Below are 72,089 nucleotides of genomic sequence, written 5' to 3'. Positions count from 1 at the left end.
GAAGTGTTGTGGTCTGAGGAGTTGAGTTATCAGTCCGTTCTGCCATTTCCTGAGACATTTACAAATGCCACATGGCTGCTATTGTTAGAACTGCTCCTGTTCTTGGGAATAGATTGCACAAAACCTCTGTCAAAAGGTTTGCAACATACAGCAGTGACTCGCTGGGGGGCAAAAAAAATTCCACTGAATTTTCATTAACAAAAACGTACTGGGAAGACTCCGTTATATTCGGAGAGATCAAGCCAGGGATCAGGACTTGCATCCTCAGGCAGCTGCAGCAGTGCCAAAGTCTGCAAACTAAGTCACCCCTGCCCTGCAATTGTGAGCCACTTGCTGTTTTTGAACTTCCTGTTAGTAGTGCCATATCCAGACATTTGTAGAAAACAAAGGCTTGTGAACGGCTCACAATCATCCACTGACTACAGCTGATCAATATACCCAGAACCTCCAAGTGCCCCTATTTTTCAGGGATACTCCCAGATTTACAGAAGCTCTTCCCGATTTCTGATTTGATCCTGGAATGTCCTGTTTTTCCTTGTTGTTGTTGTTTAGTCGTTTAGTCATGTCCGACTCTTCGTGACCCCATGGACCATAGCACGCCAGGCACTCCTGTCTTGCACTGCCTCCTGCAGTTTGGTCAAACTCTTGTTCGTAGCTTCGAGAACACTGTCCAACCATCTCGTCCTCGGCCGTCCCCTTCTCCTAGTGCCCTCAATCTTTCCCAACATCAGGGTCTTTTCCAAGGATTCTTCTCTTCTCATGAGGTGGCCAAAGTATTGGAGCCTCAGCTTCACGATCTGTCCTTCCAATGAGCACTCAGGGCTGATTTCCTTCAGAATGGATAGGTTTGATCTTCTTGCAGTCCATGGGACTCTCAAGAGTCTCCTCCAGCACCATAATTCAAAAGCATCAATTCTTTGGCGATCAGCCTTCTTTATGGTCCAGCTCTCACTTCCATACATCACTACTGAGAAAACCATAGCTTTAACTATACGGACCTTTGTAGGCAAGGTGATGTCTCTGCTTTTTAAGATGCTGTCTAGGTTTTTCCTTAGGATGTCCCTATTTTCATCAGAGAAATTTTAGAGGGCATGGAGTTATGCGACCCCCCCCCAGCCAAGGAGATAAGTAACTATATAACCTTTAGACAGGGCCGCCTTAGGCTCATCGGGCGCCCTGGTGCAGGGATCCCTCGGGCACCCCCCAACCCCCTCTTTTTTTTAAAAAAGGAAAGCTCTTACCTTCCCTGGAGGTGTTTGCGCCAGAAGGCCTTGGGGCTTCACGGAGCCCTCCCGCTGGCAGCGGAGGCCAGATGGGCGTGCCATGCAGCCAGCGGGGAGAGCCTCCCTGGCACAGCGTTAGGGCCTGGCATGCTGGGCAGCGGGGGGAACCTCACGCCGGCCCCCGCACCTCACAGCGGGGCCGCGCTGTGCCGGAGGCTGCCCGGAGGCTTCTCATGGCCCTGTCTGTCTCCCGTGGGGCCGGAGATGCCGGATTGAGTGGGGGAGGGGGCGCCGCTGCTCCGCGCAGCCTTCCTCCCTTCTCCCAGCGGGCCGGGGTGCCTGGGCGGGCCCGGGCCACACCGGGGCCTTCCCGGCCATCTCCCACGACTCCGGCGCTTGCTGGGTCCACGCGGCCTCCCCCCTTCCGTAGGTGGGCCACAGGGCCCGGGTGGGTCCGGGCAGTGCCAGGAGGCCTCCCGGCCATTTCCTTGCGCCAACAGGGCACTGCGTTCCTTCCCGCCAACAGGGGGCTGCGTTTCATTGGTAGAGTTGCTGCCATGTGGTGTCACCTCTACCAATGAAACACAGCGCTGGGGTGAGGGATGACCCTGGCGCTGCAGAGCGGAACAGGGTCCTAGTGCCCTGTTCCCTGCTCTCCCCTGAGCGGCGCGGCTGGCGGGCGTGCCAGACTCAGAGGAGGGAAAAAGGAGTCCGCCACGCAGCTCCTCCACTTGCTGGGGCGCACCTCAGCGCCCAGGCGCCCTGGCACCCCACGCCACTAGAGTCAATGGGCAAGCCGGCCTTGCCTTTAGAAGACATCTGAAGACAGCCCTGTATAGGGAAGGTTTTAAAAAGTTTAATGTTTTACTACATTTTTATATACCGGTATGTTAGAAGCCACCCAGAGTGGCTGGAACAACCCAGTCAGATGGGCAGGGTATAAATAGTAAAAAATATTATTATTATGGAATAGGGCATCTCTGTTGAAGGCAAGACAAGTGATAACAGCAAGAACCTTTATTGAACAAACAGAACTGAACAACAGGAGCAAAGCAAACTGCTTATACAGTATACATTTCTGAAGGCCTAGGCCACTCCCACTCCCAACATGATTGGCTGTCCAAACTTCCAAGCTGCGAATCATAAGTCAGAGTTTAAGGACCAATGGCAGAGTCCCAAATCCTGAAATGTTATATGATTGGATATCATGTTTCAAATCAGAACACAGAGGCTCAGAATCTTTAGTCCAGACTCAAACTCAGACAAACACAGACCACTGAATACCTAACACCTATTTTCAATGGAAACGTTGGTGGGTATGTTGTACCACCCACCATAAACTTATCCAGGTGTGGGTGCTCATGTTGAGATACCACAACATGCCAGTTTTGCCAGGGATTTCCCCCAGCCCTCCCAAAATGAAACCCTGTAGCTGAGATTCGTGAACGGACGAGTAAAATTCAAATACATTTCTCCAGACTCAGTTTACATTTAATGGCTTATTTCTTTTGTGCTTCAAGCAGACTGTTCAGTTCTCGTTCTGGCTCTGCAAGCTCACTAAAATATTTACTGACCTTTAATATTAGATTTTCAGAGGTTATACAAGAGGCTTAATGAAATATGAACTGCCTCCAGTAACAGAAGCCAGGACTTGACTGGGAGTGAATGACAAGGTCATGAGCAAATCGTTACAGAGTCTTAACCGGATAAATTGAAATTAGATCCAGGGGTGTCACTTTCCACAAAGACCTGAACTACATTTGACAGTAAACAGTGTAAAAAGTTAAAGAATAATCCATGAAATATTCATTTAGTACACCGTACTTTGATGAAACACAACGTGCTTGGATTTAGGGTGCCCTTTAGACATAATATCAACTTATGTAGACTCTGGAAGGTGTGTCTTGTGGGGGTCTACCATCCAGATTTCTGACACACTGCCGTTTATATGGGCTAATATATTAGGACTGACTGGCAGGCATGTAACTGGGGCGAGCAGCACAGAGGTAATCCCTACACCTTGTACAAAACGTATGCTTCAGTTTCCCCCTTGCTTAGCCAAAATGTGTCTGAGTGGAGATTTAAATCGGCTGATGTTTGATCTTTCATGTGTGCTTGGGCCCAGGGTCTTTTACCTCACCATCCCCACTACTGACTGCCTGTTGCAACTCAGCTTCAAAAAAAAAAAAACACTGGCCCCGGATTCATTGAAAAAAATCTGGTAACCACACTGTAGGGGACCTTGTGATCTGGGTTGCTTGCCTCCTAAATGTGGAAGCTTTCACACCATGAACCCAACAGACTTTCCCCTCTCTTATTAAGGACAGTGCAATTTTGACTGGGCTGTTGCCGCCAGCACATCTGACCACTGCCTTCCTCTTTGTATTTTTCTACTGCTTTTTCTACCTCGATTTAAGTATTTTTCTTTCCCCACTCCATTCCCCAAAGTTGACCTTTTTGGGGAAAGCTCAAAGTTGTTGACCTTTTTTTAGGAAACAAAACTCCCAAAATCCTGGACATTTTGCCGATTTTGATAATACACTCCTTTGCCTGCCTGCTGACTAAGCCCCACTGAGTTAAATGGACCTTCCTCCCCAAAAAGTGTGTATAGCAGGGGTGGCCAACTCTGAAGAGACTGCGATCTACTCACAGAGTTAAAACTGGCAGGTCAAAGTTGCTAAGCTTTTTTTAGGGAGGAGGAAAGCCCCATTTTTAGGGGTTCATGTCAAAGTTTAGGAAGGAAGACCCATTTTTAGGGGTTCAGGTCAGAGTTGTTGAGCTTTTCTGAGGTGGGAGGAAAGCCCTCTTTTGGGGGGTGAAGGGCTAAAATGTTGAGCATTTTTAGGGGAGCCAAAGTTGTTGAGCTTCTTTGGGGGAAGCCAGTGATCTACCACAGGTGTTCTGTGATCTACCTGTAGATCACAATCTACCTGTTGGACATGCCTGGTGTATAGGATTGCAGCTTTGAAAAGGGTGTGGATTTTTTGTATGCCTGCGCATGGAACATTGTTTTGAGGTGCGGTGGAGGCGGCTGCGTAATACCCTGACAGCACAGGGTTCTAATCCTGCTGCTGCTCCTGAGTAGGGGCAGAGAAGTTCAAACTATGCTGCTCCTGTCTCAGCCTCGTTGACCGAACACTGAACAACATTTTATTCTGTCTCCATCAAAAGTGGAGGTGGGGGAGACATGTGCTGTGGATGGAGAGTCTGTAAACAAGCATTGCCCTGTGGGCAAATGTCTGTTAATGCTCAGTGTTGTTCTCCCTAGATGAGTAATCAATGCAGGTAGTTTTTAAAACAAGAGCTGCCACTCAACCACGCGGCGCATGTCATGTTTATGCTTAATGCACTGTTGTTTTTAAGAAAAGGAGCTCGTTTCTCTCTCTCACACACACCAATGTTGCAATGGTTCAGCCGATGCAGTGACATGTCATTTTGAGTCCTAACCTATAGCAGCCCGTTGTGCACCAGGGGACGTTAGCCTTTTGACGTCCCATTAAAGGAAGCAGCCTTTTCCCTTAAACTCTGCAACAATCGGCAGGGAAACGGCTGAAGACAGAAAAGTAAAGAGTCTCCAATGGAGAGGGAATGACCATATCTTCCTTCCCACATCCATCTCATTACACACCCCTCGTCATTATGAGCCTCAAGCACATGCATTGAAAGTTCAAGTGCCGTATTATAGAGCGGCACAACTTGAGCAGATTGTCGAATTAAACCAACACATTCTCAACCCAGGAGAGAAAGTGGGATGCTATTGCTAGAGAATGAAAGAAGGCTTTTAAAATGTATTTTTTTAAAAAAATGCAGACAAGTGGGTTTCAGGGGCTCCTCATTTACAATGGTCTTCAAATGCTCACCTCATGGGCTTTCCAAGTGCCATCAACAATCCATTGATGACATGATTAGTAATGATGGGCAAGCTTCTGCAAGAGACAGAATGACAAATATCCACCCAATGAGCGAAGCAGTGTTAAAAACTTGGATATATAATCCAGTGCTTTTTTTCTATATATAAAAAAAATGTTTAGGGGTCGCTCATTTTGACTCAAGAAAACCACCATTTTATAGTTCAAATTGGGAAAAATAAATACAGTAAATGGACAAAAGTACAAGGAACATGCATTACCTCATATTACACTGCTGACAGCTCACAGTAACTTCCACGTTGGCATGAGGTTGTGTGCACTAACACCTTCCCGACTTTCATCAGTAAAACACTACACATCCACGTTCACACATTAAACACTTGCATCCACCTGAGAGTCAGGAAACACCAGGAAAGGAAAGGAAGCCGCCATCGGAGGTGGTAACAACGAAACTGACCAATCATCCTATTCAACGGAACTGACGATTCACTGTCCTAGAGAAGAAACTATTTTAAAATAAAATAGTTTCTTCTCCCGTTAGATTCACAAAATGTTTAGGGATATGCGTCCCCCTGCTTCCCCCCCAGAAAAAAGCACTGATATACCGTATATTCTTGCGTATAAGACGACTGGGCGTATAAGACGACCCCCAGCTTTTCCAGTTAAAATATAAAGTTTGGGATATACTCGCCATATAAGAAATACGACCCGGTGTATAAGACGACCCCCGACTTTTGAGAAGGTTTTCCTGGGTTAAAAAGTAGTCTTATACGCAGGAATATACAATAATCTATTCGCCAAAAGTCACCTTAAACCAGTGTTTCCCAACCTTGTGCCTCCAGATGTTTTGAGACTACAATTCCCATCATCCCTAGCTAGCAAGACCAGTGGTCAGGAATGATGGAAATTGTAGTCCAAAAGCAGCTGGAGGCACAAGGTTGGGAAACACTGTCTTAAACCTAGGTTACGGTTACCACAATGGAATCATAGAATCATAGAGTTGGAAGAGACCACAAGGGCCATCCAGTCCAACCCGCTGCCAAGCAGGAATGTCTAGGTGCCTTTTTTTTTTGGCAATGAAGCTTCTTGTTGTTGTTCATTCCATTCCTATACTGCTTTATATTTTAAAGAACAGACCTCAAAGCGGTTGACAACACATTAAAATAGCAAATAAAACGATCCAGAACGAAACAAGGAAAATATTACAGATCCTTCTCTAAGGGACATTTTGCTTCCCCCAGTCACAAGCCGGGCATCCAAAGATCTCCACATGGTCACAACTGGACTAACTGGGCTGGCTAAATTCTAAAACCGGAAGTGAAGGGCATGTTTGGCTGTCCTCATAGTTCACTGGGGGCAACAATGAGGCCCAATGAGCCTCCAGAAGGGCCTGCAGGAGTGTAGGGCATGCGCTTGAACAGGAACATTAGAAATCCTCTGCAAAGATGAGCTGCAGTTCAGTGGCACCTGTAACGAATTTACATATAGTAGTTTAAAAAAAATCAGCCTGGCTTTGCAAGGGTTAAACCCACATCCAGCCTGATTGGACATTCCAATGGAGGCAGGTCTGCTTGGAGCTTAAAAGGAGGGAGGAGCTGTTTTTTCCGTTGGAGAGCGCAAGGGAGTGGGAGCATGGGTGGTTGCAGGGTCAGGGTAGTGTAGGGTTTAGATGAGGAATAAGCAAGTTCCATATCACCTGTGCAATAACTTATGACAGTAACGAAGCTTGTACACGCCTGAATCTTTAAAGCAACCTTTATGAATTTGAGTTAATAAACTTTCATCTTTTATGTGCCAAAGAGAAATCGTCTTTCTTATTTCCAGCACGGTATCGAAAACAGTATAGGTGGAGGCTCTTTAAAGGACAAAACTTCCCTCAAAAGTGGCGTCGATAGTTTGTGTCCTTGAATAACACGGTATAGGCTGAAGGTGGACGACCCGGTGTGTCACTAAGTTGCCTAAGCGGGTCGGCAAGCTTTTTAGAGTGAGGGATTTCAAGCTGAGGGAATCTCCTCACTGGGGACAAAGGGGTTAGTCGCACAAACAGCCTTGAGTTTCCTAAGATACCTGGCCACGTGTGTTGGAAGCTAACTCCACTTACTAGTAAACCCAAGATTGAGGAGGGGTTTATAAATGATCTGTAGGGAAATAGGGAGGTGGATTTTGCCTCAGGATTCCCTAGGAGTTCCTTTAGTAAGTGAGAGAGAAGACGGGTTCCCTAGGTGCTCTTCTAATAATAGAGTAAGAGGGGCAACCGTCGCACCCTTTTAGCATTAGGTAGACGGGATCCATCGCAGCACCTGTATTCCTCAGCAGGTAGATTGATATGGAAAGGATTCTGTGAAGTTGGAACAGCAGCAGCAGACCAGCTGACATGGGTATTTCATGTTGCACCATCTTGTTTTTTCACTGCACTCATTTCACATAACAGAGAGAAGTTCCAGGAGCCATTTCAACAGGCCAGTTTGCTTTGAAGGAAAGCACTTCACAAGAACTGTACTTACGGTATATCAGTTGTACTACATAGAAGAACATTGGAATTCCGGGCAGACAACGGAAAACAAGGGAAATGTGTTTCCATTATTATTTGCAGGTTTCCATTACATTTGCTAACATTGTTGTTACAAGAGCATGGGAGTTTGTACAATCATACCTCGGTTTAAGTACGCTTCGGTTTGAGTATTTTCAGTTTAAGTACTCCATGGACCTGACTGGAACGGATTAATCCACTTTCCATTACTTTCAATGGAACAGTTCGCTTCAGGTTAAGTACGCTTCAGTTTAAGTACTCCGTGGACCCATCTGGAACGGATTAATCCACTTTCCATTACTTTCAATGGGAAAGTTTGCTTCAGGTTAAGTACGCTTCAGGTTAAGTACTCCGCGGACCCGTCTGGAATGGATTAATCCACTTTCCATTACTTTCAATGGGAAAGTTCGCTTCAGGTTAAGTACGCTTCAGGTTAAGTACTCCGCGGACCCATCTGGAACGGATTAATCCACTTTCCATTACTTTCAATGGGAAAGTTTGCTTCAGGTTAAGTACGCTTCAGGTTAAGTACTCCGCGGACCCGTCTGGGACGGATTAATACACTTTCCATTACTTTCAATGGGAAAATTTGCTTCAGGTTAAGTACGCTTCAGGTTAAGTACTCCGCGGACCCGTCTGGAACGGATGAATCCACTTTCCATTACTTTCAATGGGAAAGTTTGCTTCAGGTTAAGTACAGACTTCCAGAACCAATTGTGTACTTAAACTGAGGTACCACTGTATATGCCATTTCAATCATTATTCAGTTGACAAAGCTGCCTGTTTTGCATGTCATGCTAAGCCAAACCATGGCTTAGCAGAAGCATGTGGGCACCCAGGGAGGAAGCTGCGGCTGCTTCTCTCCTCCCGGATTCAAGCACATATGGGCATGTAGGTTTGAGCAGTTAAATTAAGCAGGGCCGCTAAAACAAATTTTACGGCAATACACATTACCTGCAAAACAGCCTTCCAGTGGCATAGCATGAGTTGCCAGCACCCAGGGTCATGTGGAAGGTGGGTGGGAGGAAGGGAAAAGAACAGAGTACGCATGCACATTCAACTGCCTAATGGTGTCCACTTCACGTAGGAGACCGCAGCTACAAAGATAAGAAAAGAAGAGTTGTTCCATTGTCTGGATGGGTCACTTCCTGGTTCACATGGAGAACACATTTTCAACGGAGCCTAGAAAAGGAAGTGCGCAGCTGTATTGAGGCAGTGCCGGGTTTTGGAATTTTGTGCCCCTAACAATTTTGTGCCGGGGGCAACTGCTCCTATGCCCCCCACACTATGCCACTGCCCCTTCTCCAGAGGTGTAGCAAGATCAGCTGGTACCCGGTGCAATGTTTTTTTACCCACATTGCAATTTTTGTTGGGCTTTTTTTAAGGAGGGTACCCCAAAGTTGTTGACCGATTTTTAGGGAGGGTTGGCCGCGAAACAGATACGCCCGCAGATTGCGCAAATCCAACCAACGATCACATAAAACCATGTCAAAGTGCCGCCCGCTGATCGCCGGGTGGATTTGGCAATAGGCGGGCGGATTTTCACGACGGCGATTGTGCCAATCGTGAAAATTTGCCCGCCAGGGGTGCGAGCATTGCCACGGCGATCTGCCCGGGGGAGGGGTTGTTGTCACCACCCCAGGCATGACACCCAGGGTACACCACATCCCCCTCACCCCCCTTGTGACGCCCCTCCCCCTCCCACCATATAGTCATTAAGTTCAGAGTCTAAAGTTCCCGACTTTGACTGCTGGAGGCCAGTGTGCTGTAAATCCTAAAAGAAAGGCCCTGGTTTTCAGTCCCCCCCCCTCCTAATGCATCAACAAAATCCTTTTGATGTACTGTACGTGTTGCTACCCAACTTCATATCCATTTGCGACAGGGGCTTGTGCAAGAAAGCCTGCCAGCAGGCGAGCAATTGCACGAAAGAGTGCAACACTCATATCACACTTTCCTTAGATGCTTCCCTGAATGAGGCTGAAAATCATGCAAAAGCAAGACCAGGTTCGTTTCTAAATCTTCAGTAATTCAATTTCAAGTTCACTCGAAAGATCTTGACAATTGCTTCAGGGTCTTTCTATCTTATTACAAGAAGTGTCCTTAGAATACAGACAGAGGACCACCAGAGAATCCCTGCTTCTTGGGAAATAGATGAGAGGGCAACCAGACTATCTCAGAAGTCAGAAGCATTCTAAATGGAAAAGGCTCAGAGGATTAATCTTTTCTAGTGAGGCACTGAAGTACGGTAGAAATATTTCTGGCGTGTATGATCATTAAAATGAGATTTCACAAGTAGCCGGAGGAAATGAGTATGTCATTCACCATCATCTTTGAGAAACTTCTCCAAAGTGCGGTGGAAAAGTGAGAGATGTTTGAAATACAAATAAAAAAATCCCTATTGTTCTTTCACTCCTTATGATCCAGACCTGCTGCCCTCTTTATGAATTGCTTGGGAGAAGTTTTTTTTTTACTAGTCATGATATTTAATAATAATAATAATAATAATAATAATAATAATAATAATAATAATATCTTTATACCCCGCCCATCTGGCTGGGTTTCCCCAGCCACTCTGGGCGACTCCCAACAGAATATTAAAAATACAATATCATTCTTATATTGCAAGCGTGGGGGACCCTATGGCCTTCTAAATGCTGCTGAACTACAACTCCCATATTCCCTGGCATTTGTCATGCTTGCTGGTGCTGATGGGAGTTGTAGTTCAGCAACACCACATCTGTTACATCACAGCTACCCGCTCCTGCTTTAGTTTAAGGGAATGATTCTTATCCCCAAATGTGAAACTAGAATATAACCAACATTTCTTATTAAAGGCCCAGTTGTGATATCCTTGGGGTCCCGAACCAGGTCCTGGCTCCTAGCAGGAATAGTAGTGGCGTTATGTGGGTTTACAGCACCCAGGGGAAGTCAAGTATTGCGCCCCCTAACCCATAATAATAATAATAATAATAATAATAATAATAATAATAATTTATTTATACTCCGCCCATCTGGCTGGGTTTCCCCACCCACTCTGGGCAGCTTCCAACCGAATATTAAAAACAGTACAGCATCAAATATTACAAACTTCCCTAAACAGGGCCACCTTCAGTTGTCTTCTAAAAGTAAAATAGTTGCTTATTGCCTTGACATCTGATGGGAGGGCATTCCACAGGGCAGGTGCCACTACCGAGAAGGCCCTCTGTCTGGTTCCCTGTAACCTCACTTCTCGCAATAAGGGAACCGCCAGAAGGCCCTCAGTGCTGGATCTCAGTGTCCGGGCTGAATGGACCATTAGCACTCCCTGAGTCCTTTCCACCAGTCCATTATTGAATAAAGTCAATGAAAGGCCTTACCACGCTGACTTCTGGGTACCTTCAATGTGCAAATATCAAATCACTTGAGACGAGCACGGCGGAGAGTGGGATGGGGAATTGGTCAGGAGTGAGTATCTTCATAAACCCCGTGCGGAGGGTGCCCTAGAAACCGGCCGCTGCCCGAATCTGCTCCTCAGCCTGTCCACACAAACATTGGGAGATTTTCTGTGTAAGGTATTACTACTTTCTTTCTTTTTCTTTTGAAATTTTGTGCCACAAAGAATTTTGCACCCAGGATAACCGCCCCTGTGGCCCTTCCCATGCTTAGGCACTGCTGACTGGCCAGAATAACCAGCTGTTCTGTTGCCCAGCCTGTCCAATGAGCCAAGGAAAAGGTTGGCACCGTCTACCAAAAGATGTAGCAGCAGGACTCTGTTTAAACATGCTTGACGGTGCTGGTGAACATAGGAATGTGACATGATTCTATTACTACGGAAGCTGCCCAAACCAGATCACATTGAGCATTTGAACTATTTTATTTATTTAGGAAAAGAAACAACCCAGAACATACAGTCAACCCAATTCAATTAACCAAAAAAGCCACCCCAATTTCATCTGGTAAGTGTGTTACCCTTTAAAGCTGTTAATCTCCCAGTATTTGGAAAGCCTCTAACATAACATGCGACACTGAAAGGTTGTTTTGGTTTCTCGTTAATTGAATTGGATTGTCTTTGGGAAGGCTATAGTTAACAACTCTGATCAAGGCAGATGTGAAATTGAAAATGATAAACCCGTTGGAAAAAAGGGAAGGGAGAAATATCCTTATTAATAAGAAATCTCTCTAAAAACCGCAATGGAAGATGTTCGGCTAGAACTGCAGATCAGGAAAGAGCGTCAGGGCCAAGAAAAGGCCAGTGTGGTTAACAAGCAGGGTCAAAGAAGCTATTAAGAGGCAAGATGGCTTTCTTTGGAAAATTGTGCAAATGAGGAGAACAAAAAAGGAAGGCAAACTTTGGCAAGAGAAATGCAAGCGAACAATGGGGAGGTGCTTTTAGAAAAGAAGAATTTGGAGGGCACTTGTGAAGAACCTACAGAGTACCACCAACAAAACAAACAAACAAACAAACATTAAATACATAAGCTGCAAGAGACCTGCTACAGAGATGCCTGGAGTCAAGGGTGTGCTGAAGGAAGAAAAAGAGGTTGCAAGGAAGCTGAATGAATTCTTTGTGTCTGTCTTTGCAGTGGAAGATACAGGCCGGATCCCTGTCCCTGAACTTTCACACAAAGGAAATCTGAGGGACTGAGGCAAAAGCATTTCCGTGAAGGGCGGTAAACCATTGAAGATGACCCTCGGTCTGGCAGACCGCCGACGAGCAGAACCGTGGCAAATGTCGACCGAGTTAATGAGTTATTAATATGAGATCAGCGCTTGTCCGTCCGAAAGATGGCGGAAGAATGGCATATTCCACGTGAAATTGTTACTGAGGTTACTGAGTCGTCCCACCCTCCATATTCTCCCTATCTGCCCCCACCAGATTTCTTTCTTTTTCCAAAACTGAAATCTGCACTGCATCTATTGAAAGGGCACAGATTTTCCAACATTTTGCATGTCCAAGCTGCTCTGATGAGGGAACTGAAAGCAGTATGAAAAGAGGACTTTTGCAGAAGTTTCCAGCAGTTCTACGAACATCGTCAACGGTGCATTGTATCAGAGGGGGCCTACTTTGAAGGCCTGTAAGGTATGTATGTTCAATAGGGTGATGGCTTTTTTTACAACCTCATTTCCCTGTATCATAATTTGATGAGCTTTCATTAAAGATTAGATAAAATCTTACTTTCAAAGAGATTTGATTAAAAAAAACACCTCACGCACAAAATTATTTTAAAAAAATTATTTATCAGTTTTTTGATCATTTTTGAAGTCTCTGTAAGCAGATATAAAATTGAACCCAAGCTTTAGAGTCACATATATACAACATTATATAGGGTCATCAAACACACAAGGAAGCTTTTTTTTAGCTGCAGTAATAGTATAGACGCCGCTAGAGGACGATGTTTTGCTACCTCTCCTGTAGGTTCTTTTCCCAGCATGCCCGGCAGGGTCTGCTGGCTGAGTTTTGAGGTCCCAAAAAGGGGCTTTTACCTTGCGCAGGTGTGACATTTGTATACCCTATGTTGCTAAGAACACTCCCCGTTGTGCAATGTGGTGTTGTGTCCAAATTTGATATGAAATATATATAGAATTGCTAATACAATTTTATGAAATGGTAAAACGGCATACAAAAAAATTAAAAACGGTTTGTGCGTAACCTTTTTAAATATTTCAATGGAATATACCTCATTTTAGTCATTAATAGGCAAAAGTTCATCCATTTGTGCTACAGGAAATAATTTTTGAGGGGGGGGGAATGAAAAAGTCATCACCCTAATGTTCAAATATTCCTCACTGTCCGATTTCTGTGACCATTCACCAAACTTTCTGGTCACACCGTGTGTGTGTTGTAAGTGGGAATTATAAATTTGCAAGTCAATAAATAAATAGGCTCCTTGCACATCAGCTGGGACCTCACATGCTACCTTGAAGAGACAAAGGACCCCCCCCCCCAAAGCATTGCATCCCTGTGGTAACATTACAACTGGGCCAAAGATCTGTATGGAACCAACAGAGTTACCCTTTGGGAACAAGAGCGCCCATCCTTTCAAGCAGCTCTTAACTCCAGCAGACAAATATTTCCGTTCTGTACCATCTGCACTGCCAGTGGAATGGGAAGCAGTGATGACTAGTGGCCATAAGGAATGGGGTGGAGGGGTCGTGGGGTCATAGAAGGTAGAACCAGAGCCAATGACAAACAGAACCAAGGAACTCTAGTTTTGTCCCCATCCTTCTCCCTGCTGTTTTCTACAAGGACAACACTGAGACTACACTGGCAGCTGGTGCCACCCTTAGACTGGACGTGAGAAATAAAGCAGACAGATGGGAGCTGGCTAAAGGAAAAAGGAAATCAGTGGGGCAGTGCCCCATGCGCCCTAATGAACCAGCATCTACTGGTCCATTATTTCTAGCTGCATCTGAGCGAGGCGAAATGTGAACTGCTGCAGGCTGGAATGAACTGCTGCAGTTTGGGAGGACAAATGCACCTCGATGTTTCGATCTAGCAGTCTTAGTCAAGGTTATTCCATCCATTGCTTCCCTTCTGTTGTTCTTTTTGCTTCCGTTTGGTGTTGGGTCCTCTGGGCGGCTTTGGGAGGAATGGAAAGGGCTAAGAAACGAGCTCTTGGCAAAAGCGGCACAGCCATACGCCCAATCTATTTGAAGGTGCCTGAATAGGAGAGAGCACCTTTTTTTTTGTTATCTTGAGCAGGAGCGGCGAGGTTGGGAAGGCAGGTGAGGAAGAGTCATTGCCCTCCCAAAGCACCGCTGAACAACCTTCCTCTTTCCCCATGGCAACCCCAGAGGAGAGGATTAATTACTTGTGCTGTTGTAAGAACAAGCGCTGGGTCTAGCAGCAGGACAAAACCAACTGGCCTCCTTTGAGCCTGCTGTTATTGCCCTCTGAAGGAAGAATAGCAAGTCGCTTCCCCAGAGGACCCTGTTATGACTTCATCATGAGATCCTAATGAGAGATGCCCCTGGAGGCTGCTAGCAAGAGAGCTGCTAGCAGCTGTGACTGCTTTACAGTACCTTGGCAATCTCCACCTTGGAGGTGAGGAGCTTATTTATGTAGCTCCTCTCTGCTCTTCCGGGACCAGAGAACAATCAGCTCGGGAGGAACAGAAGCACGGAATTCCAATCAGACATGCAAGCTATTCACAAGGGCAGGGTTGGGAAATCAATAGTTAACATACTGATCTCTGTGATACCTGATGTTTGTGGTTCTCACACACACCCAGCTTAGGGGGAAAAGGTAAAGGACCCCTGGACGGTGATGTCCAGTCAAAGGTGGCTATTGGGATGCGGCGCTCATCTCGCTTTCAGGCCGAGGGAGCCGGCGTTTGTCCACAAACAGCTTTCCGGGTCATGTGGCCAGCATGACTAAACTGCTTCTGGCGCAACGGAACACTGTGACGGAAGCCAGAGAGCACGGAAACGCCGTTTACCTTCCCACCGCAGCGGTACCTATTTAGCTACTTGCACTGGCGTGCTTTCGAACGGCTAGGTTGGCAGGAGCTGGGACAAAGCAATGGGAGCTCTCCCCCCACCCCCGTTGCAGGGATTTAAACTGTTGACCTTCCGATCAGCAAGCCCAAGAAGTTCAGTGGTTTAGACCACAGCGCTACATGAGTCCCTATTCCCAACGTAGGATGCCTCCTCGTTCAGAGTGGTTGCACGTGGGTTTTCTAGAGAGGCATTTTTCCAGAGCGATGTTGGGGACTGGCTGGACACTGAGTGGTGGTGGAGAAGCGGGGTTGGAGACTGACTTAGAAGAAGGGATCAGTGATGTGGAGGAGCCTGTAATAGCCAGGGGATGAGAGGCAGAGGCAGGAGAAGCTGCAAGACTGGAAACGAGCTGGAGGATTGGAGAACAGGTGCAGGAGAAGGGAGAGAGAGGCCAGGCTGGCGTAGAGTCAAGGACTTCCACAGCTCCTCGTCCTACTCCACTTTCTCCCAGGACCAGAAGAGGAGTGAAGAGGGAGGAACAGAAGCAGGTTACCCGCAGAATCTGTAAACTGATGTGCAAATGAAGAGAACTGAACTTAAGATTGGGAAAAGGAGAAACTGAGAAAAAAAAACAAAATTTGCATATCCAGTCATCCCTAGTTGCAAGTGCAGCCATTCAGAAATAAGTTTGCAAGTGGAGCTCACTTTGGGAGGCCTCACTGCTCTCGTTTATATGTTAATATCCATTAGAAACAGAATTGCCAAGGGCAGAGCAACAGTGTGAAGAAGGCTGGGTAACACAAGGAATGTCAACGACCAGGAATTAATAGGTGGGGTGAAAGAAGATGAATCCATGACGTGTCCATACAGGCCTGATGAAGAAAGGAACCAAGACAGAAGGATCTGCTCAGAGCTGCCCTTCCCTGATACAATTTTGCAGAGAAACCATCTTCATTCCTGATCTCGTCTTAATATCCCTGATCTCTTCTTACGGTATATTCCCTGATGTTCTCTTGACCGTACAGTACCATGATGTCTGTCTTACACAGGTTCAATGTACGCAGCCTTTTCTCCTTCCAGCGTTTGGTTCGAAACATCTTCCCAATGGCACTTGCATAACAATTGCCTTGTTGTTCTCAGTTTAGGGATCCTTGCCGGGCTTTCCCAAGAGCTGGTGGCAAGAGAGCTCTCTCATATCATTGTGGGTGGCAAAAGCGTCGTTTCCGAAATCGTTCCGAAGCACAGAAAAGAGACCGAAAACCGCTGCGACAAAAGAAGTGCAGTCATTCTGGCAGGAGAAATCCAATTTATACATTTTTGCTCTTTCCGAGGGTTACCAAGAGGCACAAACCGCCTTTTAACTAGAACAACAGGGACGCTTCTGCTAGCAGATGGCTTGTGATTAAGATTCACTTGTGGCCCAGAATTGCAGAGTCCTTGTCACTTTGGGAATATTGCCAGCAACGATAAGCTATTGAGACACAGAAACTCCCAAGTCTGATGACTGAAGCACACTTCTGTCTCAATTGGACTCTCACTCACACACCTACACCCCCAAATAGCTATATGGAGGGTTGAAAAAAAAGAACTAACTACAGTGGCATTGTCAGCATAATAAGCCTTTGGGGCAAAATTCCAGGGCTCCACTCAGCAGAATGAGCAAGAGCTCTTTCAAAAACAACTAAGCTAGATGACCACATCTTGACCATTAAGTCCTGGGACCAGCTGACCTTAGATGAACTAATCCCCTGTATTTCTGTATGAGATGCTGTTCTGGACCTGTCTCCTCTGAAGACAGGCAGTAATTACGCTATGCCGTCCTATCAAGAACGACTGAGTAATCTAATTATACCCATTGCAGAGAAATGGAATAATAATACACTCCCAGCAAATGTTTTTTCAAAGGAAAGGTGGCCAAAGTCAGTGGGTGGAGCACGAGGCTGAATTTGGTTACTAGCTCCCGGTTTCCCATCCCCACAAAAGTTCAGGACAGACCTGAGTGAGCAACCTGAAGAAGGAACTTCAGCTGTGAAGGAGGGCTTCCTTGGCAGTTGAAGACGTCGCTCTTATATTAGCTCTGCCTTTGCTCTTATATTAGCTCTGCCTTCAGCTTTATGCTGATGTTTTCAGATGGATAAAATCAGATGGATTCCATGTCCCTTTGGTGACATAGAAGGAAGGTGTAGAAGGCAGGGCTCATCTGAGAATTATGGGGAGCATTTTTTATGAGGAACATTGGCAGCTGCCCTTTACTGAATCAAACCATTGGTCAGTACTGCCTCAGGCAGTTTCAGGCAGGCTTCTCTCCCAGCACTAACTGACGATGCCAGGGACTGGAACAAAGCAGATGCTCCACCACTGAGCTACAGGTTTTAATTGTTTTGATTATTTTAAACAATCATTGCATTATTGCTGCAAAAGTCTTTGGAAGAAACAGGTAAATGATCACAGCTGTCTGTGTCAGGGAGTACATAGCAACACAACAAATCTGTTGGTTTTACCAAAGGTGGAGAATTCCAAGCGACATCTGGTGGACACCCTAAAATATCTGCAATCCGAAATGGGGTTCTTGGGCAGCACTCTAATATATGACGACCAATGTCCAGGGTTGATGGGACAAGGTTCTCTACACCTGATAAAGCTCAGTAATGTCCACAATGACTGGCAATAGCTTCCCAAGGCCTCAGGCAGAGGTCTCTTCCAGCCCCATCTGGAGATGCCAGAATTTGAACCTGGGACCTTCTGCAAACAAAACAATTCCTCTGCCACTGAGCCTTAGCCCTTCCCAGACATTGCCACAGATTTCCTCTTCCATTATTTCTTCCTGCAAGGCCAACCAAATGAAGCAAGATGGTTAAGTCCATTCAAAGGCGACTATGGGGTGTGGTGCTCATTTTGCTTTCAGGCCGAGGGAGCTGGCATTTGTCCACAGACAGCTTTCCGGGTCATGTGGCCAGCATAACTAAACCGCTTCTGGCGCAACAAGGACACCATGATGGAAACCAGAGCACACGGAAACACCATTTACCTTCCTGCTGCAGCGCTACCTATTTATCTACTTGCACTGGTGTGCTTTCGAACTGCTAGGTTGGCAGGAGCTGGGACAGAGCAACAGGAGCTCACCCCGTCACGGGGATTTGAATTGCCAACCTTCTAATTGGCATGGCCCAAGACTCAGCGTGGTGTGGTGGCTATAATGTTGGATCAGGACCTGGGAAACTAGGGTTCAAATCCCCATTTGACCATGAAGCTCACTGGGTGACCTTGAGCCAGTAACTGCCTCTCAGCCTAAGCTGGGATACAAATGCAGTAAGTACATAAGTCAATCTTACTTACTGAGAGCCAGTGTGATGTAGTGGTTAAGAGTGGTAGACTCCTAACTGGGGAACCGGGTTCAGGTCTCCGCTCCTCCACATGCAGCTGCTGGGTGACCTTGGGCTAGTCACATGTCTTTGAAGTCTCTCAGCCCCACTCACCTCACAGAGTGTTTGTTGTGGGAGAGGAAGGGAAAGGAGAATGTTAGCCGCTTTGAGACTCCATCGGGTAGTGATAAAGCAGGAAATCAAATCCAAACTCTTCTTCTTCTTGATAGTGGGGATGGGACAGTGTCTAATGGCAGGGCTGGCCCTGAATCCCCATATTTCCACCAAACATGTGGTATTAACAGGCACCTGCTGCTCAGCCAGCCTCCACCCAGGCCATTTTCCACCCCGAAAAACAGCAGAGGCTCCTGCACAGTGATTCTGTCATGAGAGGCAATTGTGCACTTTTCCCACTGCACTGTTGGTGCCCAGACCCTCATTAGGGTTGCCAGACTCAATAGAGGCCAAGACGTCTGTGCCTTTAATTGCCCTGCTCTCTTTTGAGTCTGGAAACCTTAAAGAGAAACCAGCAGACCCTTTGCTTAAACAAAGGGTCTGCTGGTTTCTCTTTAAGGTTCCCAGACTCAAAAGAGAGCAGGGCAATTAAAGGCACAGAAGTCCTGGCCTCTACAGTGGAACCTCGGTTTATGAACACCTCGGTTTACGAATTTTCGGTTTACGAACGCCGCGGACCCATCTGGAACGGATTAATTCACTTTCCATTACTTTCAATGGGAAAGTTCGCTTCAGTTTATGAATGCTTCAGTTTATGAACAGACTTCCAGAACCAATTACACCAATGCTTCGGGTTAAGTACGCTTCAGGTTGAGTACTCCGGGGACCCGTCTGGAACGGATTAATCCACTTTCCATTACTTTCAATGGGAAAGTTTGCTTCAGTTTATGAACGCTTAGGTTTAAGTACTCCGCGGACCGTCTGGAACAGATTAATCCACTTTCCATTACTTTGAATGGGGAAAGTTCGCTTCAGTTTATGAATGCTTCAGTTTATGAACAGACTTCCGGAACCAATTGTGTTCATAAACCGAGGTACCACTGTATTGAGTCTGGCAACCCTACCCCTCATAATCTTTTCATTCAAACCCAACAAGTAAAAATCAGTCAATATTCACAGATTTTGACTTAGGGGGTGGGATTAGTTCCTGTAAAATGGCAGTATTCTGCACTGAATAGACCAGGGGTGTCAAACTCAAATTCATCGGGGGCCGCATCAGCAGTTTGGTCACCCTCAAAGGGCCGGTTGTATCTGTAGGACTATGTGTCCACTCTTTATTATCATAAATTATTGTCACTGCATTCAATTATTACTGTTTTTTGTAATAATGTAAGTAATAACTAGCTCTGAAAGCAGAAACATAGTCAGAATAATGGCAAGTAGATATTCAAATGTACAATTATTGTACAATTTATTGAAAAATGATTTTTGGTAACTGCACTGGGTGGTGGAGGCTCGCTAGGGTTTCATGCAGGACCTTTGCAGAGCTACTAGTACCTGGAGATGCTGGGGTCCTTCTGCATGCAGGACAGATGTTCTGCCAGTGAGCCACCACCCCTCACCAAAGGGACTGGCTGAGGTTGACTCACTGGAGCTGCTCTCCTGGTTCCAGGGTTTAAGGGCCAGAAGTATAAAGCAGCATCCTATGTTTCTGAGGAGAGGGAGAGGGAGAGGGAGAGGGAGAGGGAGAGGGAGAGGGAGAGGGAGAGGGAGGGGAGGAAGGAAGGAAGGAAGGAAGGAAGGAAGGAAGGAAGGAAGGAAGGAAGGAAGGAAGGAAGGAAAGAGGGAGTGGGAGGGAGAGAGGAAGGAAGGAAAGAGGGGAGAGAAAGAAGAGTAGGAAATAAGGAAGGGAATAAAGAAGGAAAGAAAAAGAAAGAGGGAGATAAGACTGAAAGGGAGAAAGAAGGAAGGAAGTAGAGGGAAAGAAAGAATAAGAATGAGGGAGAGGAAGAAAGATGGGAAGGACGGAAGGAAGAAAGGAAGGAAGTAAAGAAGAAAGAAAGAAAGAAAGAAAGAAAAGAGGGAGCAGGAGGGAGAGAGGAAGGAAAGAGGTGAGAGAAAGAAGAGTAGGAAAGAAGGAATAAAGAAGGAAAGAAAAAGAAAGAGGGAGAGAAGACAGAGATAAAGAAGGAAGGAAGGAGAGGGAAAGAAAGAATAAGAACGAGAGAGAGGAAGAAAGAAAGGGAAGGGGGGGGGTCGCCGCCTTGATTCAGCGCAAGAAAAGAGCGCAAAGGGACCCAGGGGCAAAAAGCATTTACCGTGCAGCGGGTGTCCGTTTTAGGAGAAGTGTGTAAAGCCTCAGAGTTGCACGTTCGTGAGGCTGAGCCGCTGCTGAGCTCACGTTCAGGAGGCAAAAAGAGGAGGAGGCAGCAGCTTGCCGGGTCGGTGCCCAGCAGCACCGTGTGGAGAGTCCCGAGCCTCTGGGACGCAGCAGTGCTCTGTAGCACTTTGAATCCTCCTCCTCCTCCATGCGGCGCTGCTGGGTGCTTTGTCTGTGCTTCAGCAGCAGCAGCAGCAGCAGCAGCCGTATCCAGGCGCCGAGCCATGGCTCGGGACTCTCCGTGCGGCGCTGCCGGGCGCTGACCCGGCAAGCTGCCTCCTCCTTCTCCTGCTGTGGCTCGGGGCGCTCCATGCAGCGCTGCTCCGGCCGCCTTTCTACCCCCCCCCGGCCCCAGCTGTTTGTCGGCGCTTTGTCGGCGCGGTGCTTCAGCAGCAAGGTCCCGCTGCTGGGTCCCGCTGGCTGGGGCACTCGGCGGGCCACATGACGAGGTCTGGCGGGCCGGATTTGGCCCCCGGGCCTTGTGTTTGACACCCGTGGAATAGACAGTTACCATGGCAGTAGTGTTCCCTGACTTACCGTACAAAAGTGCCATTTCCCCTCTAGTTCCTACATTTTAGCAGTAGCTTGATCTGCAGCCATTCGTAGGTGATCAGGATTATCGCTATTCGGGGGGGGGGGAATCACATGTTGATTTCGACTACAGTTTAAAAAGCAGAAGAGCAGGCCAGGGCTTTGTTTTTTTCCGGTCAGCTGGCAACTCTAATCTGCAGAGATAAATATTTTCCTCTTTCTGAGGCACGTTTAATTGACTGTGGCTAATTATGTATGCTGTTCCCGACATCCTTAGACATCCATCTGATGCTATAAGGAAATGAGAGCGAAAGCCAGACAGCTTGGCCCAACGTATATGCTGAGTTGTCAAAAGACACAGTGTGGAAAAAGCTGGGCTCTGCACTTTTAGGCAAAGCAACAGAGCTCATTTGCATCCTTGTATCAGCAATTCAGACAACTTCATACCCAGCTGTCATCTTAATCTTTACTTCAATATTCAGCCGGACAACGATCAAAGGGAAGATTATTCCGTTCAAACACAACTTGCTTTAATTCCCAGAATATCTGATAACAATTGAGGATGTGAACCCAGTACGGGAGAGATTATTTCACATATTTTTTGAAGGCTCTCTTTTCAAATGGCATGTTCCTCCTTCCACAAACAATTGGTAACAAATACTTGTTGAAGTCATTTGTGCTATTGATTAGCATATAAATGAGGAGCTTAGTTCCCTTTCCATGTGAGGTTTCAGCAAACTTTGAAAAGCAAAACAAAATATGCTGCGGTCACACAAAACTCCAAATCTAAATGAGAATTGGAAATGGTTCTAGGGCCCTAGAGATCGCTGTCTTTCGTGGGTGAATTCTGCAACAAGTCACCGGCACACTAATACCACATTTGTAGTGGATTTATACTGGACTGTCCACATGTCGTTCTGCTTTATTTGTTGTTCTGTAATGCTTCCCTGATGTTACAGCATCATCACTGTCCGGAAAGATATTCTTTGCGCTATAGCTCAACCAGTCAAGACAAAAGAACAGCAACTCAGAAATGAGTTGTGCCAAGTTACAGGATGACAGCAGGAAGCTACAGAGCAGGCATCCCCAAACTTCGGCCCTCCAGATGTTTTGGACTACAATTCCCATCTTCCCCAACCACTGGTCCTGTTAGCTAGGGATCATGGGAGTTGTAGGCCAAAACATCTGGAGGGCCGCAGTTTGGGGATGCCTGCTACAGAGCATGGATTCATCAGAAACAAAGCACTAGGTCTATCCCAAAACCTTTGCAGGCACAAACAGCATTGAAGGCGGGATCATATATATTCCAATACCATCATATCTGCATTTTAATAGTTTTTTCCCCCACATTGTTTTAATTGCATAGATAGTTGAAATACTTTTTAACCATAACTTTTAATACATTTCTAGTTCTCTGCATTTCTTTTCATTTGAGTTCAGGTTTGGTGATGGAAAAAATAAATAAATATCATTCAAAAAAAATAAAAAATAAAATAAATTAGAGTTACGAAAAAAAAAGAAACCTGCTTCTGAGGAAATGGCAGGATAGAAACAAACAAACAATACCAAAATCAAATCAAATCAAAAATTTTATTGCATTAGCCGGTTGGCCATAGCACATAACACATAAAACATAAAAAAAAAAATCCTAGCGGTAACCTACCGCTATTATACAGAGCATGTATTGAAAACACTTACAAAGCATCGGATATAAAAACATGCGATATAAAACAGAATTTGGTAAAAACTAGGATGCATCATGTGTGTTTTGTCCATTGGAGAATGTTTAGTGAAATCTGTGTCTAGAGAGAATTAGCCAGTCGAGAGAGCTCTGAGTTTCAGGGCCTGCAAGATATAGATGGCCACTCCACGGGTAACCCTGGGGTTAGCGTCCACCAATAGAAATTTCATGCGGTCATCTTCCAAGGCGATAAGCGAAGGAATTAGTATGAGGAGCCTTGGTCTTATTGTGTCGTATAGGGGGCAGTGAAAGAAAAAATGGATAAAATCCTCTATCTTTCCCTTGTTGCACGGGCAGAGTCGGAGATCGGGGGGAGTGTTGGAAAAGATACCCTGTAAAAATGCTGTGGGAATGGAATGGAAGTGGGCAGGTGTGAAGGCCCTTCTTTGTGAAGGGTTCATCAGGTCGCTCAAATAGTGAGCCATGGTTCTGACTGCCTTCACGCGAGGATACCAGGTGGATAGGTTGGCCGCATTAGATAGGGCCGGGCCAGCGCTTCGTCCCTATCTGGAATCCATTTACGGATTTTATCATTGTCCCAAGCGATCAGAGCGGAGAAAGCTGGGAGGGAATGACGTTCACAGATGGCCTCCATGCCTTTTGACCAAATGCGGCTGCCAGTAAAGGCTAGGAAGGCCTGCTTGGCAAGAAGCGAGTTGGGGGCTTCTGCAAGAGATTTATAATACCGGGTAAGTGATTATAAACAATACCATAAATGAAGACAAATACTCATGAATGCACAATAAAAAGGATGCCCGGGCGGGCCTCTAGTTCTTTGGCACTCTTTAGCAGACTTGAATTTTATGTGCATTCTTTTCTTTTTATACAAAATTAAATTTTGGAGGTTTAATCATCTATATCTGCATGGATTTTTTTTTGAGGCATTTACCCTCTCCCCCTCTCTGAGTATTACCTGGCTAGTGTTCTCATTCAAGAAAGGTGGGTTGCAAAATTAAATAAAATATATTTTGACTAAATTAGTTTGGCCTCTGCGACAACTGATTGGTAAGGACTGGTTACGGAAACAGCTGGCTTCATTGAACAAGAGCTCCTTCTACTGTCAGTCTCATCTGATGGTTATGGAAGAACTTGTCTTCTGTTGCGTTGGGTCACCAAACGGGAGATGTCTGATAGATTGCACACAACGGTGTGCAACAGTATCTACGCCAAAAAGTTTAACTGAGTGCCTTGATTAAAAAGAGAAATTGGGTAACCAGAGGCATTTTTATTAGGAATTATTGGACAAGAGATTGCAAAGGAGGACTATATAATATTTTTGTATGCGACAACCACGGCTAGGACTTTATTAGCCCAAAAATGGAAAACTCAGGATTTACCGACGATTGAAGAGCGGCAGACAAAAATGATAGACTATGCGGAACTAGCGAGACTGACTAGCAGGATCCGGAACCAGGGGGAAACAAGGTTCCAAAAAGACTGGAGTAAATTTGTGGACTATATGGAAAAGAACTGTAGAAGTTTAAAAAAACTTGCAGGACTGAAATAAATCCTACGAATTGATTTTAAATGGATGGAATAAAGGAACTGCGAGATAAGAGCTGAATAGAAAACCAAATGAGGGGAGGGAGGGAAGTCAAGCTCGGCAGAGCATTGAGAAGGAGAAATTTGGGAAGAATTGTTAAAAAGATAGTTGTGTGTGTTTTATTTGTTTTTGAATGTTTGTTTGTTTATTGTTTTAAATGTGTCTATTTGGAAAATTCAATAAAATGTTTTACAAAAAAAAGAGAAATTGGGTTTCACAATTTAATTCACATTTTCCCATTTAATACAAACCAACGGTATGATAGAACAGAGTTAAGGGTGTGGAGCTTGCAATCCAACATCGTACATACTAATAGCAAGAAGAAACTTTTTGGCTTATAGTAAAAGATGGAAGTTGGTGATTTCCTGGTAACTCCATGCATGGTCCTTAAGTTGGCAGCATGGTGTTATGTCAGTCAGCACATGACACATGTTGTCTGTTTTTAGACATACGGTACATATTTTACACCTGCTTATTTTACAGGATACAGAGAGAGAGAGAGAGAGAGAGAGAGAGAGAGAGAGAGAGAGAGAGAGTGGACTGTTCGACTTCCAAAACGTTCAACAACCGAGGCGCAAAGGGCGGTCGGCAAAGTCAGTAAGAAAAAAACTCTCCAGAAGCTGTTCAACTTTCGAAAATCGTTCGAAAACGGAAGCAATTACTTCCGGGTTTTCAGCCTTCGAAAGCCGAAATGTATGGCTTCCGAGACAAACGGAAATGGAAGTTCCACTGTATAAGCTTTGATGTTCTATACTTCTGAGATACGTTTTATCACAGCCACACACACTTATGGCAGGAAGACATTTGAGAAACTAGCAGTTGATCAAAAGTAAAAAAAAAAAATAGGACTTTTATTGTTAGTATATTTATATTTCACCTTTCCTCCAAGGAGCTCATGAATATCAGGCAGCCTTGATTGACTACATCAACAATCTGTTTTGCCTGATCAACCATCCCACGGCAATGGGAAGCTTAGCTTTCCTGCTTGGCCAAAAATGTGGTGGTGGATAGTCTAGCCCCTGCCCCCCCCCCGGTTTCTTTCGCCTCTTCAGCCATGGCTGCTCAGTGGTCAGACCAGTGGTCAGAGCTGAGGGAACTCAACAACTTGGATTGCCACAGATTCCCCATCTCTGCTTCAAATCCCAATCAATACAAGCGAGACAATGATAAAGGGAACAGTTTCCACATTTCAGATGGGCTGTGCAGATTCCCAGGTTAAGTAAGGATAGAATGAATAGGTATTGTGTTGTATCTGCCAGTAAAGCATAATAGTATTAACAGCTTCTCTACAGTAACTACCCACGTCTAGTACTAGCAACAACTTACACTGAAAATCCGACCCTGCTAACACTGATTGATTAGCTCTTTAATCCTGTGAAGAGCTTTGGCTAATCAGCTAAACTTTATTTCTGACGCAAACAGCGCGAGTTCAAAATCATTCTGCTCCAATCCTAACTGTAATTCAATTCTGATTATTAACGTCCCCGTTCCCACCATGATTGCATGGCATAGGACACACAAAAACACCAGCTCCTTCTGCATTCAACCAGGAAGAGGAAAAGGCAAAACATTTAAAGTTTGCCGCAATCGAAAAATTAAGGCTTGTGCGTCCACCGATTTACACTAATTTAATGATCCTGTAATTTCCCACTGTCTTTAATGTGCTGTGTGGCTGATCTAGTTTACCGAAAGCTGAAACAAAAGAAATCTTTTCTACATATCCTCAATCTTAGGGCCTTAAAAACAAAGCAAGAAGCAGCTTGTTTATCTTATGTGTAATCTGGCACTGAGATAGTCCTTGGCAATGGTGTGTGTGTGTGTTGGTGAGATGCAGCCACACCTGTCCAATGGCATTGTGGGTGAGAATATACCAAGAACACAGCCACTACTTCCTTCTTCATTCATCTGGTTCGTGTGCAGGGGTGAAAAAGCATGGATAACCTAATCAATGGGAGGGTTTCGGATGTGTGTAACCACTCGCACCATTGCAGACAGCAGGATCTAGAATCAATCTAGAATGTCCCCAAGGAGGCTCACCTGGTGCCTTTATTACATATATTTAGGTGCCAGGTGAAAGCATTCCTCTTCAACCAGACCTTTGGCCGATTAAACAATCTACGGTCTATGGGAAGTATTGTTCTATTTTTCTTGTCTTAGGAATTTTATGCTGTAGACCACTTCGTGATCTTTGGATGAAGGGCAGACCCCACCCCCCAACCACCGCAATTTGACCAGGACATCCCAGAAGGACAGAAGCCATCCCGCCTTCTGAGTGGATCTCTGAATGTCCCGTTAGGGGGTGCAAAATTGTTAGTGCTGCAAAACGTCAACACCTGGTGCCGCCAGGGGCATCGCAATGGGGGGGCAATGGGGGTGGTCCACCCCGGGTTCCACTCTTGGGGGGGTGCCACTTGGCGCCCCCACCCCCGCGACTCCCAAGCCGAACCTCCAGCCTTCCGGTAAAAAGTCCGTACTTTTTACCAGGAGGCTGGAGGCTTGGCTTGGGAGTCGCGGAGGTGGGGGCGCCAAGTGGCACCCCCCTGCCGCACCGTGTGGATTGGTGTCGCTGGGGGGTGGCGATACCCAGCTACGTAACACGCATGCGCAGCGGGATGCTGCACATGCGTTGTTATGTGGCGGGGTATCACCGCCCCCCGCGCCTCCAAAGCCGCGCGCCTCCAGCTACAAACTCCAGGTAGAAAGCCTGCTCAGTGTGGTGGGCATGCCGCACTGAGAGGGCTTTCTACCTGGAGTTTTTAGCTGGAGGCACGCGGCTTTGGAGGCGCGGGGGGTGGTGGTGATACCCCGCTACATAACGATGCATGCGTCATTACATAGCGACACCGTGCCCCCCTGGGTGCATGGCAATTTGCTGCCCCGGGTGTTGCGGTGCCTCGCTACGCCCCTGGGTGCTGCCTCAATACAGCTGCATGCTTCCGTGGCTGGGCTCCACTGAAAACAGCTTCTCCATGCGAACCAGGAAGTGACCTCTCCAGACAACGGAATGACTCTTCTGATCTCTGCTGATGCGATCTCCTGGGTGAAGCAAACGCCGTTAGGCAGTTGAATTAGCATGTGTACTCCATCAGTTTCCCACACCTCTGCGCAGCCCCATGTGCTGGCAATCCACGCTATGCCACTGGGTGGATGTATCTGAGCAAGGGAGCAGGGAGGCATTGGTGTGGGGCGGATTTAAAGTGTGTTGAGGGGCTGGGTCATGTCCTGATTTTCATCAGTAGGATGTTGGAGGGTGTGGAAAGGCAGTATGTAAATGTAATCAACAGACTGAAAGCAGAATGTGAGGATTAGCATGCCTTCTTCCTGGTGGAGAAAAACTGCATTTATGTGCTACCGTACAAGCAGGCTTTTGTGTATGCAGCCTAGGTCTGGTGAACTTCCTTCTTCCCAGCTTTTATCTGTCCACAAGGCAAGGAGCTGGTTCTACTTTTGAAGGCTCCTCCCCTCCCCGCAAGTTAGAACCCTGATTGTGTGGGGTTCTAACACTCATGGGAGCCTGTACAGCTAGAGCCAGCTCCCCTCTGCAGACATTCACGGCGTCCCATTGTGTGGAGAGAGCTGGACACCTGGGCCATTGGGAGGGAATGTGATGGAGAGGGAGGAGTGGCAATGCGCCTCATGTTGTCTTCACCATGCAATGAAAAGCTTACGAAAAAGCGTGGCCTATCGCTCAACATCCAAAAGACCAAAGTGCTGCACCAACAAGCATGAAACGACCCCTCCAACTCAATGGTGTAACGTTGGAAAATGTCGATCACTTCTCCTAACTGGACAGTTATCTTTCCAACATTGATGCCAAAATACAGCATCGCCTGAGCTCTGCGAGTGAAGCTTTCTCCTGATTGAAGCACAGAGTGTTTTCAGGGAAACCAAAATGCTTATTTACAAAGCTATTGTTCTACCAACCTTACTGTGTGCTCGTGAAACATGGACCCCTTATAAACACCATCTCCAGCTCCTCGAAAGATTCCATCAATGGTGTCTCCGAAAATTTTTACACATCACTTGGGAAGACAGGTGAACCAATGCCAACGTACTGGAAGAAGCAAAGATCACCAGTGTCGAAGCGATGATTCTTCAACATCAACTTCGCTGGACTGGTCATGTTGTGCAGATGCTTGATTATCGACTTCCAAAGCAAGTACTCTATTCTGAATTTAAAAATGGAAAGCGTAATGCTGGTGGTCAACAAAAGAGGTTTGAAGACTCTCTCAAGGGAAATGTAAGAAAATGTAGTATAAATACCGACAACTGGGAAACACTGGTCTGCGAGCGCTCCAATTGGAGAACAGCCTTTACCAAAGGTGTCATGGGCTTTGAAGACACTCGAACTCAGGACTCAAGGGAGAAACGTGCTAAGAGAAAGGCATGCTTGGCAAACCCTCACCATGATCAACTCCCGCCCGGAAACCTATGTCCCCAGTGTGGAAGGATGTGTGGATCCAGAACTGGCCTCCACAGTCACTTACAGATTCATTGTTAAGACCGTGTTCATGGAAGACAATCTTACTTGGCTACGAGTGATTGCCAAAGAAGAAAGAAGTAGCAGCAGCAGCAATGAGAAGCATGTGAGAAGGAACACCTTAATAGGGCTTATGCCTGATCTTAATCCTATTAAAGCCCTAAACAGAGACTTCCCTATAGATTCTCTTTAGCATCTCACTCCGCCTCTTAGGGGCATTTACAAGCTTTGAAAGGGAAAGGCTGTTGCTGAAACCTCAGCGGATCATATTCGACTGTGGTATTTGCATCCACAGGAAAGCAAATTATCTCCTGGATTCGTTCCCAGGCCCTGTGCTATGTCAATAACTTTCTCTCAATTGCCTTTCACTTAAAATGAGAATGGCATGAATAAGAGGCTGGAATCCCTCTTGACAAGCCATCAGGATTTGTTGGGGGCTCTTCCCCAACCCAGACAAGGCTATTTCCAATAATCACTATGTTATTTTAAAAGACGGCTAAAAACGGTTCAGAGGAGCGTTCGCAGTGAGTAATGCCACTCATTGATCAAAGGACATTTCACATACACTTATAGACCGTTCTTTTCCTGCGTGCTGATCAGTGAAAAGCAGCTTAGAATGGTTTTTGGCATATGAAGTCAGAATGAATTTGACTCTACATACTTCCTATGGGCTTAGCGTGGGCCTGCTACATCCTTTCATCTCAGTCTTCTTTTCTCATTCATTGAGCTAGAGGGCTTTCAGAGTAGAAAGATCCTGGCAATTGTCTAGCCCAGTTTCCCCCAGACTATGAGCCCAATGCAAACTAGTACGCTGAACCAGAAAGAATTTAGCGGCATAAATGCTCCCAAGGAACTCAAGGAACCCATCAGCAAAAGGAGACTTGGAGCAGACCCACACTTTACATTTAAGGCACATGCAATGCACACCATCATAATCATTAGTAAAGGTAAAGGGGGGCCCTGACCATCAGGTCCAGTTGTGTCCGACTCTGGGGTTGCGGCGCTCATCTCGCTCTATAGGCCGAGGGAGCTGGCGTTTGTCCGCAGACAGCTTCCGGGTCATGTGGCCAGCATGACAAAGCTGCTTCTGGCAAACCAGAGCAGTGCACAGAAACGCCATTTACCTTCCCGCCGGAGCAGTCCCTATTTATCTACTTGCACTTTTGTGTGCTTTCGAACTGCTGGGTGGGCAGGAGCTGGGACCGAACAACACCCCATCGCAGGGATTCGAACCGCCGAACTTCTGATCAGCAAGCCCTAGACCCTGTGGTTTAACCCACAGCGCCACCTGGGTCCCTAGTATACTAGTATACTGCCCTATACCCGCAGTCTCATGGTTGTTACAACATAAAATCACATTATAAAAACACAAAATATATAATAAAAACAATAACAATAACACATGAAGGCACACGAAGAAGGGCCTCAGAAGATGATCTCAGGGTCAGGGTACGTTCATATGGAAAGCACATGATTCCATATAGATAGATAGATAGATAGATGATAGATAGATAGATAGATAGTTTTTTGATGGTGCTGGGGAGAGTAGCCCTATAGGGCTAATCTGCAGCTCCCAGGATTCTTTGGAAGGAAACCACATGATCGAAACCTAGATTGAATATGCTTTAAATATACAGTGTGGATCTGCCCTGGGTCTACTGTATATATATTGTCACAGTTCACTCCCCTGGCTTGTCTCCTCTCAATTAGCATTAACTAGGGATGAGTAATGATGCAGAAGGTCTGAATGGCATGACTGGATTATGCAAGGATTTCTGTCCTCAGAGGATGAGACCCACTACCTCTCAGCACAAGTCATTTCACTAGGCTTGCCTCCTTCCAAGCAGGAAGGAGGATGGGTGTTACAAACCAGAAGTGAGTGACACAGTGACACATCAGTTGCCACACCCCTGACCATTAGGTCCAGTCGTGACCGACTCTGGGGTTGCGGCGCTCATCTCGCGTTATTGGCCGAGGGAGCCAGCGTACAGCTTCCAGGTCATGTGGCCAGCATGAAAAAGCCGCTTCTGGCGAACCAGAGCAGCACACGGAAACGCCGTTTACCTTCCCACTGTAGTGGTACCTATTTATCTACTTGCATTTTGATGTGCTTTCGAACTGCTAGGTTGGCAGGAGCTTGGACCAAGCAACGGGAGCTCACCCCCTTGCGGGGATTCGAACCGCCGACCTTCTGATCGGCAAGTCCTAGGCTCTGTGGTTTAACCCACAGCGCCACCCGCGTCCCACCCTCCCATGTGAGCAAGCCCTAATGGGATTAGAGCCTGGTTGCTCTGACACTGCCAGATAGCAGCAGTGCCCTGATTAGCACTGGGGCATCCCAGAGTGTTAGTACCTACAATGCCCCAGTGGGAAATTTAAATGGTTGCAGTGACGTACCGTGGTTTGCCAGCACCCCGGGGCAAAGCACATATGGTGCCACCTCTTAGTCGACCCCCCCACAATTTAAAATTACCTTCCTGTTGTTGTTGTTGTTGTTGTTGTTGTTTTGTTTTGTTTAAAAAAAATCTTGCTACGCCACATGCCAACTGGGACAATAACGTCTAGGCTGGCTTAGCTGACGGACCACATTACGCAGCGAGGAGTAAGATTCCAAGCAGGAAAGCAAAAGCTGAACAAGCCCACCTCACTGGATAGCTGTTGACGTTTGTATCAAGCATCACGTCTCAAGGGCTGGCACAAAGGCCCAGAGTAGAAGAAAGTATTGGAATTGGTAAACCGAGGAACCAAATCAGAATGCATCTTGCTAAACATGAAACTGAACTAGTTCCTTAAAGTAATATGGCATCTTTTACTCAAACCCGTTCCACTTCCTTGTTACATCTCCTGTGTTGTCAGATCCTCAACAGTCTGCATCAGGGTGACAAACAGGGTGGCGTCATATTCAGCAACGCTCTTTGGAAGATTCTAAATTTCACAGACAGGGAAGTGGGGTGTCACAAGAGAATTTGTCACCGACCTACACTGCACCCTCTGAGGTACGGTGTCTCTTTCCCAGCCTTGAAATAAGATGTAGCTGAGTTTGGCTAGCTTTTATATGGGTTATTTTATATGGGTTCTTGCTTCTTTCCGCCCTATAATCCGCAGTGATCCCTGGATGTTCTGTATGAGTTTTAGCTTATTCTAGCCTTATCCTGACTTGAAACTTTTTGTATGTTTTGAATCATGGGTGGATGATGATGATGATTATTTTATTATCCTTTCCCCCTCCTCTGCTAAACCGCTTGGAGGTAGTTGTCATTTTTCTACAATCAAGAGGCATATAAATGTTTTGGGGGAAAACAAACAAACAAACAATAAATAAAATAAAATAAAATAAAATAGTTGCCTTCTCCTTACCATAGCTGCCAAGTTATCCCTTTTTTAAAGGGATTTTCCCTTATGCTGAATAGGCTTCCTCGCGAGAAAAGGGAAAACTTGGCAGCTATGCTCCTTACTGTGTTTTAATTTGTTGGAAGGTGCCCAGAGTGGCTAGGGTAACCAGTCAGATTGGTGACATATAAATAATAAATATATTGTCATTATGTTTATCTATTTATTTATCCTTGAGTCTACAATCAAGAGGCATATAAATGTTTTGGGGAAAACAAAACAAAACAAAACAAAACAAAACATCAAAACAAAACAAAACAGTTGCCCCAACAGTTGTTGGAAGCCGCCCAGAGTGGCTGGGGTAACCCAGCCATATGGGTCACATATAAATATATTGTCATTATTATTTATTATTTATTTTTCCTTGCATCTGTTGGTGCACTCTCCTTCCTTGGAGTTTTTTAAGACAAGCTTGGCCGGCCACCTGTCATGGATGCTCCAGTTGAGAACGCTGCCACTTCAGGGGGTTGGTCTAGATGACCCTTGGGGGTTCCCCTTCCACGTCGGGCCCATTGCTAAGATCCCATCCACCCACCCACCCCACGAGAATCGCCTCCCTCCTCCCTCTTCCTGTTCCTCCTGCCGTCGAACATCCAAAGGGAGCGGAAGAAGAAGAAGTGAGGGCAGCTCCAGTTGAGGGCAAGAGGCGGCGGCTTCATCGGCGGCCGCTGGGCTTGCGCGAACTCACCTCCCCCCTCCCTTTCTCCCCCACGCCCCCCTCCCTCGCCGCCGCTACCCACGCGCATGCTCCGTGAGATGGGAGCTGCGAAAATTCTGAAGGATAACAGATTCTAAAATGCCAGGCTGGGCAGAGGCGCTCGCGCAGGCGGACTGAGCGGCGGCGGCGGCGGCGGCGCCAGGCAGCCTCGCTCGCCATCCTCCCCGGGCCGCCGAGAGCGAGGGCCGCCCCCCGTCAGCCGCGATGCCGCTCGGGCGGAGGCAGCTGCCGGAGCCCCGCTGAAGGGGACCGGAGCCATGGGCGAGAGGTCGCCCCCTCCGGCTGGCCGGTGGACCCGGCTCGTCTCCTCGCTGGTGCTGGGGCAGCGCGCCTGCGAGGTCGCCCTGGACCCGGAGAGAGGCGCCTTGGAGTGGACGGAGCAGCCGCAGCCGCGCGGGGGGAGAGGTGAGGACGCTTTGGGGGAGCGGGGGGAGGGGGCTCCGAGCCACGTGCAGAGTGCCGCCGCCGCCTTCTACCTCCCCACCTCCAAAACACTGACACTCCCCCCCCTCCTTCTCAATTTAAGCTGTGGTTGTGGTGGTGGTGACGCTTTCGGATTCAGGACTCCGAGCCATGTGCAGAGTGCCGCCTTCTCCCTCCCCACCTCCAAGACACTGCCACTTCCCCTCCCCTTTTCAAGTGAAGCCATGGTGGTGGTGGCGCTTTCGGAATCAGGGCTCCGGGCCATGTGCAGAGTGCCGCTCCCAAACCACCACCACGGGTCCTTTGACATTGATGGACTACAACCTCCCACTCTCCCTACCCAGCATGGCCAGTGGCCGGGGATGATGGGAGTTGTAGTCCATGAACATCTGGGGGCCCAGGGCTGGGCAAGACTTTGAAGGCCGTTGGGGAGCGCCGAGGATGCTTGGAAGCAGGGCAAGGGCTTCAGATGGCTGGTCGTGGTGCAAATATATGGGGGGAATATTAAGAAATCCCCATAGGCTTGGTTCACAAGTGGGTTTGCAGAGCATCGAGAAACAGCTTTGGTTTGAACCGGTTTGAAACACTGTGCACCAGCTTTGCCGGGCCGTTGGCAGATCCGGCATCACTTTAAAACTTTGCTTAGGGGTATTGCCAATACAGATCCCTCTATACCTCTGAAAAATGGTTGCGCTATTTAACTCATACAGAGCTGTCTTGTTTGGTGGCCCATGATAATCAGTGTAAGGCAGGGCTGGCCCAAGATATTTTGCCACTTGAGGCGAGTCACAAAATAACACTCCCCTCCCTGTCAGGAGATCAAACCTATCCATTCTTAAGGAAATCAGCCCTGAGTGCTCCCTGGAAGGACAGATCGTGAAGCTGAGGCTCCAATACATTGGCCACCTCATGAGAAGAGATGAATCCTTGGAAAAGACCTTGATGTTGGGAAAGATGGAGGGCACTAGGAGAAGGGGACGACAGAGGACAAGATGGTTGGACAGTGTTCTCGAAGCTACGAACATGAGTTTGACCAAACTGCGGGAGGCAGTGCAAGACAGGAGTGCCTGGCGTGCTATGGTCCATGGGGTCACGAAGAGTCGGACACGACTAAACGACTAAACAACAACAACCCTGTCAGGGGAGAAGCGATGAGTGAAGATCGACATCAGGAACAAGGGAGGAATAAAGATCTACTTTGGGATCTGCTGCCCCTGTGGATCTAACCACCTGAGTCAGTCTTCTTGCCTCACCTTGCCACTTCTACCACCCAGTTCAGACTTCTCTTGAAGCTGGGGCATGACTTCTCCCCAGCTGTTATTTTTCCAGGGCCTGTGCAATGAGCTTTGTTCTCTTCTCATTAGTGTTTGCATCATTTGTCAGCATCACAGCCTGAAAGGTTTCACATTCCTGTTTAAATATTTGCTAGTCAGATATGCAGGGAGGAGAGTCTGTGTGAATGAAAGATGTGTTGATGACATTTCACTGGTTCTGAAAACTGCTCTTACAAGTTCAGTGGGCGGCAGCAGCTCCAAAGCCTTCTAAGAAAGTTACGTGCTTTGTTTTATTTTATTTTTTGCCGCTGGCTATGTTTGTATTTTAAATATTTGTAAAGTATTGGCAGTTTTGTTTTTTAAGAGTGAACACAGAGAGATTTGCACTGCTACATACAGGGTGTTTGGACAATGGCTAGTAAAAGTTCTTTTACAATTGTCAGTCTTAATCAGTTAATTGTCCCTGTTTGCCCATTACAGTAGGTCAACTTTTTTAAAAAAAATAAAAAAATGGCCTGGCCTAGTTCAATGTCAGTTCTACATGCTGCACATAAGAACTGCAGTCTGTTGAGAGCCTGTTCACACAATACAGCTTTTGAAGACACTATAAATACAGTTTTTGACCTGGCATATGTTCCTATGAACAAACTTGTTTAAGCCAGGCATTCGTTTTCAGTGAAAGGAAGTACCCCAGCGTCTAGATCAGCGATGAGGAACCTGTTGCCCTCAAGACATTGCTGGACCTCAGCTGACCTCAGCTCCAGCAACATGGCCAATGGGCACGGATGATGGGACTTGTAGTCCAACAATATATAGAGAGCACAGGACCCTTGTCCTCAGTTCCTTCCTGCAGCCCTAATTCAATCTACTGTTTTCACCCTTGGCCTTAACTCTGTACTCAGATCAAGCAGCAGATCCTGCAGTTAAACTGCCATCCTGGACGTACTCAGAAATAAGTCCCATTGAGTTAAATAGGCCTTACCCCTGGGTCAGTGTATATCAGACTGTTCCCTAACTCTCTTGCGGTGCACTGTGGACAGATCTGGGCCATCCTTTCAGGGTGACTCAGGTATGTTTGTTCTACAAGGGCACGCACAGCAATAATCCTGGATAACGTTTAAAGTCCCCCACCCTCAGTCTTAGCCATGCCAGCCATTGCACCTTCTCTCTTCCTGTCGTCCTGGAAGCTCAGGAGCAGCTGGCAGGAAGGGGGGAGGCAGTACAACCTTCATTTCACTTTGAATTTGTATACCACCTTTCTAGATTACGATGCACAAGGCAGTTTACAACAACAAAATATAACCTGGCCTCCCAGCTCTGCCTCAGCTTGCAGCTCCTCCCCGCTGGCTGTGACTATCACAGCTCTCTTTTCAGGGCTTCTGGCTTCATAGCAACCTCTCTTTCTTCTGTGCTTCAGTTAGACCAGGCTTCCTCAACCTCGGCCCTGCAGATGTTTTGAGACTACAATCCCCACCATCCCTGACCACTGGTCCTGCTTGCTAGGGGTCATGGGAGTTGTAGGCCAAAAACATCTGGAGGGCCGAGGTTGAGAAAGCCTGAGTTAGACCAAAGTCAACGTGTTCTTCGTCTCTACCATGAGCAGAGCCTTTCCTGCGCAGCCCCAATGCTATGGATCGGTCTTTGGGTATTAACCGCTCCTCTGCCCTGTTTTAAAAGGTAAAGGGACCCCTGACCATTAGGTCCAGTCGTGACCGACTCTGGGGTTGCGCGCTCATCTCACATTATTGGCCGAGGGAGCCGGTGTATAGCTTCCAGGTCATGTGGCCAGCATGACAAAGCCACTTCTGGCAAACCAGAGCAGCACATGGAAACGCCGTTTACCTTCCCGCTATAGCGGTTCCTATTTATCTACTTGCATTTTGATGTGCTTTCAAACTGCTAGGTTGGCAGGAGCTGGGACCAAGCAACGGGAGCTCACCCCGTCACAGGGATTCGAACCGCCGACCTTCTGATCAGCAAGCCCTAGGCTCAGTGGTTTAGCCCACTATTTTCCACTTTTGTATTCTAGTACAGTGGTACCTTGGTTTATGAACTTAATCCGTTCTGGAAGCCTGTTCTTAAACCAAAGCATTCTTAAACCAAGGTGTGCTTTCCCTACTGAGGCCTCCCGCCGCCGGTGCCCTTCCACCGATTGGCTTCCATTCGGCTTCCGAGGCAAAGTTCGCTAACCGGAACACCTACTTCTGGTTTTGCAGAGTTCGTTTGCCGAATAGTTTGTGAACAGGGATGTTCGTAGACCGAGGTACCGCTATATTGTTATTGTTTTAGTTATTGTAAGCCGCTATGCAACTGACTTCACTGAATACTGTAACAGGACAGCCACATATTTAGTAACTCATATAAGGATAAATAATTGTGCATATCTCATACGATCCATGGCTTCTCCCAGAGTCCCAAGTCGATTTGAAGACAACTGGTTATTTCTCCTGCTGCATTCCCTCTGAGGAAAGTGGATAAGGGTCACATAGTGACATCTCTGTTCAGCTCCCTTGACTTTCATGCGCCATTTCTCAATGGCATCTTACGGAAATAATAGCCAGCCAGAGAAGCAAAGTGTTCTGCCCCTGCTTTGCCAGCTCTGCTGGCTTCTGTACTGCTGAGAAAGTAAAATACAATGCCAAACAGGCAGGCTTGTCAGGCAGAAACAGAGCATTCTGCTTTACCTGCTGAGGAGGTGACGAGCAGTGAAGGGGGGACCGGTTTACGAAGAGTGTCAGGGGCCCGATCCAGATTTGGCCCGAAGCTGGAAGTTCTCTCACCATCTCCCACAGCCCACTACAGCTGAGGTCTCTTTGGCTTCCCACCATTCTGCTGGATCCATCTCTTGTTTTCCAGGATCAGATTAGGTGAGCCGCTCAGATTAGGTCGCTCAGATTAGGTCCGATTAAGCCCTTCTCATGGAAGCTCATGGAATTTCAAGCGAACTTTCAAATGTACTTGGAAGTAGGATCAACACAGGATCTCTCAGTACTGTACTTCAAAGCCTGCTTCCTCATCAGTGCCAGATTTACGTATAAGCTAAACAAGCTTTAGTTTAGGGCTTCACTCTCTTAACCCCCCCCCAAAAAAAATTTAAAGGGAGAAAAACACAAAGGCTGTTTCCTGATGAATAGCCTTTGGACTATAATGTACAGTAACTTAAATAGACAACTATCTTTAGGGGGGGGAATTCCTCCAAAGCATTTTATTTTAAAAATCCAATTTAAATCAAAAAGTTCTGATTTAAATCAAAAAGTTCCTATTTAAATCAAAAAGTTCCGATTTAAATAATAAGAAATATCAATTTTTAAAATTTATTATTTTGTAAAATCATTGATTTTTATCCACCATGGTCTTACCTGCCCTTCCCAGCCCAGCAAACATTGGCTGCCTGAAGTGATCATCTCATGTGCCTAATGATAGTGCTGGAAATTGGGGCTGGATTGAGAGAAATTTTGACATGCCACTGGCATTCTGTTAGATTGTTGTTGTTGTTTAGTCGTGTCCGACACTTCGTGACCCCATGGACCATAGCACACCAGGCACTCCTGTCTTGCACTGCCTCCCGCAGTTTGGTCAGACTCATGTTCGTAGCTTTGAGAACACTGTCCAACCATCTCATTCTGTTAGATAAAAAGATCTTAAAAGCCAGAGAACAAGCTTCTCCATTTGTTTTCTGCCCCCCTCTCTCTTTTAAATATCTCTATGGCCCCTTCAAGTAACTTGTTCAATACTTTCAAATCCACCTTAAGCTTTGTGTGTCAATAAGTAGTGAAATGCCAGGACTCTTGAATATGGCCTTCTTTAGTGAACTTGAGAACCTGACCTACTTCTGGAGCTATTTAACTCAACATTTTAAAAGATTTGTAACGCTACTCCTCAATCTTAATCTGATTGGGCCATTGCAGGAAACAGGAAGCTCTCCTTTTGCAACCAAAATACATTGAAAGAGAACCGAAGAACCTGGAAGCGAGAAAGTGAGAGGCTTTGGGAATGAGGGAAAAACCCCGGCAATAATAAAGTGCACTGCTGCATGCTTTGATCTCCTGCCAAAATAAGCATTGTTTACCTGAGGAAGATGAATACATAAGGGAAGTATCAGTTGATGAGCTGTCTGGCGAGACTGGCCTCTTACATAACAGGAAGCCCTGTAACACAGCACAGCCCTATGTACAGTACTTAGTCAAGAATAAAAAGGTGAAGGGGGAAAAATAGGTCAAGTCAAGAATGAAGGCCTTTTGTAATAGGGAGATTTACCCTTACATAAGCTTGAACAGAATTGCATCACCAGCCCCTTAAATTGTACCAGGCTTGCCAAAAACATCAGTGTCTGTAGTTTCCTGCCACCCCTTGGACAGGGTTGAGGAATCTCTGGTCCTCCAGATGTTGTTAGACTCCAGCTCCCATCAGCCACAGTCAGCATAGCCAATGGCCAGGTTGTTAACAGTCCAACCACATCTGGAAGGCCAAAGTTTCTTCCACCCCCAGTGTTCGAAATTAGCCAGGCGCCAGATGCATTTAGAAATGTAGAGATCATAGTAAATCCTTTTGTGGGTGTTGTCCTTTCCCCCCAATAAATTATTATTATTATTATTATTATTATTATTATTATTATTATTATCAATTTATTTATATCCTGCCCATCTGGCTGGGCTTCCCCAGCCACTCTGGGCGGCTTCCAACAAAAGATCAAAAACATGATAAAACTTCAAACATAAAAGACTTCCCTAAACAGGGCTGCCTTCAGATGTCTTCTAAATGTTAGATAGTTGTTTATTTCCTTGACATCTGATGGGAGGGCGTTCCACAGGGTGGGCGCCACCACTGAGAAGGCCGTCTGCCTGGTTCCCTGTAACTTCGCTTCTCGCAGAAGGCCCTTGGCCGTGGATGAAAACCAGGAGCTGGCCCTAGACATGACATAAGTATAGAATAATAATTATGATAATGAATAGCTGAGCACAAATAATTTGTGGTCCAGCACCATCATCTCTCTCTCTCTCTCTCTCTCTCTCTCTCTCTCTCTCTCTCTCTCTCTCTCTCTCTCTGTGTGTGTGTGTGTGTGTCTGTCTGTCTGTCTGTCTGTCTGTCTGTCTGTCTGTCTGTCTGTCTGTCACCAGCCCCTGACATTTATACAAGTTTCTCAGAGCAGGTTAGTAGATTTTGGAGTCAACTTGCTCTCCAGCTAGCGGCCCTGCCAAAGATCCGTTAAGGGATCAGCCTCAGGCACTGCAAATTCTTACTTTGGATTACCATTTCAGTTTCTGAGATCGGTGATGCTAGTTTTATCACGTGTTACTTTTACACGTTGCTTCAGTTAGCAGGATTGCAAAATGTGACCAACACGTTTTGGGAAATACAGTATTTGTTGTTGATATGTGCTTTGCATCGAAGGCAGAATTGCGCCAGGTTCCTTGGAAGTGATTAAACATATTGTTATGAATATAATGGGTGGGGAGGGAAGACCCCCCCCCCAAACCCAATAAATGAATGAACATCAGAATCTAGTTCATATTTGATAGGGTTGCCATGCATCTTGAATTTCCCAGACACAGCCGGTATTCAGCCTTTGTGAACAGCGTCTGGGTGGAAATCACTGAAATGTCTGGGAACATCCGGACGCAGGGCAGCCCATACACTTTTTTGTCTGGATTTTCACTTTTTGAAATATGGCAACCCTATACTTGAAGTTTTGGAGGGAAGATTCCAGGCCAGTGGAGAAATACAGGCTGATCTTCCTTTCCAAGCCGGGGCCTCACTTGGGATAGAGGTGTTAATATGACAAAAGGAATCCTTGGTCCTGGGCAAACAGAGGTTGCCAAGGTGATGGGATGTATATGAGTGGTAACAGGAAATGTGTGCTGGGAAGAAGAGAGGAAAAAAGGCAGAGATCCATCTTTGGCTGGCTGGCCGATGGGAGGCTGGGAGAGATGCCTTGAGCTCCACTGCAGTGGGAAACAAGCCCCTCTTGAATTGACTGTGTTGCAAGAGCTGGGCTCCCTCCCTCCCCAACTCTGGTGTAAATACAGTATGTGAATAAATCATATTTCTTAAAGCTGTGACAGTCTCTGCCATGTATTGCTACTCAAAGGAGCACAGAGTGCCTGGAATCTTGGCGCAGATTGGGGGTGGCACCCAACCTTTGAAACAATATTTTGGAGCAAAGGGTTTTCCCTCATCTGGAAACATCTGTATAAAGGGAAAGACCTGCTTAGAGGACTGTTGCACGGTCAGATACATGACATCATCATCATCACTATTACTACTACAGTCATACCTCGGTTTAAGTGCGCCTCGGTTGAGTATTTTCAGTTTAAGTACTCCGCGGACCCGTCTGGAACGGATTAATCCAATTTCCATTACTTTCAATGGGAAAGTTCGCTTCAGGTTAAGTACAGACTTCTGGAACCAATTGTGTTTGTAAACCGAGGTACCACTCTACTACTACTACAGTGGTACCTTGGTTCTCGAACGTAATCCATTCCGGAAGTCTATCTGACTTCCAAACTTCCTGCACTCAACTTCCTGTACTCAAACGGAAGCTGCGTCAGCCATTCGGTTTCCGAAAAACGGAACACTTACTTCCAGGTTTTGGGCGTTCAGGAGCTGATTTGTTCGTCAACTAAGCCGTTCAAGAACCAAGGTTCTAATCTACTATATTATTATTATTATTATTATTATTATTATTATTATTATTATTACTCGCCTTTTCCTCAGGCCAGGAATCAAGGCGGCTTAAAGATAAACTAGAAGAAACTAAAAATATTGGAAAGATAGTCCGTGAAACATAATGAAACACAGAATGAAAACAACGCACATACTGTATAAAACATCTATTAAAAATATAGATAATAACAACAACAAAAACATCACACCACCAGCACTTTCCTTAAAAAAAGTCAGTTTCTAAAAGCATGTTAGAATAAGGCCTTCACCTGCCAAAACAACAACAACAACAACAACAAGGAGGAGCCAGTCTAATTTCTTTAGGGAGTTCCACAGTTTGGGAGCAGCTACCGAAAAAGCCCTGAACCACGTCCCCACAAAGTGTGAGGACTATGAGGGTGGAGGGACCAAGAGAGGGGCCTCCACTGAAGATCTCTGGGCCCATGAAGGTTTGTTAGAGAGAATACAGTCATCTTCTATTCTCTAACTTGGTATAAAGTAAGTAGCCTCTCATATTTGTGGTATAAGCCACTGAGCCTTGGGCTTGCTGATCGGAAGGTCGGCGGTTCAAATCCCCATGAGCTCCTCATTGCTCTGTCCCAGCTCCTGCCCACCTAGCAGTTCGAAAGCACGTCAAAGTGCAAGTAAATAGGTACCGCTCCAGTGGGAAGGTAAACGGCGTTTCCGTGCGCTGCTCTGGTTTCGCCAGAAGCGGCATAGCCATGCTGGCCACATGACCCGGAAAAACTGCGGACAAACCGCTTCTCCCTCGGCCAGTAAAGCGAGATGAGCGCCGCATCCCCAGAGTCGTCTGCGACTGGACTTAACTGTCAGGGGTCCTTTACCTTTACCTTTTTAATGCCATCATTATGACTTGTCAAGCATCTTCTCTAAAAGTATTGTGTTCCCAGAGAGTATCCTGAATTTTCATGGTAGTTAAAGGTAAAGGGACCCCTGACCATTAGGTCCAGTCGTGACCGACTCTGGGGTTGCGCGCTCATCTCGCATTATTGGCCGAGGGAGCCGGCGTATAGCTTCCAGGTCATGTGGCCAACATGACAAAGCCGCTTCTGGCAAACCAGAGCAGCACATGGAAACGCCGTTTACCTTCCCGCTATAGCGGTTCCTATTTATCTACTTGCATTTTGATGTGCTTTCGAACTGCTAGGTTGGCAGGAGCTGGGACCAAGCAACGGGAGCTCACCCCGTCACAGGGATTCGAACCGCCGACCTTCTGATCAGCATGCCCTAGGTTCAGTGGTTTAGCCCACAGCGCCACCTGGGTCCCCTTCATGGTAGTTACCTCCCAATAAAATGGCACACCTTTCCATTACTGCATTTTGGTCGGGCCTTTGTACCTGCATGTCGAACCGCCTCTCTTAATTTTCCACATTTTCTTCTAGAAGCAGAAGCTGAAGGACTCTGATACTGTGTAGATCTTCCTCACAACACTGCTCTCTATCTCTTTTTCGCAGAGAGCTGTGCCGTGCCTATATCTGAGATTATTGCTGTCGAGGAAACAGAAATCGATAAGAAACAATCTAATAGTGGGAAATGGCAGAAAATGGCAAAGCCACATGCATTCACAGGTAAAACACAACTGCAGCGCCGTTTTTTAAAACATCTGTTTGCTGAATGTTTGCAATATTCTTCCAAGCGGTGAGAGAAATCTTACCACTCATCCGCTTTCTCGCCAAGAAATCGTTTGGAGTAAGTTACCACTTGGCATAACATAATCTATATTCCACCCTCACCAACCCTCAATTGGAGAAATGGCCGCAAAACACTGCAGAACACAATAGCGTCATTAACTACCTTACCCCTCTGCCTGTCTTGCACAAAAAGGAACTTCAGGGGGCATATTAAGGGAAAGCAAGCAATAAATGGTTTTGACTTTGCCTTTTGACCCACTAGGGTATATGCCTGGACTTAGCATGTGTGAATTTTCACCATACACAACCTTCAAATTATACGGCATCATTAAGTGCTTTAAAGTAGTGGCAGGATGCATATTTTCACATGTGCTCTGTATTTTATATACCTATAATATAGAAGAGTTTTTTAAATAGATGGCATAGCTATACTGTAAACTTAACCAAGGGTTTATTGATTGCTTAAATGCCCAAAGTGTTTGTTTGTTTTTAACCTAAAGTCCTGCTAAATCTTGCCCCCAATGGAATCCATTAAATGGTCAGGGTTTTCTGCCTTGTATCTGCACTTTAAAAATGGTAATTATTAACATTCTGACAGGTGGTTTTCCTCACAGCAGATTCTTCTTTCCCCCCCACAAAGGAAGAGCAAGACCTGCTTGACTTCAAAATATAAACCTTAAAAAATTGAGAAGCCCTCCCTGTCTGAGGTGAAAGGGCAAGTGCTCAATTAGTTTCTAATTCTTTTGAATACCTTGTGAAGAAATAGAGAATTTTCCTTCTACAGTAGTGAAATATGAGACATTCTGGATACCTTGAAATGAATCTTTGTTTGCATAGGACAGGCATCCCCAAACTTGGCCCTCCAGATGTTTTGGGACTACAACTCCCATCATCCCTAGCTAACAGGACCAGTGGTCAGGGATGATGGGAACTGTAGTCCCAAAACATCTGGAGGGCTGAGTTTGGGGATGCCTGGCATAGAAGTTCCACACTTTGCAGTGTTAGCTGACACCTGAAAGTAGACTTTCCAGTGCCTTTTCCCCAAATCTGGAAAGTCGGAGGCTGTTTCCGAAAGACCTTCAGCCAGCTTTATAAAATTACAGTTTAATTTGGAATGACTTCCCCATTTTTGGTGCCCATACCTTGAAGCTACTGTCACATACCAACTGAAAGAGAGGAACGTTAATTAGGAAGTCAAATCTCGTCTATGCCGTATAACTGACTTAGTGGTCTCTCTAGTCCCATTCGGAATTATAATTCATGCGTTGGTCTAATAAGCGGGTGGGGCCATAACAAATAGCCCCACCCCAAGTCTCCGTGTATACAGTGTGAATGTCTGCAGAGAGGGAGTCCTTGCTCTGGGTTCCAGATCACATGGGGCTACCTGGGACATGTGACACTGGGGGCGGAGCTAGTCAACAGGCCCACGCCCACTTCTAGATACAGCTTCTTTTTCTTTCTTCTTCAGCCTCAAATTCCCACCTGCAGTGCAGGGATAGTGATGCCGGTCTATCTTATTGGACTGTTGTACGTTTTAATGAGATTATGCACCCTACCAACCTCTATATAAATACTAAGTTCCATTATGTTTTCTGGAGTTAATTTCGTCGCGCGTTTAAAGGACTCTTCAGAGGGAACTCTGCCTCCCTCATGTGTACATAACCCCTTTTGTTTGTTTGCAGTGCACTATGCGAAGAGAGTACATAATCACCGCTGGCGGTGCAAAGACGTGACCTTCTGGTGCATTAATGAGCAACTTTGTAATCAGTGGATGCATGCGCTCAGAGAATTACTTGATTTGCAGAGTAAGTCCTCAATGCGCAACTTGTTTCCTCCGCTGCCTTTGATGGAGATCAAAATCCTTGAGGACAGCAAACAAAAAACGGGGCAAGGGGTTTGTTACAGGTGCCGAGAGCCATTAGGAACCCCCAATTGCCTCCTAGAGCTACCAGTTCCCAGAGTGGTTTAACAACCAATCCCTCTTTGCGGGGAATTTTGGGAATTGTAGCCCTGGGCAGAGAAATAATGTATAGTGTTAACATGGCCCTGTTTTAGGCTAGGGATGGAGAACCTCTGGACCTTTCCTGTGGCATTATTCCAACTGCCAGCAGCCTCGGCCAGCATGGCCAATGGTCAGGGATGATACATGAACTCTAGAACCATCTGGGACATAAGTGTAGGAGAAGAAGATTAAAGATAAGAAAAAACAGGAGTTCATTGATAACTGCAAACCTCTAAAGCAGGCATCCCCAAACTGCGGCCCTCCAGATGTTTTGGCCTGCAACTCCCATGATCCCTAGCTAACACGACCAGTGGTCGGGGAAAATGGGAATTGTAGTCCCAAACATCTGGAGGGCCGAAGATTGGGGATGTCTGCTCTAAAGAGTTACTTAAAAAATAAGTGATGCAATCTGAATTCGGTAGCAGCTTTTGAATAAGCTCTGTAAATAAAGGTTAAATGGGCTAAAACAGATATCGTGTATATAGATACGTATGTGTGTGTGTAATTATATTATATTACCGTGTTTCTCATATTATAAGACATGTGGTATATTATATTATATTATATTATATTATATTATATTATATTTATTATATTATATTATATTATATTATATTATATTATATTATATTATATATTAATATATGCATATTAATATTTTACTATGATTTTGCTGGTGTATTTATGCAATAGGTTTACTAGAGTGGAAATATGTTGAGAAGGACGGGAAGTCAAATTTATGAAGATATATACCTCTTGGGTGGAATTTTTATTTTGATGAGTTTGATTTACAGACTATAAAATGTCTTTGATGTATGGATGTAACTACGGTTGATAAAGCGTTAAATAAATAAAAGGGGGGGGAGAAGAAGTAGCCTGGCTGCCTTGAATTTATTGCAGGAAAATGTGATAAAACTACCCAAAGTAATTATAGTTCATTTAACTATACATATCACCAAAAAAATCATGCACCCTTATCCGTTTTCTGGCCTATTGCTTGAACATCTTTTTCAAAAACTGAAAAAGGGAAAGAATGCTGGAATAGGGCTTAAAATGAATAATAATAATAATAATAATAATAACAACAACAACAACAACAATAATAATAATAATAATAATAATATATTATTTATACCCCGCCCATCTGGCCGGGTCTCCCCAGCCACTACTGGGTATGACATTGGCTGAAAGTTTGTGGAAATCTTTTGGTACTCTGTTCAGTCATGATAACGTTTTTTACATTTGAATCATTATATCCAATGAAATTGCTTTGTAAAACCAGCAACCACAAAACAACCCACTGATGCATGAAGGAATTTAGGAGCAAAGAATCCCAAAAAACTATTTAGTTTTAACTGGTATACCCTTTTTCACTTTGGCAGCCTCTAGACCAAAGCACTTGCTTGTATATGTTAATCCGTATGGTGGGAAAAAACAAGGAGAGAAGATCTATGAACAAACGGTAGCGCCATTGTTTAGCCTAGCCTCCATTTCAACAGATGTCATAGGTGAGTAATGTAAAAAATGGTCTGTTATAATAAAAAGCGTTCCTTCATCTTGTGCATGTTTTAGAAAGAACTGCCTTTAACTGAATTCCATGTCAATGCTGTCACGCAACAGAGGTTTGCCACTGAACCTACACAATTCCGGTTTCTCAATTCCGGTCAGGAAAGTTGTGCCGCAACGCAACCCAGCACACTGTGATACTGTGGAGACACTTAAGCAGCAGTTGCACAAACCATGGTGCAGACTGCACATCCCACCTGCATTTCCACATCCGGCCTGCAGCAGCCGCTTGGCTCGGGTCTCAGGTCAACCCCGAGGGCATCGTAGTGCAAATATGCCCGTTTGTTGAGAAACAGCTGCAAGGGTTTGCAGAGTGCTTTCTGAGTCCTGAAATAAACAAATAAGCATGCATAGCACAAAAGGAAAACACCTGGAAACATTTGCATGTGCTTTTTTTTAGTTGTCAACAAGAGAACAAGCCCTGGCCAGTGGTGCCTGAGCCTCTCTCTCTTTCCTAAATGTACACAGCCTTGCTCGAGTTCAGCTTGCCATCGCTGTGCTGAGAAAGACTCCTAAGAGATTGGACAGGCCTTTGTGCATGTTGCTGGAAGGCTTTCTGGCAACTTACTATGTGTGTGTATTTTTAGACAGGGGCTGTGAAAACTCCAAGCGTTTTGCAGCCATGTTGTTTGTACAGGGTTCACCTCATATTTGGCACCGGCGTAAATACTTTCCAAATCCACGCTGAATATAGATTACAGGATTGTTGTTTTCCTTTCAAGGAGGCTGATGACCATGTCGTAGCTACTTAGCCCTTTTCTTATCCAGCTATTATGCACTTGCTTCTTTTGCTGGAATAAGGGTCCATTTTTTTCCATAGGAAACTTGGGTGATTGCCCCAAAGGGAAGCATTTGCTAGCTGGGAATAAAAAACAGCATTTGAGGCCCTGGGGCTGGCAGAAATCTGGTGAAATTTCTGCAGGCCAGGCTCTATCACAGACCCTCCAAGTGTCCCCATTTTCCAGGGACGTCCCTGATTTAGAGAAGCCGTCTCAGTTTCTGATTTGATCCCAGAATTTCCCACTTTTCCTTAGGAAGTCCCTATTTTCATTGGCTAAATGTTGGAGGGTATGGAGTTATCCGGACCCCGAGCCGTCTGAAGGCAATCCTGTATAGCGAAGGTTTTTTTTTAATGTTTTATGATTTTTTTATATACATGTTGGAAGCTGCCCAGAGGGGCTGGGGCAACCCAGTAAGATGTGTGGGGTATAAATATCAAAATTACTGTATTGGGCTGGATATAATTCCAACCCAAGTTAAAGTGCGGCTTATATTCGTGGCCTTGCGAGAGAGCCCTCGCCCGCCCAGGAAGCAGTGTGGGGCAACAGTGCCCAGCCCGCCGGCCGCTCCCAAGCCTCCCCTGAGCCACCCTTGAATTTTAAAGGTGCAGTTTATTTGAGAGTGCAGCTTATATTCTGGTCAATACGGTATCATTATGGAATAAAGGTAAAGGGTCCATTAGTCCGTTAGGTCCATTCGTGGACAACTCTGGGGATGCGGCGCTCATCTCGCTTTAATGGCCGAGGGAGTCATGTGGCCAGCATGACAAAGCCGCTTCTGGCGAACCAGAGCAGCGCACAAAAACGCCGTTTACCTTCCTGCCAGAGCGGTACCTATTTATCTACTTGCACTTTGACGTGCTTTCGAACTGCTAGGTGGGCAGGAGCAGGGACCGAGCAACGGGAGCTCACCCCGTCGCGGGGATTCAAACCGCCGACCTTCCGATTGGCAAGCCCAAGGCTCAGTGGTTTACACCACAGCGCCACCCGCCTCCCTATCATTATGGAATAGGATGTCCCTATTTTCGTCAGAGGGTATGCTGTCATACAAGCAAGAAGTGAAGAAGCTGTGGCTCTCCAAAGGAGGGAAATACGTTTCCCATCATCCTTGAATCATTGGGAACGCTGGCTGGGGCTGATGGGAGTCCACCACTGGGTTCCTCATTCCTGGTAATCTGGGTTCATAAACCCAGCATCATCTGGCATGCCACAATTGTGGCAGTGTACACTGTGGTTGCAGTTTGCCCGTGGAGACGAGTCTACTGCAGCCCTGCCCTGTTTCATGAATGAGCCATATCTGCATTCCATAATGGCTTTCTATATTGCCATACACAAGGCAGTTTGCAGGCAGAAGAAACAACAGAGCATGCAACCAAGATCACGCAATCTGATCACAAAAAACCCCCTGCATTTTAAATGAACTTGTATTGACTAAAGCAATAAATAACCCATAAGAATGTAATAATGCAGCGTAAGATGAACTCTCAAAATATCAGCAGGTTATTAGAACAGGAATTCACTCTCAGCAATTGCAGCGAATGATTACCAAATTGTAATCAATAAAAATGTTAGCAGAGTTACAGTACGTAAAATAGATGGGCTAGGCCTGGATGACACCCTACATAATAATGGGTGGAGCTGCAGCTTGGTCAAATACTGTATGATATGGTTTATCACCATCCTGCCGCCTTACAGTAGCCTAGGCTGCTTTCTCCCTCGGGCAGCTGCAACAACAATAAGTGTCAGGAACCAAAATGGTCATAAACCAGTAGTTTTCTCCCTTCCTTAACCATTTATGCACACATATGATCCTCTTTTTAATATAATGTTTTAAAGCTGTTTGTTCCTTTTCTCCCCCCCCCTCCCTCCTCAGTCACTGAACACGCTAATCATGCTAGGGATAACTTGCTCGAAGTTAATCTAGAGAAATACGATGGGTAAGTTCTCTCTTTCTCTCTTACATTAATCTGTTTTTTTAGATAAAGTACACAGTCTGCATGTGCCCTGCTTAATAGACAACTGGAATGACTGCCCAATAATTTGGGAATCCCCTTTAGTGTGCAGATTGCTGCGAGGAGCTTGCTTCAGCCACCCGATTTAGCGCCTCTCTTTCTGACCTTAATTCCCGGGCACTTGCGGAGGCTGCAGTCCCTATCGATTCATAAACAAATACCAAAGAGAGCCTGCTTAGTATTGTAGTCTTAGGAGACGGAGATGTCCCCGTGATGTTTTGAAACCATTGGGGTGTTGTACTGCTGAGCGGGCTTTGGCACATCTTGCATTTTTCTCTAGTGGCGTAGGAGAGCTGAAAATAATGCCAATATATTTCACATCTGTTGACCAATCCGCCGCTTTGGTTTCAGATAATATGTGGGTAGACGAGACCCAAAAGCCCAGTACCCAGATTTTCATGGTCCTCTAGCAGCTACGGTGGCTCGTTTTCCAGATTGCAGAGCCTGCTGCTCAAATGCTCGTTGCCTTTGCTTTCTGGTAATTTAGGAGACGTATGAGAAACGGCGATGCCTTAATTCATGCCCAGTGAAACAGAAGTTCCTCTCGGCCCATAAATCTTCTGGGAAAGCTTCGTAATGCCTAATGATGCCCTTTTATCGACGGCGTAGCACATTTATTTATCATTGTGCATGTTTATAATCCTCACTGGTATATTCTCAGAAAGTTTAGCCAATTCTAATTGCCCTTTGGGAGGAAGATTGGGGGGGGGGAGGAGAGATATCCCCAAGCCAGCTAATTTCCCTTCTGCTCTCCTATTTCTGCGCATACAGGCTATAATCCAACAGAACTGGTCCATGCATATAGCAGGGCTTGTCTGTCGCTGGCGATGGAAAAGCGTTGGCTGCATTCCCAGCTCTCTTTCCCTCCCCCCTCCCCCTGAATCCTACAACGCATGCACAGATCTCGGGATTATGGGCACCCTGGAATAGGAATGCTAATTCGCTGCTTCTGCCTTGGCCGCTAAGGCGGAGATTAATTAAACCCCCAGGTGCCCGGCTAATGCAAGGCCTTCTTACCAAGTCACAATTCCTTGTGCATCAATCCTCCCCTAATTACTACAACGCCGAGTCAAATAGTATTGAGATTCCAATTACGCCGGGCATGGAAATGGTTGTAGGAGGGGACAGGCATCCTGGATCATTCCTGAGGCTCAGAATATATGGACGCTCTAGTTGTTATAGACAGATTGGCTGGCGGTTACAAGCAGACAAATTACCACCGTTCTATACCAATCCCGCATCATTTCCAGTTGCTGTCTTTGTCCCTCTGGTCTCGCTAACATAAGAGAGAGCTTTGGAGAGGAGGTGTTAACTTTGAGCAGCGGATGCTCGAGATAATGCAGTTGTGGTAGGGGAAAAAATGTGTTTCAATTTATCTTTTCAAATACAGCAGATATCTCACAGCAGATGATGAGGCAGCAAATGCAGAGCTAGATGAGATGATGGGTTTCCTGTTGTCCAAATGTGACATGTGGAGCTTTCTGTCTGTCTCTGGGACATATTACAGCCAGCTATTGAACCTTAGGAGAATTCAGCCACCTCTAATGAATTAACGCTAGTTTCTGCTGTGCGTTTAAACATCACCTGAATGGGGATCAACCCGGCAGCTCAGCGTTCCTTGAAAACTTTCCCAAATGAAGACTTCCCCATTGCAGAAAGCTGGTAAAGTGGTACCTTGGTTCTCAATCCATTCCAGAAGTCCGTTCTAAAACCAAAGCGTTCCAAAACCAAGGCACGCTTTCCCATAGAAAGTAATACAAAATGGATTAATCCGTTCCAGACCCCTAAAACAGCAATTTAACGTGAATCTAATGAGACCATTGATCCATAAAATGAAAGCAATAATCAATGTACTGTACTATAAAATAAATAAGACAGTATTGTAGATGATTAAAAAATATTAATTCTTACCTGCACTGATGATAATCATTGTTTGGATGGGGGGCTTTTATCCATTTCCGCAGTCACACAATCAATAGCTGAACCCAGTAGCTGAACTGGGTTCCACACAGCCACAAAAACAAATTAACCGAAAAAGCCTCAAAAACAAAAATGCAAAATAAATGGCAAAAACAAAAGCGCCAAACTTAATCCTTTCCGGAAGTCCATTTGACTTCCGAAATGTTTGAAAACCAAGGTGCAGCTTCTGATTGGTGCAGGCGCCACAGGAACAATAGCCAACAGCTGCATGAGACGTTTGGCTTCTGAAAAATGTCCGTAAACCAGAACACTTACTTTCGGGTTTGGGGCATTTGGGAACCAAGGCGTTTGAGAACCAAGGCATTTGAGGACCAAGGTACCACTGTATCTTGCAGTACCAACTGGCGAGGAATTTGGTTGGAAATATCCACAGGATTAGTCCCTGCCAATGTGGTTGGGTCATTTAAATGATCTCCCAGCCATTTGTGCACCTGGGGGATCGCAGAAAGGAATATTCAGTTGCTCACAAACTCCATAGCTGCCAAGTACCCCGTTTTTCCCGGGAAACCCCCGTATTTTCTTACGTTTCCCGCTGGTCTCCCGAATGGATTTATATCCCGTAAATCCCCTGGAAAGCAGCTCCGGAAATCGGGCAGCGCTGGCATCAGAAGTCGCTTCTACGCATGTCCGGAAGTGCGTAGAAGCGACTTCTGGCGCTGCGGGCATTTTGGAAATGGGCAGAGCGGCTCCGGAAGTCGCTTCTATGCACTTCCGGACATGCGCAGAAGCGACTTCCGGTGCCGCGCTGCTGCTGGTCCCCGGATTTTTCAATCCGGAACTTGGCAGCTATGCACAAAGTCTTGCTGTCCATGGTAAAATCTTCAGAACAGCAGCCCAGCTGTAAGATGATAAGAAGCAGTGGTGTTTGTTGAGACTATGAATGGTAACTCATTAGGTGAAATACCTGTAATTTGGAAGAGGAACAGTATTCCATGTTTATGTCTGCCTTGTGTTTACTGTTTTGTTTTCAACTGATGTCTGTGAGTACTCGCAAAGGAACAGCAGAAACTAGGGGAGAATTATTTTACAATTAGCCCCAACTCTGCCCCCTCCCCCGCCCCCAAACAGGTTTACAACTGTTCTGTGATCTGAAATTACATTTTGAATGGATTAATTCCAGACACACAGTGAACCAGCCTGAAGAACTTGATAAGGGAGGTTTTTCTTTTTCTTTTTTGCTTCTTCCTTGATAAAGTGAACCATTTCTATTGTGTTGGGAGTGTTTGACATATTTGTTTATTCCTTCGTTTGCCGTGAGCGTGCATCTTAATTTGTGTATTTCCCGGCAGTGTTGTTTGTGTTGGTGGGGACGGCATGTTCAATGAAGTGATGCATGGTTTGATTGGAAGGACGCAGAAGGATTCTGGCATAGATCAAAATAACCCCAAAGCACCATTAGTCCAGTGCAATATCAGGATTGGCATAATCCCGGCTGGTAAGAATTGCAAAACGACGGCTCACTTTCGCCATACGTCATTATATTGCGGTTGTGATTTATGACATGTTTCGTCAGCCCCCCAGGTTGTGCGGCAAGGAACCTAGCCTAGAACCACAAACGTGGGCACAAATCGGCTGCTGGTATTTCGAGGTTGTCTGTTTCTGTGCAAAAAGGAGCACATGAAGGGAAACGACAGAATCGCAACCAGTTGCCAGATCTCGCATCACCCCAACCTCTGTGCGTTTAGCCAAACCCATGAATGGCTCTCTTCACAGATAATGGAGGGATATAGAGGTCAGAGACTGCAACATGCAGATATCATCCTGCTTGTTTCTTTTCCATGCGATCATTCTACATCAGGCATCCCCAAACTGTGGCCCTCCAGATGTTTTGGCCTACAACTCCCATGATCCCTAGTTAACAGGACCAGTGGTCAGGGATGATGGGGATTGTAGTCCAAAACATCTGGAGGGCCGAAGTTTGGGGATGCCTGTTCTACATGGCTGGATGTGCCATCAGCCCCAACTGTTATGGCATATTAAGATTTCAAGGACACAGAGTTTGTGAGATAATTGAGCCTTCTATTATTATTATTATTATTATTATTATTATTATTATTATTATTATTATTATATTAATTTATATACCGCCCTATACACGGGGGTCTCAGGGCGGTTCACAGAATAAAATCAAGATACAAACCCACAAAATACATAATAAAAATAAAAACAACAACCCAATAGCCCCCCACCAAAACACACACACACACACACACACACACACACACAAAACATTTTTAAAGGGCATAAGATGTAAATCAGATCAACCAAAGGCCTGGTTAAAAAGGAACGTTTTTGCCTGGCACCGAAAGATGTATAATGAAGGAGCCAGGCGAACTTTCCTGGGGAGAGCATTCCACAAACGGGGAGCCACTGCAGAGAAGGCCCCGTTCTCGTGTTGCCACCCAATTATCACCAGCATTCTTCCCCCTTTCTCTTGGGCCAGCCAGTTTTACCCCAGAAGGACCTTATTTAAAGGAGCCTGGAACCCTATGTTCAGGAACAGCACCCCAGTTTTCCATCGCTGTCCCTCCATAGTTCAGGGAGCTTATAGCAAAAAGGACAGCGCAGGATTACCACCCTGCATTTATTCTACATTGCTTTAGCAGATTTATAGCGTTTGGGCTATGTTTTAGATTCAGGTCGTTTTGTCTTTTGTAAAGATTTAACATTGTCTCTTTGTTTGTTGTTTGTGGGCTGTTAGTACCCTTGACATGTGTTTTCCAGGACTGTCTATTCTCACTGGAACAAGCCCTAGTCCTTTTATTTATTTGTAAAGGCAAGCTTTTCAGGTTTGCCTGAATGTGTGTTCCTAGCCAATTCTACAGCATTTAGAGAGCTATGGACACATCAGGATTTAGTCTAAATAAAGAACACATCTTGGTGGATTTTGCTAGGAATAGTTTGGACTTCACACCTGCCCCATGAGCCCTCAATCTATCGCTTTCCTTTTAAATTGGGAAGTATCCTCTAATCTCTTTATTTTTATTTGGTTATGGACATGATTTATACTTTGCCTTTCAACAGGTTCCCAGGGGAACTGACAAAATGTTTAAAATGGTGCTAAACAAATTAAGACAAAAGCATTAAAACACAGGCAGCAGAAGTAATAATAATAATAATAATAATAATAATAATAATAATAATAATAATAATAATATTTATTTATTTATACCCCGCCCATCTGGCTGGATTTCCCCAGCCACTCTGGGCAGCTCCCAACAGAATATTAAAAACACAATAAAACATCAGACATTAAAAACTACCCCAAACAGGCTTGCCTTCAGTTGTAAGAGCAAATGTGAAGCGGGAGAAAGGCAACTTTAACACAGAGCAGGGGTCAGCAAACTTTTTCAGCAGGGGCCGGTCCACTGTCCCTCAGACCTTGTGGGGGGCCGGACTATATTTTGAAAAGAAAAAAAAAGAACAAATTCCTATGCCCCACAAATAACCCAGAGATGCATTTTAAATAAAAGGACACATTCTACTCATGTAAAAACACCAGGCAGGCCCCACAAATAACCCAGAGATGCATTTTAAATAAAAGGACACATTCTACTCATGTAGAAACACCAGGCAGGCCCCACAAATAACCCAGAGATGCATTTTAAATAAAAGGACACATTCTATTCATGTAAAAACATGTTGATTCCTGGACCATCCATGGGTTGGATTTAGAAAGCGATTGGGCTGGATCCGGCCCCCAGGCCTTAGTTTGCCTACCCATGACATAGAGTCTAAAAGCTGGGATTTATTATTCTCCTTTATTCTTAAAAGGTCTTCACTCGTGGCACAGATACCTGCCACACCTTAGACACCCAGTGAAGGACCTCTGTTGTAAGTCTTACTGCATGGGCAGGCGTGCGAGGAGAAAAGTCTGGCATCCCCAAACCATGAAGGTCCTTAAAGCCCCCAAACAACTTTTGAAGACTTGAAATGACCTGGGAGCCAGCACAGTTGGCAGAGCACAGCTTTGTGGTTGTATTTTGGACTAACTGCAGTTCCCGAACCATCTCCAAGGGCAGCCCCTCTAGTCACTAATGCAGTAGTCCAGCCTTCTCCAAGCCGGTGGCCTCCAGGCGTTTCAGAGTCCGGCTCCCATCAGCCCCTGTCAAAGGCTGGAGGTGTGCTTTCGGCATGCAGCAAACACTACAGAACAAATATGCCAGTTGTGCCTCTATGGGGAGGGACTTCCACAGTTTCAGGGGCTGCCCTCTCCCGGCCACCATTCCCCACATTTTTTTTGGGGGGGGTGTCCTTCCTTATATTGGTCGGCTGTGCAGTGAGGAGGGTCTCAAAAAGGAATAACTTCTGTAGTCCCCATACACCCAGGATGAGAAGGTAGGGCTTCTAAGCTAACAAGGCTGTTATTAATTTTACATTATTTTATCTTATTTGCACTAAGTTACATTCTGAATTTTCAGTCTGGTTTCCAGAATGACTCTTTCCCCAATGGATTGATTTCCTTGTGTTCTGCCTTAAAAACACACTTCTGTTGCTTGGAAGTCCTATTATGATTCCCAGCTTTTTATTAGATGGAGAGAAGTGCCGCAATCAAAAATTCAACCCAATTGAATCAGGATTTTTTGGGTGGGCTTTCGGAGTCTTAAGTGTATCTCCCCGGGTCAGAAATATCTGCTTGATATTACCTTGGCTTTCGGACTCAAAATGTCATGGATGTATCTCCCCAGGTCAGAAATATCTGCTTGATATAAACTTGATGTTCATTAACTTGCAGAGATTTCATTGGTATGAATTCACTGGTCTGCTCTGTAAAGAGCGGCTCAAACGGTTCCTGTCTTTTCCCTTCATTTAGCTGTGTTCATTCCACCTACCTGCCTGACAAATCAAAATTTTGCTTAAGCACGCACTAAGCCTAATTCTTTTGTTCTGCCCTGGACAAACAGCATCAGCTTGACAAAAGGATTTCCACCGCAGCTCTGTAACAACAGATCAATCTCCCTCTGCACCTCTCTCGAAACATTGCGTTGACCCTCCTGCCTGAGTTATCAAATGGACTAGGAGAAAGCAAACACCACGACTCCGTCCTGTCAAACTGCATAAAATGGTTTGCGAGAGAGGCGAGGGAAGGAAATGTCTCTCCTGTCTGCTGGATGAAAAGGAAGAAAACTCTACATTCGGCTGTCCCAGGGCCATTACCGTACCCTAAGCAATTCCATCCTGCTTCCCCACATTTTGGATATTCAGCACATGTCGACGTTCACATGTGGAAGCTGACAGCCCCAAGAGGGGGAAACCAAAGTGTCTGACAGTTCAGATAGTCGCTAGCGAACGTTGACATGTTGCCTAAATGGAGCAGTTAGCTTTCCTTAGTATATGTTTGAGAAGCGGGGGGGATATACGTCTGTTTTCAGGAATTCCAGGGCTCAGTTCTGGGGCCTGTGCTATTTAACAGGTTTACAAATGACCTGGATGCAGATGTAGAAAGGGTGCTGCAAATTTGCACATAACTGGAAGCTGATACCAATAGCAAACACCATAGAAAACAGATTCAAATCTGGAATGCTAGGCAGGCCAACAAGGTGAAAGTCAACGGACACAGATGTATTGCACTTCCTTGCAAAGCTGAACAGAAACAAAAGATGGAGGAGGCCTGACTCGTTTGAAAAGGATCTAGGGGTCCTGACTGGCTGTGAAACTGAACACGAGCCAGCAGTGTAAAGCATCTGCTAAAAAAGCGAATGCGATCTTAGGCTGCATTAAAAGAAACATCATCACGGGAAGTAATACTTCCAGTCTATTCTGTGCTGGTCAAGACTTATCCTGGAATGTCAAGCCCTGTTCCGGCACGTTTTAAGCGTTCAGTATTTCTGTCATTTGCTTTTCTCTGTTATACTGCCGTGCAAGATTTACAGGTACAAGTATTGAGAGACAGTGTGAAGTAGTGGTTAGAGCATTGGCCTAGAATCTAGGAGACCAGAATTCAGATACCCCAATCAGCCATGAAGCTCACTGGATTAGCTATTTATTTCAACAATTTGTAAACCACTTCATCCCAGTCGACTCCTAGCAGTGTATAAGAGATCCAACGCAATAAGAAAGACTAAAAAAAAAAAAGCGTTACAACTGTAAAATCACAAAGTTCAATTAAAAAGCCTGCAAGGTGGTTGTGTAGAGAATTTGGGAGAGGGGAAATCATGCAGGCCACCTTGAGCTCCTTGGAGGAAAGATGGCGGGGGAATGTAACATTTATTAATTAGTTAATACTTTTCTTTTTTTAAAAAGCAAGGCTTTTGTAGGAGAGCGTCCAAAAGGAAGCTGCCCTAAGTCACAGTACGTTGTACAGATTTGGATTCACACAGCAGGTTTAGAAGGTCCCTGTCAGTAAGTTAGAATCACCGGGCTGGAAATGGGTATAGATGCTCTGCAGGAAAACTCAGAAAGGTTACTGGACTGCAAAAAGAGTTGCCAGCTTGCTTACAGTGCTCACTCATAGCCTAAAAGGAAAAGAAGGCTTCAAAATATATCCCTGCCTGATCACCCAGAGCACCGCAGGCAGCTAAGCAAAACTATTTACCACCCTAAGGTAGTTCCTTCCTCTCTCTCATCCTTTGACTCACTCATACAAAGCACACAATGCAAGTAGAGAGCACAGAACCTTGGCGCTTCAAGATTGCACAGCTCTAGATAACTCAAGGAAGTGAGCCAATTCATATGGACAAGAAGATGATCGTGGGTTTGGTGGAGGGGGAAAGGAATGGCTGTTTTTTTAATGTGTCTTCACCATGCTGTAAAATTCCTTTTCCAGGTTCAACGGACTGCATTTGCTATTCAACGGTTGGCATCAATGATCCAGTAACTTCAGCCTTGCATATCATTGTGGGTAAGTCCTCGCCTACGGATTTTGTGCCCTTGGTGGCGTTTCCAGGGGCATGCCCACCAATTTTACGCTGTTTCTGTATTTCCCAGTTATGCGTTTCCCCCTCCCAGACTGGGTGCACGTCAGAGACCATTTCATTGGTGCCATGATGGCACAAATACATGTTATGTAATATTGCTCTGCCAGACAGTCGGTTTCTGGCACATGCATTTTGTGGGGTGTCCTGCCTTAACGTGTTGGTAAAATGTAGAAACCTTTTCGGCATAGCTGTTAGCTATAATTTTAACTTTCCCGTGCCTGATGTTCATATGGCGACAGGTGATTGGCAGGCTGAGTGTGGTTTGCCCCCAAATGGCCAAATTAGTTCCACGGAGCAGTTGTTCTCCACCACTCTCACAGACCCAAAGTGTCGTGCAGCAAACACTCTCTTTATCTCTCAATTCAGTGCTTGATTTGGGGACGCGGGTGGCGATGTGGTCTAAACCACTGAGCCTCTTGGGCTTGCCAATTGTAAGGTCAGCGGTTCGAATCCTGTAAATTTCTGTTGCTCTGTCCCAGTTTCTGCCGACCCAGCAGTTCAAAATCATACCAACGTGAGTAAATAAATAGGTACCGCAGTAGCGGGAAGGTAAACGGTGTTTCTATGCCCTCCGGCTCCCGTCACGGTGCTCCATGCACCAGAAGCGGTTTAGTCCTGCTGGCCACATGACCCAAAAATCGGGCTGCAGACAAACTCTGGCTCCCTCAGCCTGAAAGCGTGATGAGCGCCGCAACCCCATAGTCAAATTTGACTGGAGTTAGCCGTCCAGGGGTCCTCTACCTTTTGCCTCAGTGCTGTATTTGCAGACTAACACAATTGCAGAACTCCCTTATAATCTGAATTGTGTCTTGTCGACAGGCGACACTCAGCCTCTTGATGTCTCTTCAGTGCATCACCACGACACGTTACTGAAGTACTTTGTCTCCCTCTTGGGGTATGGTTTTTACGGTGATATATTAAAAGACAGCGAGGGGAAGCGTTGGATGGGACCCGTCAGATACGACCTCTCAGGTAACGTTTCGTATTTCGTTCTCCGTCCTTCAGTATGAACCTGCAGAGAACCAAGTTGCCAATATTTTCCTCCAAGGACAACCGTTACGGAGCCAGCCTCGTTATAAGAAGGCCGTGAATGTTACCAGCCTGCAAAAATGTTTACGGACCTCCTGAGGGCTGGCAAAGGAAAGGCAGAGGGGTTCAGCCATCCGTTAGCAGCCCACTAATAATAATAATAATAATAATAATAATAATAATAATAATAATAATAATATTTTATTTATACCCCGCCCATCTGGCTGGGTTTCCCCAGCCACTCTGGGCGGCTTCCAGCAGAAAAATAAAACACAACAATCTATTAAACATTAAAAGCCTCCCTGAACAGGGCTGCCTTCAGGTGTCTTCTAAAAGTCTGGTAGTTTTTTTCCTCTTTGACATCTGTTGGGAGGGCGTTCCACAGGGCAGGCGCCGCCACCGAGAAGGCCCTCCGCCTAGTTCCCTGCAACTTGGCTTCTCGCAAAGAGGGAACTGCCAGAAGGCCCTCGGTGCTGGACCTCAGTGTCCAGGCAGAATGATGGAGGTGGGCACGGGGGCTCCCACCTCATGGGAGACAGAAGGTGCCACCCTTGCTCTGCCAACCTCTGCATGCTGTGCCATCACCTCCTAAAGCTGCCAGGCTAATGCTTAAATATACAACTGCATATGAGCTAAACGGCGGGAGAAGGAAGCAACAAGCTTGGGATGTTTTTTTTAAAAAATCAATAAGAAGATGGCAAAGCAAGTGTCTCCGTGCAGTTCTGCAAGAGAACGGACAGAAATAATTTGTGTTGATTTATAAGACATAATCGTTTCTTAATCTCTCCCCCCCCCCCCAGGTTTCAAGACCTTTCTCTCTCATCATTACTACGAGGGAACAATATCCCTTCTACCAGCATCACACGCCGTGGGGTCTCCAAGAGATAAGAAGCCCTGCAGAAGTGGGTAGGCTAAACTACATTGCGCCCGGGTGTTGTTGTTTTTATCACCTCTGACTCCCAGGTCACTGCACTGCGTTGTCAGGATGCTGTCAGTGGCTCCCAGCTGGTTGCCCGAGAAAGTACAGTGGTACCTTGGTTCTCAAACTTCATCCCTTCCGGAAGTCCGTTCCAAAACCAAAGCGTTCCAAAACCAAGGCGCGCTTTCCTGTAGAAAGTAATGCAAAATGGATTAATCCATTCCAGACTTTGAAAAAAACCCTAAAACAGCAATTTAACATGAATTATACTATCTAACGATACCATTGAGCCATAAAATGAAAGCAATAAACAATATACTGCAGTCACACAATCAATCAACTGGGTTCCACAACTGGGTTCCACACAGTCACAAAAACAAAAACACAAAATAAACAGCAAAAACAGACAGATCTCAGCGTAACACTCAAAACGGAAGTGTGGCACTCAAATTGGAAGCGTCGCACTCAAAACAGAGCATGTTTGGCTTCCGAAAAAAGTTCACAAACCAGAACACTTACTTTCAGGTTTGCAGTGTTTGGGTTCCAAGTTGTTTGAGAACCAAGGCGTTTGAGAACCAAGGTACCGCTGTATAAAGACAAGGAAAGGTTTCTTACCATCCTTTTTTATTTCATTATTTACAGAGAAAGGCTATAGAACCCAGCCTCTTAGATAATGACATTGTCCCAAGTGAATCTCCACCCCCCCCATCTCTCCCACTTCCTCATTCATCACTTCTATGAGTGCTGCTACGTGGCCTCTGTCTTCAAGTTCTTTGCTCTCCTACATTTAAGGCTTGCCAGGTTCTGGGAGATGGTGGGTCTGGAGTGTTTTCTAATGACACCATGTCAGCTGGATGTTGTCCTGGCTCTCCCATGATTTCCCAGCTTTTCCCCTCATCTGCCTCTGAGATGTGACCTCCCTCCAACCCATGTTTGCATGCACAATGTTGATGCCCACACCAGCCAGAGCAGAAGGTGGAGGGAAGAAAAAAATGTCTTTTTGCTTGCTATGCCTGCTCCTCGCAGCAACGATTCCTGGGATCGTTGCTGTCACATGATGGTAGCAGAGCTCGCTCAGGATCCAGAAGATCTCTTGCGGGCCAACTCCATCTTTTCTCATCAAAACCCCCTGTTGGGAGGTGTTTTATTTTTGCAGGCTACTGCTGGCAGTAGCCCCTGCCCACAGTAGGAGCAGGAGCATTGGGGTGCTCTGCGGCACGGTTGGGACACCCTGAGGTCATCCAAATGCCCCTCTAGCACAACGGATCGTTTTCGGTGTCAGTTCACTGTGAAAGTCAACAAGAGAAAAGCAGTAACGAGAGTCAACAGCTTTCTTTAACTCTTCAGAACCTGCAATGCTTTGGCTGCCTACTGTTTCCGGGTTTTGTTTTGTTTTAAAGAACCATTAAGAAAAAGGATAGCAGTGCAGGGCTTCAGCTCAGATATTTTGAAGCACGTGAGAACTATTCCAAAGAGAGGCAATAAATTTCTCCCAACAAAAATCTCAAAAAATTGGAAAACGTAGCTTCAGAACTCAAGATAACCCTGGCGCAGAATTCACAGATGCTGCTCCAGAGGTTAGCTTGCTTCTCATTTAAATGGCATATAAAATGATGCTTACGACACAGCCTGACATACTGCAGACAATCTGGCTAAAGAAATGAAACATTAATGCCCGGTTCAGGCTGCAGAGGGGAAAAACGAGGCTCACTCTTCTTCTTCTTCTCCAGGTGCCACATTTGCAAGCAGAGTAAACAACAGCTGGAGATGGAGCAGAAGAAGAATGGGGGAGAGATTAAAGGTAATTTTATACTGTATGGAAGACCAGAGCCGGATGGTTAGCAGATTTGTTCATTTGGCCTCTTAATGCACCGGGTGATGTAGCCACAAATGCTAGGGCAAATTTGGATGATTAGAGAAACTGAATTAAACCAGAAGCCCAGGAGAGACTCAGATGGGCTTTTTTCAGACCACGTCGGCTTTCTTCAAAATGATGCTTTTTTGCTTGTCATCCTTTATGGATTGTTTGGTATGAATGATGGCGGTTGTGATGGAAGCTACAGGGCCCTGCAGACTAAATCTGCATTTCATATGTGAGTGCTTTTCTTTCTTCTTGTTTGCAAATCTCCACTGAAGTGTCCAACTTAGAATGGGTTCTGGGAAACGGATGGTCTTGAATGTTTTCTAATGACACCGTGTCAGCCGGGTGTTGTCCTGGCTCCCCCATGATTTCACCTAGGATGCCAGTTGTAGTTGTTTGAAATCAAGGACTGAAGTCATGACTAACTTGCTCCATTGGTTTTTATAGGAGCAAATTGCAGATTATTATTACTATTTATTTATTGAATTTATTTACTGCCGTATACCTGGAGGTCTTAGGGTGGTTCACAAATAAGATCAGCATAAAAACCACAATATATATAATCAAAATAAAAACAACCCAGTAACACACACACACACCAAAAAAGAGCCACATTTTTAAAGGGCATAGGATGTCAATCAGATCAACCAAAGGCCCAGTTAAAAAGGAACGTTTAGCATGGTACCTAAAGGTGTTTAATGAAGGCGCCAGGTGAATCTCCCAGGGGAGGGCATTCCACAGATGGGGAGCCACTGCAGAGAAGGCCCTGTTCTCGTGGTGCCACCCTCCGAACCCCTCTAGGAGGGGGCACACAAAGGAGGGCCTCAGAAGATCTCAGGGTCTGGGTAGGTTCATATGGAAAGAGGCGGTCCTTGAGGTACTGCGGTCCTGGGCCATTTAAGGCTTTATAGGTCCAAACCAGCACTTTGAATTGGGCCCAGAAACTAATTGGTAGGCAGTGCAGTCGGACCAGGATCGGTGTATAGCATAGACAACAGTAGTTAAGCTATCCCTGTCCAGATAGGGGCGTAGCTGGGCCACCAGCCAAAGCTGATGGAAGGCCCTCTGGGCCACTGAGGCCACCTGAGCCTTGAGTGACAGCAGAGGATCCACAAGTACCCCCTAGCTACAAACCTGCTCCTTCAGAGGAAGTGTAACCCCATCCAGAGCAGGCGATCTCCCACCCATCCGGTCTAGGGAACCACCCCCTAACAGTGCCTTGGTCTTATCTAGATTGAGCTTCAGTTTGTTGGCTCTCATCCAGTCCATTACCGAGGCATCCAGCTTAGTCTGGATGCAACCCAACATGTTCATTTTAAAGTACAGCCACAGACATACTAGAAGAGGATACCCACAACCCCTGTTGTTCTAGCATCATAAAACCGACCTTCTGTATTCAAGTAGAGTTGCCCTTTTTACCATGCAAAAAAGATGTTGCAACAATTCAGCTTTTGGATTGACCCATAATGCAGAAATAAGGAAAGACCATTGCAAAATATATATTCTTAATTACTGAAAAAACTTGAGCTTATTTTTGTAGAAAGAGCAGGTACGGTTTAAACGGGAAGCCGCTACCAGAAAGAAATGGCTCCGCCTTCTCTTGCCTCTGGCCCCGTAACTTTTCTTCTAGAGCAATTCAGTCTATAGGTAACGAGAGCAAATCAGGTGCCAAACAGCTATAAAAGTGCTATAAAAAGCATTCCGACAACCGGTATTTGGAAATGTGCAGTGTTTTTAACATGGGTAGCTTGCTAACGAAAGAACGTGTCATAAAATGTGCTATGGTTTATTGTTGCACACGTAAGAGAATCGGCGATGCCATAAGACAACTTTAGAAATCCAAATCATCGTGTTTGTTGCTCCCGTCCCACTGCCTCTATGCTAAATCTACCTGTTTGCGTTTTTAAGGGGATGACGAAGGAGAATGGAAGGTCATCAGAGGAAAGTTTCTGGCCATCAACACCACAAATATAAGTTGTGCCTGCCCTCGGAGTCCAAAAGGCCTTTCACCAGCTGCTCACTTGGCAGACGGCTCGGCAGACCTCATTCTGGTCCGCAAATGCTCCCGATTCAATTTCCTAAGGTACCTCATCAGGCATAGGAACCAGGATGACCAGGTGTGTATCTGCTGTGGCAGACTGAAAGTGTTGGAATGGGGGGGGGGTGACGTTCAACACTGATCCATGCTCACATTACGAAAACACAAATGTAGATTGGGCATAATTTGAAAGAAGCTCCAATAGCAGCCTATGGGTTGTTGGGGTTTTTTATTTGGGGGTGGGGGGGGAAGCACCAAGGATGTTGATGCCTATGGCGTTAAAACCCTTTCCGGCAAAAGTGGAGTTGCCAGCTGCTCACCTGAATTGCATTTCTGTGCCGCTAATTGGCCTGTGGCAAGGGGGAAAGTTTGGCAGGTGGAATTTCTTGTGCTGCGTTAGGAATCTCAAAAGTAGTGACGGTGGGAGCCAAATGCTTTTATTGATGTTGACTGCACTATTGGCAGAAGCTGGCCAGAGGAGAGAGCTGGCCAGATTTCCACTGCCGTATGAAATTCACCTTTCCCAGCAAGGAGCAAGCGGCCAAAGGGGTCACAGGTCCTACCTGAGGAAGCTGTGGTCCTTTGTATGTTGTCGGATTCTTGGCCATGCTAGCTGGGAGTCAGAAATCCAGCATCTGGCCTGAACTGCTCATTCCTCAGGCTCAGGGGCCTGAGCTTGCGGACCAGCTTGACTGCCCACCTGCTTGGCTCGCCTACCTTGGCTCAGATCCCTGTCTGGACAGTACATGTTTGCTGCAGCCTCCCAGCCCTGACAGTTCTTCTCTCCTTGCACTGACGCATATTGAACCACCTTGGTTTTTCTTTTTCTACAGCCGACAAATGAGTTTCAGAATCCACACACCCCCTCCCACAAAATTATTATTATTATGTTTCCGCTTTTTAAAAAGGCCAGATTCAAAACTGGTTGATAACATTGAAGGAAGGCAGCTACTTATAAATAAGGCAGTTATTTGTTTCTCCCATGCTCTGTACTTTAGGTATGATATATACTCCTTAGGGCAGGAGCCTGTTCTTGTTTTACTTAGCGTAAATCTGCAAAGTGCCACCACCATTTATGGCACTCTGTAAATAATGATCTCGGCTCCCAGTGTTCCATTAGACTCCAAGAAACAGAACCCCCCCCCCCGAGCTGTACAATTGAAGGGATGGGTCTATTGATTTGATTGAAGGGATGGGTCTATTGATTTGATTTTTATTTGATTTATTATATTTCTACACTGCTTTTCATTCCCAAAGCGGTTTACAAGCAACAGATAACAAGAACAGAAAATCACAGGTAAAGGATTCCTGGACGGTTAAGTCCAGTCAAATCAGACTTTTGGGTTGCGGCTCTCATCTCACTTTCAGGCTGAGGGAGCTGGCGTTTGTCCGCAGACAGCTTTCTGGGTCATGTGGCCAGCAGGTCTAAACCGCTTCTGGCGCAATGGGACACTGTGACAAGTGCCAGAGCGCATGAAAATGCTGTTTACCTTCCCGAACATCACAAACACAGTATCAATCATATAGAGCAATCAACAATTCACCAGAAAAACAATTACAGTATATAAAACACTGTTAACAAAGCAGCAACAAAAAAATATAAGCTGAGCATCCCAATTGCAGCAAAAGTCATATTATATGATTCACAAACCAATACAGCATTTATAGGGACGTGGGTAGCACTGTGGTCTAAACTACTGAGCCTCTTGAGCTTGCCGATTGGAAGGTTGGCAGTTCAAATCTGCATGACAGTTGTGAGTTCCCATTTCTCTGTTCCAGCTCCTGCCAACCTAGCAGTTCGAAAGCACACCAGTGCAAGTAGATAAATAGGTATCGCTGTGGCAGGAAGGTATACGATGTTTTCGTGCGCTCTGGTTTCCGTCACGGTGTCCCGTTGCACCAGAAGTTGTTTAGTCATGCTGGCCACACGACCCAGAAAACTCTGTGGACAAACGCCGTCTCCCTTGGCCTGAAAGCGAGATGAGCGCCACAACCCCATAGTCGCCTTTAACTGCACCTAACCATCCAGGGGTCCTTTACCTTACAGGATTTATAATCTATGGAACAATATAAAATATTGTATGGAACAATAAACTAAGCCCTGTAAAGTGTTTGCTTGCAGTCTCCACAGGCAGACACAGACTTGATCCTCAGTGGCAGAGATCACCAGGGCTAGAGATCGAGTTTAGCACCTGACCCAGTGGCGTCCCCGAATACACTGTTCTCGTGGGTTGGTTCTCCCTAAGTGAGCAGCTGACATTTGTTCCTAGCCAGGGGAAGCAGCACACTGCATTTCAGGGATGGGTAGTGTGGAAGTGGGGGCACAGCGTCCCCCCCCACAGCTTTCACCACAAAGTGGATGGCAGCAACATCCCCTTTTAACTTTCTAAAGGCAGCTCCAGGACTGCAGGAAAGGAGGCGATATGTTCCCACCCCACCGCAAAGTCCAAAGCTGGGTTAGAAACTCGGAGAAGGGAATGCCAGATGGGAGGAAAGATCCCCTCACTTCCTTCTCAGAGTAGGTTGGTCATATTTGGTTTGGCGGTGAGGATAGCGGATCAGGACCAAGCTTTGAGAAATGTTAGCTCAACTTGCCTGGCATCTCATCATGCTGAAAATGTTTCTATTCCATCAGTCTTCTGCAGACAATTAAGAACACATATTTCCACCACAGTTTGCTGATTTTCGATGTTGACTTTTCCATATGGTTTTCTTTGTCTGGGTTTTATGTACAATCCTGATATTCTTTTAAAATAAACGGAGGTATATAAATGCTTTGTTATGAATCAATTTGATTCATTTCGTACATTATAGCTAAGAATAGGTGAAGATGCACCTATTGAATATCAAGGAACAAAAGTTTACAGTGCCTCTCCCTGAGCATGTCATAGGAGCCACTCAAAAGCCATTCTAGGAAATGACCAATCCAAAAGTATTGAGGAAACAGCTATACATTTTGCAATGTGCATTCTGTTAACTTTGCCGAGGGTCACTCTCTTTTAGTGTGGGCAAGTCTCAGTATTTCACACTCAGTTTTCCACCTGTAAAATGGGAATAATTCTGACCTGCCTTACGGGATTTTTGAGGAGGACCCAGATCCAAGTTTGTTTGTAAATGACATCCAGCTGGTTCAATGTTGCCCAGGTGAACACTGATGGATAATAATAATAATAATAATAATAATAATAATAATAATAATAATATTCTACCCCGCCCATTTTGCTGGGTTTCCCCAGCCATTCCAATAGAATTTTAAAAATACAATAAAACATCAAACCTTAAAAGCTTCCCTAAACAGGGCTGCCTTCAGATGTCTCCTAAAAGTCTGGTAGATGTTTTTCTCTTTGACATCTGGTGGGAGGGTGTTCCACAGGGCAGGAGCCACTACCAAGAAGGCCCTCTGCCTGGTTCCCTGTAACTTGGCTTCTCGCAGCTAGAGAACTGCCAGAAGGCCCTTGGCGCTGGACCTCAGTGTCCAGGCAGAACAATGGCGGTGGAGACGCTCGTTCAGGTATACTGGACTGAGGCCGTTTAGGGCTTTACAGGTCAGCACCAACACTTTGAATTGTGCTCGGAAATGTACTGTGAGCCAATGTAGTTTGTCTGGGTTTGAACTCAGCACTAACTGTGGTTAACTATGGAATCAAAAGCTTCTATCCTTCTGCTTGAGGCCATACTAAATGAGGAAAGGGGACTTATGAGCAGCTCCCCGCAAGGTACATTCACAAATTGCTATATCATGGTCTGTAACTTCGCTTCTCGCAGTGAGGGAACCGCCGAGAAGGCCATCGGCGCTGGACCTCAGTGTCCGGGTTGCACAATGGGGGTGAGCAGAATTGTCAGAATCCAATGCAGATTTAGATGTGCTGAAGCCATTTGAAATCCGTGACCTGCATCTTTCCTTATACTGAACTCTGGCTTGCTTTGAATATGCAATAGCAAGAACTAACAGAAGCAGTTTGCTGAGTTTTAAGTCAATAAACGCCACAGGTTGCCTCTTCTCCCTTCTCTGCAGTTTGACTTCAGCTTTGTGGAGGTTTATCGGATCAAGAAGTTTCAGTTCACAGTGAAACATTTAGAGGACAGTGACTGCGATACCAGTAAAATGCAGAAGAATCGCTTTGGCCATTTCTGCAGAGACCACCCTGCTTGCTGTTGCGTTCCTCGCAGCAGCACCTGGAACTGCGACGGAGAAACACTGGATTGTTCAACAATTAAAGTCATGTGAGCATCTCCCTTTCCGGGGGAAAAAGGGACCTGTGCTTTAAAAGCTGCAACAGTTTCACTCGCTTCTTAATCGATGGGAGCTGCAAAATTAAAAATGGCTCCACAGCAGATAGAAATCTGTTATTTGGCGTGCACACGAAGCCGTACACCCTGAATGGGAAGTCTTGAAAATGCTTGAATTTTCAGACCTACAGTACCTCTGTGCTGAATAGCAACTTCCGGTGTCGGGGGGAAGGCAGAGTTGCAGTTCATTGGCACATACCTGCCAAGTTCCTGTGGGTGAAATAAGGGACGGACCGGAAGTAGCGCTGCTGCCATTTTGGAACTGGGCGGAGCATGCTCAGAAGCGACTTTTGATGCTGCTTTGCCCAGTTCCAAAATGGCCACCACGCCAGAAGTCGCACTGCAGCCATTTTGGAACTGGGCAGAGCTGCATCAAAAGTCGCTTCTGAGCATGCTCCGCCCAGTTCCAAAATGGCCGCCATGCCAGAATAAACCAGGGGAAAACAAAAAAATCTGTTTTTTCAGCTGGGAACAGCTAGAAAAACGGGGGTTTCCCGGGGAATACGGGAGACTTGGCAGCTATGCATTGGCACCACAATGAAGGAGGAGGAAGTTAAAGCTCGCTTCTCACAGTCTTTATCCTCATTCAGAGGACCCAGCAGCTGCTTTTACTGTTTCAAAACGGTACATGCAACCCCCAGCTGCATGTTTAGCATCACACGTAGTTTGGCCCTATGTCTTGAGGAGTATAAAGGCTAGTTGAGGGGATGTTCAGTTAATGAGTCCTGACATACGTTTGTGTGAACTGCCCCCAAATTTGGCTGGACTGTGGCCAAAATGTTTTGTTTTCTTACTATATTCTTTTATATTTGTTTTCTTACTATATTCTTTCGTATGTCTGCGGAAATCTGTAAGTGGTTTGTAATTCCCGCGGAAGAAATATAATGCAACATTCCACATTCTACTAATAGTACTCATAAGAGCAGCCATAATAATGCCACATTTTAAGTGACATAATTAAATATCTCTGGGGGGGGGGGGGAATCCACAACAGCAATGCTCATTTATTCCCTGCCTCTCATCTAGGGAACACAAGCTCTTCACCACCAATATGACAAGGCAACCATGACTTTCTCTGGGGTGCCGTTGTGAAGAACCAGTTCCCCTAGAATAGCAAAGGGGTTTGCTCCTTCTGATGACTGGCCTAGTTCACAGTTAATACACCTGCATTTATTCCGCCCTTTTCTTCCATCTTGCAGGGTCCACTGCCAGCTCATCAAACTGTTTGCAAGAGGAATAGAGAAGAACTCCACACTCGAAGCTATTCAGAGGCAGATCTGCTGAGCGAGTTAACCGGAGCCCGTTCTCCATAAAACAAAATGAAAAGCAAGCAACGGAAGGCAGCTAACTGCCTGGACAAACAAACGTTTCAGGCACGCCAATAAACGTTTTAAAGCCGAAGGCGTTTTTGTGGTAAAGAATCAATTTTGGTAATATGACTTCTCTGCGAACGCCTTCAAAGATTTTAGACTTCATGCACCTCAGGCTACTGTTTTGTGAAGAAAGTGAGGCGGTGTACACAGCACCTCAAGCAGAGGCGCCAACTTGCGCCCAAGATTGAGGGGGCCCAGTGTGCTTGTGACATCATGCGTGCATGCGACATCACATCGTTGGGAGGAGGCTGAGTGTGGAGCCCAACAGGGTGCAGCTTCAGTGACTGGCGGCTCCTCCTCTCTTGTAGAGAAGTGGAGCTGGCCACTGAAGACGTGCCACTCTCAGCTCCATGCTCAACCTCCTTCGCCTCCCCACAGATATTTTTTGGGGGGTGAAGAAACCTTTGCCCCACATAGTTGGCGCCAGGGACCTCAAACCAGCTTCCCCCTGATTTGAAAACACAAGCCAAGGTTAAGCTGAGGTGCGTCCACTTCCGACAGCTGTTGCACACATGCCATACCTGCCAAGTTGCTGTCAGAGAAATAAGGGATCGGGCGGAAATAGCAGACCGGAAGTAGCGCTGCCGCCATTTTGGAACTGGGCGGAGCATGCTCAGAAGTGACTTTTGATGCTGCTTTGCCCAGTTCCAAAATGGCCGCTGCGCCAGAAGTCGCACTGCAGCCATTTTGGAACTGGGCAAAGCAGCATCAAAAGTCGCTTCTGAGCATGCTCCGCCCAGTTCCAAAATGGCCGCCGCGCCAGAATAAACCGGGGAAAAACAAAAAGATCTGTTTTTTCGGCTGAGAACAGCTGGAAAAATGGGGTTTTCCGGGGAATACGGGATACTTTGCAGCTATGCTGGAGACTCGAGTTTGGAAAACACTGGAACAGCTGGAAAAACGGGGATTTCCCGGGGAAAACGGGAGACTTGGCAGCTATGGCACATGCCGGCAGCTTCCTCGACTAGGAGTTTGAGGGGGCTGCAGGTGTGGGGACTCAAACCAGGAAATGGGTGCCCCAAACCCCTCTCTGGTCCGTACATCAAATGCAAATGTGACAGCAGGGACAAATGACCGCACTGCATTTTAAGCCGCTATGCGTACATAGACTTGAGTATTTAATACAGATCTGGGTGACCGTAGCTGGTCGGAGGCCCCAAGGCGGGAGTCCTGCTAGAATAAAGTTACTCAACTCAAATAAAAAAAGCAGCCGGGTCCCTAGCAGGGTCCCTTGGCCAGCTTAGATCTCCGAGGCTTGGGGCAAGTGTATCTGGCTGAGGCAAAACTGCATGGGCCTGGAAGGAGCAAATGGCTTGCATTTTCATGCTTTGTTTTCGCCCTTCCTCCTGTGACTATGCTCCAATAACAACAAGGCACGGAGGCCTGCGGCAGCGATTCAGCCTTATTAGCTTACTGCCACCACCACCACTCCAAAGATATCAGACTGCTAAGGGGCTGGTATCATGCATCTCCATGCTGGCCAGAAAGGCATAGTCGTTTATTTTGTAGCCAGCATGAAAATACAGCATGTCACCCACTTAGCAGGCTAGTGTTAAAGGAGGAAAGGATCCTTCTAGGAAGTGGAAGACAGAGCGATGCATCCTCCTCTCTGCCAGACCACTGCATTTTCAAGCTAGCTATGTATGAAGCAATTTACCTTCCCTTGTATAGAAATCAAGTGGACCAGCAGAGGAGGAGCAGCGATTGTTCCTCCTGCAGCAAGCTAACTCACTCGCAATGGGAGTTCCTTGTTGCTTATAGCTGCCAGGCAATGGAGCGGGTTGGCTTAGGCAGCCACCGTCGCCTCTTACCAGCTGCTGCCAGTTTAGTGAGCGCCACCCTTCTGCCCACAGCAGGACCCCCATCAACAGCACCAGCAGGTCTTCCCAGGGGCACAGCTAAGCTCTTGCAGACTAGCTCCAGGCTGGCATAGCAATCTGCCTGCCTCCAACCCAGCTGCCCCAGGACTGCAGATATGGCAGTACCCCTTCCGCTCCATAAAGTCCCACTGGGCTGCCAGGGGGAAGCTAGGACCGTTCCCAAAGCTGCATTAAATTCAGTTGGGGGGTTTAGCAGTGACTTGGGCAGGATGTCGTTTTTGCACCCCTGGTGCCCTTGTGCAAATAATGTCCATCTTAGGAGCTGCTCAAAACCGAAGGGCGTGAGTGTG

The 72,089-nt window shown here is 46.0% G+C and overlaps 1 protein-coding gene across 2 annotated transcripts; it reads left to right on the top strand.

Annotated features, from left to right (window-relative positions):
- Nucleotides 1-33,176: 33,176 nt before the first annotated feature.
- On the top strand, nt 33,177-69,947 carry CERK (ceramide kinase). 2 transcript variants are annotated; one of them, XM_035127926.3, is made up of 13 exons: nt 33,177-33,546; nt 42,977-43,090; nt 44,836-44,958; nt 46,538-46,663; nt 49,374-49,437; nt 52,782-52,927; nt 58,259-58,333; nt 59,229-59,381; nt 60,239-60,344; nt 62,088-62,158; nt 64,127-64,335; nt 68,272-68,480; nt 69,746-69,947. In XM_035127926.3, the coding sequence occupies exons 1-13, from the start codon at nt 33,399-33,401 to the stop codon at nt 69,828-69,830; spliced, it is 1,629 nt and encodes a 542-aa protein (XP_034983817.1). In that variant the 5' UTR covers nt 33,177-33,398; the 3' UTR covers nt 69,831-69,947. The 2 variants fall into 2 exon arrangements, with proteins under 2 accessions (XP_034983817.1, XP_034983818.1); XM_035127927.3 differs by lacking the exon at nt 44,836-44,958.
- Nucleotides 69,948-72,089: the final 2,142 nt, after the last annotated feature.

Source organism: Zootoca vivipara, chromosome 9, assembly GCF_965207765.1.
Source record: "Zootoca vivipara chromosome 9, rZooViv2.hap1.1, whole genome shotgun sequence".
In the NCBI taxonomy this organism is placed as follows: Eukaryota; Metazoa; Chordata; class Lepidosauria; order Squamata; family Lacertidae; genus Zootoca; species Zootoca vivipara.
This window is presented reverse-complemented; position numbering and strand designations above follow the sequence as displayed.

Excerpts from the sequence above, each read along its gene's own strand:
- CERK (XM_035127926.3), top strand. The coding sequence starts at position 33,399 with ATGGGCGAGAGGTCGCCCCCTCCGGCTGGCCGGTGGACCCGGCTCGTC. Across the intron at positions 44,959-46,537 it reads AGAATTACTTGATTTGCAGA|CCTCTAGACCAAAGCACTTG; the intron begins GTAAGTCCTCAA and ends TCACTTTGGCAG. Across the intron at positions 46,664-49,373 it reads CATTTCAACAGATGTCATAG|TCACTGAACACGCTAATCAT; the intron begins GTGAGTAATGTA and ends CTCCCTCCTCAG.